This window comes from Macaca fascicularis, chromosome 6 (assembly GCF_037993035.2).
Source record: "Macaca fascicularis isolate 582-1 chromosome 6, T2T-MFA8v1.1".
Classification (NCBI taxonomy): domain Eukaryota; kingdom Metazoa; phylum Chordata; class Mammalia; order Primates; family Cercopithecidae; genus Macaca; species Macaca fascicularis.
The window spans coordinates 112,966,046-113,038,134 of record NC_088380.1 but is presented as its reverse complement, the minus strand read 5'-3'; the positions used below and the strand labels follow the sequence as shown (position 1 = coordinate 113,038,134).

Genomic DNA, 72,089 nt, shown 5'->3' with positions numbered 1-72,089 from the left:
GTAAAATGATAGTGCTTACAGAAATCTATAGATTTGTTCAATATAATGGGAGGGGCCTGGCATGGTGGCTCACGCCTGTAATCCCAGCACTTTGGGAGGTCGAGGAAGGGCGGATCACAAGGTCAGGAGATCAAGATCATCCTGGTTAACATGGTGAAACCTCATCTCTACTAAAAATACAAAAAATTAGCCAGGCGTGGTGGCGGGTGCCTGTAGTCCCAGCTACTCAGGAGGCTGAGGCAGGAGAATGGCGTGAACCCAGGAGGCAGAGCTTGCAGTGAGCCCAGATTGCACCTCTGCACTCCAGCCTGGGTGACAAGAGCAAGACTCCATCTCAAAAAAACAAATAAATAAATAAAATAAAAATAAAATTTAATGGGAAGAACAGGATCAAAGTAGATAAGTTTATAGAAAGAAAAGAAAAATAAAACAATTATATATAAATTATAAACTTCACAGAGGAATCAAAAATTCGGATATACTTTAACATGTTTGACTTTTTAAAAATAAACTTTACTTTTCAATTTTAACATTTAATGTTTTGGTTTATAGAAAAGTTGAGGGGATAGTATACAGTTTTGATACGGACTTTTAATGAACCAATATTGACATTAACTAAAGTTTACACTTTATTCAGATTTATCTAGCTTTTATTTAATATCATTTTTGTGTTCTAGAATACCATTCAAGATATCACATTAAATTTACTTGTCATGTCTCCTTAGTTCCCTCCTGGTCATGACATTTTCTTACATTTTCCATATTTTTTTATGATGTTGACAGTTTTGAGGAGTATTAATCAGGCATTTTATAGAATGCTCCTCTGTTGAGATTTGGTTTGTTTCCATGATTTGACTGAGGTTATACATTTGGGAGAAAGATCACAGATGTCAATTGCAATTGTCATCACGTCATATGAGGGACGCACACTGTCAATCAACATGACTTAACACTGTTGAAGTTGACTCCATCACTTGGCTGAAGTAGTGTTTGTGAGGTCTCTCGACTATAAAGTTATTGTTGTCACCTTTTATTCGCAGTACTGTAGTATTTGAAGGAGTCATTATGAGGAGGCTGTACTCATGGAGTGAGGAGTTATTCCTAAGAGCAGAGTATCTACATACATTACTTGAAATTCTTCATGCAGGAAATGTGTCTCTTTCACCCTCCCCCATTCTTTACTTGTTCATTTATTTATATCTGCATGGGATCATGAATATTTATTGTATATCTTGTGTTATAATCCAAGTACTTTATTTCCTTACTTTTGTTGTTGTTGTTGTTGTTGAAATCATTCCAGATTTGGCTATTGTGAGTTGTTTGTTTGTTTTGTTGTTGTTGTTGTTTTTGTTGTTGTTTTGAATACTTCTTAACTTTCTGGCACTACAATATACATCAGGCACATCTTTTATATTTCTTGTCCCAGTTTTGAATCACCTAGTTCTTTTAATTAGAGAACAGTATTAGAAATTAAAATATGAGTGCTAGGTGTGCTCATTGCTACCGGGGTGTTGTTTATTTTAGATCTGTTGCTTTTATGTCTTAGGTTGTGACAGAGCAAGGACATATATGTGTTTATTATAATATGTGCATAAATAACATGTATAAATATTTCTATATGTAATCATCTGCATATATATCAAGTTAAACATGAACTCATACTGATATCTTCAATTCTAATCCATTACTACATAGATAATTCTAGCTTTCTCCTTTTGCTTACCTGTGAACTCACACTTCAAAAGTGAAAAACAAACTTGGCTCCTGTCATTCACCATAAACTTAATTTTGTAATTCCAGTACACATGTAATGTAAGTAACAGAATGGTTATCCTATACCTCCTTGGGAACAATTTTATCAACTAGAGTTCAGTATGTATGTACATGTCCTTTACCTGTAGTCTTACAGACTTCAGTCATTTCCAAGATTAATTAGTCCAGGACCTTTCCTCTCCACCCTCTTCAGTAAGGTTGTTTTAAACATTTTAATGTAATTAAAATATTTTAACACAGTATAAATCCCATTCTGGGATCTCTTGGCCTCCTAGATATTATTTTAAAGTTGTCATACATTAAGGCTCACTCTTTCTGCTTTAAAGTTCTATGAGTTTGACAAGTGCATGGTGTTGTCCTGTGGTACCATACAGAATAAATTCATCCCCTAAAAAAGTCCTCTGTGCTTCATCTATTTAACTCTATCCCTCTCCCTTTGGGTACCTCATAACCACTGAATATTTTACTGACTCTATAGGTTTTCCTTTACCAAGATGTTATATAATGCAATTATATAATCTATAGCCTTTTGATGAGTTATTTTCAATTAACAACACATGTTTAAGTTTCTTTTATGTCTTTTCATGGCCTAGTAATTTATTTTTATTACTAAATAATATTGTCCAGTTGTACCACAGTTTTTAAAAAAATTTCACTTACTGAAAGCCATTTAGGTTTTCATATTATGGTGATTACGAATAAACACCTATGAACACTTATATGCAAGTTTTTATATGGATATAAATTTTCAAATCAGTTGAGTAAATGCCTAGGTTTATGATGCCTGTGTTACAAGGTAAACTTATGTTTAGCTTTGTAAGAAATTGTGAAAGTGTCTTTTAAAGTAGCTGTACTACATACCTGTTAGTATACTTTCTAGGTCTATCTTATTTTCATTAGCAATAACCTAATGACAACTTAGGGTTAGCCATCTTTTCACATATATTTTTTGAGATGGAGTCTCACTGTCACCCAGGCTGGAGTGCAGTGATGCAATCTCTGCTCACTCCAACCTCTGCCTCCTGGGTTCAAGTGATTCTCCTGCCTCAGTCTCCCGAGTAACTGGGATTACAGGTGCGCACCACCATATCCAGCTATTTTTTTTTTTGTATTTTTTTAGTAGAGACAGGGTTTCACCATGTTGGCCAGGCTGGTCTCAAACTCTCAGTCTCAGGTGATCCACCCACCTCAACCTCCCAGAGTGCTAGGGTTACAGGTGTGAGCCACCATGCCCAGCCTTTTTCATGTTTATTTTCCAAATACACTGACTTGTTAAAAATTTAATGCAAGTTCTTAAACAAATTTCCGTAATAATATCTGTATCCTGGCATTTTCCTTTTTAGTAAGTGCTGAATTATAAGAAAGATGAAAGTATCATATGGAGATAGGGTGGTATAACATTAGACTAAGTTTAGTATTCTTTTTAGTCTTTGTCTTCACCATTGTAAATCAACAACAACAACAACAAATCCTTTATGCAACCGGTGCAGGTACAGACAAAGGAAAGAAGAAAAAGGAGGGTAGGAAAAAAGGGACAACAGAAGGAGAAGCTAAAAGGAAACAAAAGGGAGCTAACTTTTTTTAATTGTAAGAAAATATATGTAAATAAAATACTATAAATATATAGCATTCCCCAAGTGAAATTCCATATATAATGCCACTCAGAAGTAGTAAAGAGAGATGAGATTTGTATCAGGTACTTGAGTGTCATTAATTAGTCGAGAAAAATGTAGCAATATTTTTCATCTAAGTAGCTACTCAAGTTTTCTTCCTTTCTCAGAAAAAGGTATAAATGGTTCAAGACTCAAGATTGCAGTGGTGGAGAAGGAGGAAAGAAGTATGGAAATTGAATGAGTACAATGTACACATTAATGAGCACCTTGGAATAGTACACACTCAATTCATACTTGTTGAACTCTATTGAAATAAACAGATCATAACAGGGAAGAGTTTTGGGACTAGAGAGATAATTTTCTAGCTTCATAGAAGATGAGGAGAAGGAGTAAGAAAATAGGTGGTGCTATAGAGACCTCAGGATAAAGAGGAGGGACAGGCCCCTGTGAATACAATAGCATATTTCTTGTTTGCCAATCTCTTTTTTACTGTATGTGTGTGCGTGTGTGTGTGTGAGAGAGAGAGAGAGAGAGAGATCGGAGAGAGTCTGGCTCCATCGTCCAGGTTGATGTACAGTAGCTCACTGCAACCTCTGCCTCCTGGGCTCAAGCAAACCTCCCAACTCAGCTTCCCAAATAGCTGGGACTACAGGTGCATGCCACCTGTAATTTTTATAGAGACAGAGTCTCACTATGTTGCCCAGGATGGTCTTGAACTCCTGAGAACAAACACTGCACTGCCTTGGTTTCCCAGTGTTAGGATTACAAGTGTGAGTCACTGGGGTAGTCTGCCAATTTTTTAAAAATTATTTTTAAGTTCCAGGTTACATGTGCGGGATGTGCAGGTTTGTTACATAGGTAAACGTGTGTCATAGTGTAGTTTGCTGCATCTATCAATCCATCACCTAGGTATTAAGCCCATCATGAATTAGCTTTCTTTCCTAATTCTCTCCCTCCCCCAACCCCACCCCAACAGGTCCCAGCGTGTGGTATTCCCTTCCCTGTGTCCATGGGTTCTCATTGTTCGACTCCCACTTGTAAGTGAGAACATGGGGTGCTTGGTTTTCTGTTCCTGCATTAGTTTGCTGAAGATAATGGCTTCCAGCTCCATCTATGTCTCTGCAAAGGAAATGATCTCATTCCTTTTTATGGCTGCATAGTATATGTGTGTATATGTACTAAACTATCTTTATCCTGTGTATCATTCATGGGCATTTGGGTTGATTCCATGTCTTTGTTATTGTGAATAGTGCTGCAGTGAACATATGCATGCATGTATTTTTATAATAGAATGTCTTATATTCCTTTGGGTATATACCCAGTAATGGGATTGGTGGGTCATATGGTATTTCTGGTTCTAGATCTTTGAGGAATCCCCACACCGTGTTCCACACTGGTTGAACTAATTTACATTCCCATAAGCATTCCTATTTCTCCACAACCTTACGAGCATCTGCTATTTCTTGACTTTTAAATAGTCACTATTCTGACTGGCATGAGATGGTCTCTCATTGTGGTTTTGATTTGCATTTATCTAATGATCAGTGATGCTGAGCTTTTTTTCCATATGTTTTTTGACCACATGAATGTCTTTTTTTGAAAAGTGTCTGTGTGTCTGTTCATATCCTTTGACCACTTTTTAGTTTTTTTTTCCTTGTAAATTTGTTTAAGTTCCTTGTAGATTCTGGATATTAGACCTTTTCCAGATGGATTGCAAAAATTTTCTCCTAATTTGTAGGTTGCCTGTTCATTCTGATGATAGTTTCTTTTGCTGTGCAAAAGCTCTTTCATTTAATTAAATCTCATTTGTCAATTTTTGCTTTAGTTGCAATTGGTTTTGGTGATTTTGTCATGAAATCTTTGCCTGTGCTTATGTCTTGAATGTATTGCTTAAATTTTCTTCTAGAGTTTTTATAGTTTGGGGTTTTAAAGTCTTAATTCTTGTATAAGGTGTAAGAAAGTGGTCCAGTTTCAATTTTCTGCATATGGCTAGCCAGTTCTCCCAGCATCTTTTATTTAAAAAGCATTATTTTCCTCATTGATGTTATCATCCATTTTGTCAAAGGTCAGATGTTTGTAGATGTGCTATCTTATTTCTGAATTCTTTATTCTGTTCCATTGGTCTATACCTCTGTTTTTGTACCAGTACCATGCTGTTTTGGTTACTGTAGCCTTGTAGTATAGTTTGAAGTTGGGTAGCGTGATGCTTCCAGCTTTGTTCTTTTTTTCTTGGGATTGTCTTGGCTATATGAGCTTTTTTGTTGTTGCTGTTCCATACGAATTTTAAAATAGTTTCTTCTAATTCTGTGAAGAATGTTGATGGTAGTTTAATGGGAATAGCATTGAATCTATAAATTACCGTGGGCAGTATTTGCCATTATCTTATGAGTAATTTAGATTAAAAAGTAGCAGGCCAAGGAAAAGGTGTTTTTTGTTTTGTTTTGTTTTGTTGCCTTTTTGTTTATTTTAGGTAGAAAGATAACAAATGAACATGTTGAAAATTAAGAAGTCAGTATATTCAGCAAATGCAGAGATTCTCAGCTTCTGCATGTTCAGATTACACATATAATGTAATTCTATAGATTGACACTTGCAGAAATATCCCCTAAGAGTCACTTCTGAATGCATGTTAAGTACTTGGGTTTAGGTGTAGTGACAATATTTAAAAATGGAAAATAACTAGACTCTGAGTTCAAATTATTGAATTTATTCAATGCTTAATAGCTTAAAAACCTTGAACAAATCTCAGAATATTTGATTTCAGATTTAGAACTGAAATAACAACATTTCATAGGGTTAACATAAGGGCCAAAGGAAATAATTTATAAGTGAAAAATTATGCTATTGTATGTATTTATATAAAAAGGGGCAATACTAAAACTTGAAAAATTTTTCTTGGCTCTCAATATATCTGATATTTCAGGACATAATGACTCAGGTCATACAAACTCAAACACATATGAATTATTCTTTTTAGCTATCATACATAATTCACCATTTCCTTTCACTTTTGTTCAGTGTGTTATTTGTTGGTGAGGTACCAGCTGTCTTCAATGTTGACAGTAACAACAGTTCTTCCTCCAGCATTTGCTAGACTTCACTAGTGAAAAATCATCTGGTCTTGGCGCTTTCTTTCGTGGAAGAATATTACTTTTGTTTTAATTTCTTTAATAAATAAGAGCTTATTCAGGCTATTTTTTCATGTGTGAGTTTTCATAGTTTGAACATTTCCAGGAATTTGCTCATTTTATCTGTTACCAAATTTGTGGGCAAAGAAATGTTTGTATTGTTACTTACCCACCTAATGACAATTAAATCAGTAACAATGACCAGTCTTTCATTTCTAATATGAGTAATTAGTGTACTCTCTCTTTTATTCTTGGCTATCTTGGCTAGAATTTATCAGTTTTATTAATCTTTTCGAATAACCAGCTTTTAATTTTGTAGTATTTTAATTTTGCATTTCATACTTCAATAGTAATATGCTTTTTAATCAACTTTATTGTCAAATATATACACTAAAAGGCAAATGTGTACACCTAGGTGACTAGCCCCACAATGAAGTCATAAAATATTTCCAGTGCCCAGAAAGTTCCCTTGGGCCATTTCTTAGAAAAACATCACCCCTTCTCCTAGAGAATACCTGCTTCAAGTTAGCCATTGATCTGTTTTACCATCATCACTTAGATTTGTTTTTTCTAGAGTTTCACAAACATTGAAACTTGTGGGATATAGTCTTTATATCTTGCATCTTTCACTTAGCATATGTGATATACATTCATGTTGCATAAACAATAGTTTGTTGCTTTTTATTGCTGAGTAATATTCAATTGCACAGATATACCACAATTTGTGTACTCATTCACCAGCTGATGGTCATTTAGGTTGTTTCTACTTTGGAACGATGAATAAATATATGAATATTAGCATACAAGTCCTTACACAGCTATTTATTTTAATTTCTCATGGGTAAATTATTAAGAGTTGAATTGCTGGGTATTATAGCAAATGTATGCTTAACTCTATAAGAAATTCTAAAGCTGTTTGTTTTCCAAAGTTGTTGTTAACATTTTATATTCCCATCAGTAATATATGAATGTTTCAGTTACTCTAAATCCTTCACTGTGTATTATAAACCTTTAACATTTAGATATTCTGTTGAATGTGTAGGGACATCTTATTGTGAGTGTGTTTTATTGATGACTAATGGATGTTGAACATCTTTTCATATGCTGAACAGCTAGCTATTCTTATATCATTTTATGTAAAGTGTCTCTTCATGTCTCTTTTCATTTGGGAGTGTTTGTCTTCTTTGCTTTGATATGCTAGTTTTTGTTAAATATATAGATATAAAGATTTAAAGAGATATAGATGATAGATAACAGAAAGATGCAATTTTTCTGTCAAATACACATAGGGAAATATTTTCTCCCAGTTTATGGTTTGACATTTTTCTAATGCTGTCTTTCAGAGATAGGAAGTTTTTTTATTATTATGTTATTGGTAATGATTTTATATGTTCAAATTAAAAGATTTCTTATATCCAATTTGGAAATACCCTCTATTTGTCATTTTAGAAGTTGAAGAGTTTTAGTTTTAACTTAGGTTATGATTCATTCCAAATTAATGTTTGAATATGTTGTGACAAAGATTGAAGTTTGTTTTTTGTATACATGAATAGGGACTTGTTCCAGCATCACTTGTTGAAAAGAAAGTCTTTTGGAGAGAGGAGATAGGAAAAAATCCAGGCAGCCAGGCAGCCAGGCAGGCAGGCAGACACACACACACACACACACACACACACACACACACACACACACACACACACACACTCTCTCTCTCTCTCTCTCTTTCATTTTGTAAAGGATTTATTATCATGTTCATGAGAGATATGTTTTCTTACAGTATGTTTAGTTCATTTAATTATTAGAGTTACACTAGCTTCATTTTACAAAAATGAGTTGGGAATTATTCTTGCTTCTTCTATTTTTGGAAAATGTTTGTGCATGATTGAAATTACTATTTTTGGTTTGTTTTAAATGTCTGAGAAAATTCTCCAGTGAGGCTGTCTGAATCTTGGGTTTTCTCTGGGAAAACGCTTTTAATTATGAATTTTATGTAAAAAATAGATGTTGATCTAAGTATTCTATTTATTGAAAAGTTTTTGAAGAGATTTTGTTTTCTCATTTTTGACTTTCAAAATATTTGTTCCTTCAACCTATTTTTTCAGATATCTGAAATATAATTTATCATGATATTCTTTTTAAAGTTTTCATAATCTATAGTGACATATACTCTTTTATTCATGAAATTGTTATAATCTGTCTTCTTATTCTTGGTCCCTACCTAATTTTTTTTTATAAAAATGAGCTTTTGGTTTGATTATTCTCTTGTTTTTCCACTGTTATTCTTTTATTTTGTACTCCCACCTTTATTATTTCCTTTTGCTACTTATTTGGGTTTAATTTTCTTTTTGTAGATACTGAAGGTAGAAACTTAGACCACTAATTTAAATCTTTCTTCTATATATTGGAAAACATCTAAAGCTGCAAGTTCTCACTGTGTCTTGCTTTAACTGTACTCACACAGTTTGATCCATTGTGCTGTCACTACTTTTTAGTTCAAAATATTTTCTGAGTCGGTGATTTACTGTTTTAGATGTGTGTGTGTGTGTGAGAGAGAGAGAGAGAGAGAGAGAGAAAGTGTGTGTGTGTGTGTGTGTGTGTGTGTGTGTGTGTCCTTAAGTTTTAAATATTTGGAGCATTTCCAGATATTTTTATTGTTTATTTCTAAATCAGATCTCTTGTGACCTGTAAATTTTCTACCTAATTCCAATCATTTTAATTTTTTTCAGACCTGCTCAATTTATTATTTGGATTTTCTATGAGTTTTTCTGATGGGTGCTTAAGAGCTCTTTATTTTGGAAGTAGTTTCTCTTCTTTTACTGAATAGATGGAGTGTTGCTAAATAATGCTATTAGATTTCTGCACCTGGACATCTTTCTTTTCAATCAAACTGCTCATCTTTAGGGACATGGAACTGTTCAGTGTGCCAATAGCAAAATTCATTTTTAAAAATTTGATCCTGTGTTACTGTGAAAAAAAATATTGCTTTCTGATTTTATCACAGAGAACATTTTTATTTTTATAAACTAATAAAATGAACTGAAATTGAACCACCTAAGTCACTTTGCATTAATACAAGTTATCCATTTTTGATCATGTGTAATTCACAGTGGGAGCAAGGTCAAATCTCTCATTTAGCTGTAGTCTTGAACCCCTGTAAGCACCTCATAAATTGTTAGCTAACACTAGCTTTGGATCGTGCTCAGAACATTGAAAGTATTTACACCTGGGCTAGTAAATTTCCTCTGATGCTATTTCCATTCGCTCAATAAGTAATTTTAAATTCTTTTTTTGAAACTTTGAGAAACAATTGTTTATACTGAACAACAGTTGAAAGTCTTTTTTCTTATTTTTTCTTCAATGACTTTAACATTTCTCTTAATCCCTAAACTATTAAAGTTATGGGATTTTCATAACATATTCCTAATGTGGAGATTATCTTAGATAAATATTATCAAGGTCTATCTCTCGCTCTTGATACTTTCCATTCAGATTTCCATATTGTTCTCTGCCTCTTAAATTGTATATCTATATACATTGATTTTCAATGAATTTGCTCATTATTTTATTCAAAGACATCTTCACAAATAACTATATATACATTCAAGCATGAGAATTTTGTGACAGTACTTTTTTGTGTATCTCTCCAGCAGCTCTTTATTTAAAAGACTTTTTTCCCTCACTGCTAAGAATTTTTTGGTAAAATTTCCACACTTGATTCTAATGTAATCTTTATCCCCTCAAGTTATTCCATGAATCAAAATTTAGATGATACTATAAACTTAATTTCAACATTAGACATTAAGAATACCCATGGTACATAGTAGGTAAATTAACCTGAATGTGACAATAGTAAATTTAGAACAGAGATGTGGCACATATCAAACACAATTCCCTCTAAAATAGAAATGAAGTTGAACTTTTAATCACTTGGATAAAGGGAAAGACATTTTGATCATGATACTCATAGGATCAAATAGGATCTGTTTGCCACTATTCTGATCCATACTTAAGAGAATATTTTAGGGTAACAACTTCTATGAGTAATACATATTGAACAAATGCAAGCATGGGACAATGAAGACCTTCATTCTAAAAGAATATTTTTGGTTATTCTTAGGAAGTAAATTCTCAATTATTTTTCAGACAGCTGCTTGCTGACTGGAATTACGTTAACTCTATAAGAAATTTTAAGTTAATATATTTCTCTGGTTAGAAAAGTTTTCAGTTTTCAAACAAGAACACAAAAGTTTTCTGCAAAATAACCTTGAAGTCCAAAGAGAACTTAGTACATAAGTGATGATGGTACAAGTGTGGGGATGGACAACCCTATTCATCACTATGACATATAGGTAAGAGCAGAGGTAATGCTATCCTTTTGAAAGGTTTTATTTACATATATTTAATGAGGTTCTCTCTTTTCAACTCAGGATTGAATGGGTTTTAAGTAGAATAAAGGGAAAAACATGTTTTTTACAGCTAAGTTTTTCTTATGCACAGTGCAACATATATACAAATTTTAGGATTCTGTAGGTAGCTCCATATTTATTTGCAAATTAAATTATTTATAATTTTTTTAAAATTAATAAATTTTTATTTGTACTAGAACAATTTTAGATGTTATATAAATAACTTACTTTCTTTTAAAGTAATATTTTCCTAATGATGTCTTCTTGTTTCTTGTTTTTTTTCTCCCCCCTGAGACAAAGTCTCTCTCTTTTGCTCAGGCTGGAGTGCAATGGCATCATCTCAGCTTGCTAAATCCTCTGCCTCACCGGTTCAGGGATTCTCCTGTGTCAGCCTCCTGAGCAGCTAGGATTACAGGTGCACGCTACCACACTTGGCTAATTTTTGTATTTTTACTAGAGATGGGGTTTCACCATGTTGGCCAGGCTGGTCTTGAACTCCTGGCCTCAAGCGATTTGCCTGCCTTGGCCTCCTAAAGTGCTGGGATTAGAGGAGTGAGCCACCATGCCTGGTCTTGTTTCTTGAGATAGATACTTTTCTGTAAGATGATTATTTTTCGTCTTAGATACTCCCATCAATTATGAGTTCTAGTCACTGCAGAGGCCAATGAAACATCAACAGTATAACACCCATTTAAATGATTAAACTGAAAACTTGTTTTATTCTCACCACAATACCAATCTAGCAAAATGTGTATATTGTTTTGCTCCAAATATGTAATAGATACTCAATCTAGACTTACATTATTTCTCCAGTGTTTGGAACTTGAAACAATAATAGCACTGTATTTGAAATAGTAATCTCCATTCTCCTCTAAGTAGTGATATATTTAAATCTGATGTTTCATAGTGGTGGCAATGTTATAGGAAAGGGGTCCCAATCCAGACTCCCAAGAGAGGGTTCTTGTCTCCATGAGTGGGTTTTTGAATTTTGTGTGAGAAAGTATTTAGGATGAGTTCACAGTGCAAAGTGAAAGCAACTTTATTAAGAAAGTAAAGGAATAAAAGAAATGGCTACTCCATAGACAGAGAGGACCCGGGGGCTGGTGGTTGCACATTTTTATGGTTATTTCTTGATGATATGCTAAACAAGGGGTAGATTATTCATGCCTCCCCTTTTTAGACCACGTAGAGTGGCTTCTTGACATTGCCATGGCATTTGTAAACTGTGATAGCACTGGTGTGATTGTAGCAGTGAGGGCAACCAGAGGTCACTCTCATCGCCATCTTGGTTTTCGTGGGTTTTGGCTGGCTTCTTTACAGCAACCTGTTTTATCAGCAAGGTCTTTATGACCTGTGTTTTGTGTTGACATCCTGTCTCATACTATGACTTAGAATGCTCTAACTGTCTGGGAATGCAGTTCAGTAGGTTTCAGCCTCATTTTACCCAGCTCCTATTTAAGATAGAGTTGCTCTGGTTCACACGCCTCTGACAGCAACAGCACACTTAACTATAGATGACTATTTTGTTCTGTCCAGTGTGTGTTTGTTGTTGTTGTTAAATTATCATTACCTGCCAATAGTTTAAAATCCAGATATTTAACGGATAATCCAGATTTTCTACTTCTCATAACATTGTGATATCTACTACCTTTGTGTCCACTTTCTTTCTGAATCCACTCAAGCTGAGTATTTGTTTCCTGGTTAGGACATGTGCAGTGTCCTTCACATACTCAGGATATTGCCTCCACTTGTTGATTGACTCCCATGAACATATAAGTTTATGATGTCTGACCTGAAACCTGTCTTTTCTTCATTAAATTCTAGTCCAGCTTCTAGTTGCTCTTGTAAGACTTCCTGACCACATCTATAGCTTGGCAATCATTTCTATTTCTGTCTGCCCACTTCTCTTTTTATTTAAAAGGCTAATTTGGAACCTAGCATTAAACATGATATAGTTTAGCAAAATCTCCAATATCCCCAGTGGATGCATTGGGGAAAGGGACCATATTTTGCAACAATCCATATGATTGGCCCTTTAGTATAATGCCCTAAATACGTAATGATTTTTATAAGTGAGTCTTTTATTCTACCCATGCCTTAGTATCTAAGGAGGCACTTAGGAGTTTTCAAACAGAAATTCATTTAAAATTTAATTTGTATTACACAGGTCTGGGCGCTTCAGGTATACATTTTTCTCTCCAACATATTATGGCACTGTTTCAGAAAGCTGACAAGAAAACACTTGGTTTAATTTCAGGCAATCATGTTCGCGTAATTAGTTTTGGTTCCAATCACTTGAGCTAAATATTTTCAAGTAATTTGCAGGCTGGAGATCCAGGGAAAAAAATGTAGAAAATTGCCACAAGTATCGTTTTTGGTAACAAGAATTTGCCTCTGAGTCAGTCAAGATTCATATATACTATGGAAATGCAGCTCACAATTCAGAGGACACGTTATACTCTATGAAAATTTTAGTTTCATTATGTAGTAAATGGAATATGTAAGAAATATAAAATCAGGAATGGAAATATTAAACCACACAGAATGTAGGAGGTTCAAAGCCCTTAATTAGAGTTTAAATTGTGACTCCAGATTCTTCAAATGGAGTTTAGGTGCTTTCGAAACCATAAGGAATAGATTATATGTATGCAAATCAGAGTATATGTCATTGACAGAGTAAAGCATACTTTAGGACAACATTTTAGTTATTCCAAACTACTCAAGAATTACCATAGAGTTGTTAGTTAACAATTTGCCTTTCACATTTTCACACAAATACATAGATTTATATTTGTCTACTGTTCTTTCATTATACAGGAGTTAAAATCCTTATGACACTAACAGAAATAACTAAAGATTCTGCTGTATTAGAGCAACAGAGATTAACTCATTTGGCTATCTCCAGTCAATCATGCCAGTATCGTATTTTGACTCCCATTTGTGTTGTTCATCTACTACACTATTAGTGGAAATAAGATAGAATTTTAATAAATATGTCTTGACTAGAAATCACATTGTCCAGGCATTAATTATGCAACTTATTGTTAAATATTAGAGTTGGAAAAGGCTTCATTGCTTACGTGAGAAAACTCTTAATAACCTTTTGTTTTCATCATTCCTCTGGCAATATAATACTATTTTACACATTTTTTTTTTTTTTTTTTTTTTTTTTTGAGACTGAGTCTCGCTCTGCCGCCCAGGCTGGAGTGCAGTGCTGAATTTTACAGAATTAGAGTATCCTTTTCAATCTTTTAGATAAATTCAACTTTAAGACGGCATATATTTTTAAGCATTCATTGGACAATTTTAAAAGAAAGGAAAACTGCAAACAAAGAACCAGAAAGGAAGAGAAGAGTCCAAGCTAGAAGAATAAATTTGACCTAACTGTACAGTCACTGGAGATGGTGCTTCCAAATTTGACTTAGTAGATAACTGCTGGGAGTTTAATTCCCACATTGGGAAGAGGAATGTGGCTTTGCTGTGCAAAGGAGAATTGCCAAATCTCTCGGATAGTTGACAAAAATTCTGTCCCTGACCAAACTGCAATCAAGCTCCCATAAGCCCTCTTCTTGATTAAGCCTCAGCCCTGGTCTGTAAAAACTGCAGAATGTCATTGCAAATAATTTCATCGACAACCCAATCCCCGCCATGCAGACATGCGCTCCCATATACACATACACACACACACACACACACACGCATACACAGACACACCGGAGACAAATACACACATAGTTTCTAACAGCTCTAGGCCACACCGCAGGATGACCTCAGCCCTTCTTAAAATACCTTCTGAAGAAAGCTCAAATCTGCCAAAAGAATTAGCGGTTCTAGTCAGCACTTGTAGATAGGGAGTCCATCTCGGTGGGAGGGTAGGAGCTGAATTTGGTAAGTACCAATTAGCAAACCCCGGTGGCCTAGTCACACACACAAGCCTCCTTTCTACTTTTTGAAAATGTCCACTTCTCCTTCTCTGCTCTAAGCCTCTGCTATGCCTCCTTCCTATTCCCTCATTGTCTCCTTAAAATCCCCAGTCATCTCTGTACAAATTGAAGTTTTCAGTTCATGATGAACCCAATTCCCTATTGCAATAGGTTATCACTGAATAAAATCTGCTCTCACCACTTTAAGTGTCCAGTTTTGTTGTTTGGCTTTGACAAACATGGTTCATACAAGAAACCAAGACGGAGGCACACTGCTCAACCCTCAGAAAAGATGAGATGCCTACTCTTGACTGTTTGAGAGGAAAAGAAAGGATAATAAACTAGTAATGCAAACCTTTAATGTGACTTATCTAAAATGAATTACTAATCCAAATTTTATAACACACCTGTTGCATCATTTTTATTACCTAGAATTTACTGAACTAGAGAGAAATTAACCGTGCACTAGATGAACTAAATTTTTAAAACTGGGGAAAAAAATCATGAAAAATAAGACATGAAGCAAATATGAAGCAAAAGCAAAAAAAAAAAAAAAGCAAAAAGAAGTATATTTAAAAATTAAAGTGAATAAATGAAATATAAAGAAATGTAGGACTCTGTGTAAAAGAAAACTGGAAAAATAATGTTTCCAAAATTGAAAACAGAACGGAAAAATTAAACCATTCAGAATGTAGGATTTCAAAGACCTTAGTTAGCCCTTAATAACACAACAATTTTGTATTGTTTTTGTAAGCACTATTTTTCCCTTTTTCTTTCAAAAGGGAATTCTACTTTAAATTTTCAAGTATTCATTATGCCACTACTTAAATACTTCAGATAAATACCCCAACTTCCAAGCATGGGCCTCATTAGTAAAAGAAAAATCCCAGTACATGGCTAATGATGTCGTTCACGGATGGGAATACAGGACAATTTTGTGCAAGGAGATATGATTAAAAAAAAAATTCCATTATTCTAACAGGAAAACAAGTTTATTTGCTTCTACTGAATTCTGTTGTACATGGTTATTCTGCCTACATATTAGATATATCACATTGTGTACTAGCATACATTATATATTAAATATTGGGCTATCATTGAAATTATAAAGTAGGAGATGACAAAGCAAAGAAATGGAAAGAAAGTGGATATTGAAGACATGAACTGAAATTCATAAAACACCAGTCCCAGAGGCTATACTACCTCTAGCCTTTTTTTACTACAAGCTATGTGATTCAAGTTTTCTATTACCCACAGCCTACGTAACCCTAACCTGATGCACACTAAAGTATAAAATTCAGCGGATAGCTGAACTACGTCGGGCAAACCTAAAGAGAGCATAGAGATTCTAAGGAATAAAAAAACTACAAGGATTATTGGCACAAATTAAAATATATGAACTGAGGAGTAAAAATTTTATCTGCAAGTTTGTAATGAGACAAAACATTGTTACGTATATTTTATACATACATATATGTTATATTACATATACTATATCTTTCTCATACTTATATAATCTCTTATATACACACATGTACACACAAATATGCTATACATTAGCAATGCCAAGCAGATTCCTGACAAAATTAGGGGACTAAATGCTTAAGACACAAAATGAAGTAGCACATTTTCACTGGTGGATATTACAATTTGCATATCCTTTGTAAATTCTCAAAATTCAAATTAAGAATTATATCTTACTTTTCTCAATTAATTTATGCTTCTCTAACCAATGTCCCACAATCCCTCAATAGTATACGCAAAATATTTTATCATTTTCAATAAAATAAATTTTGTTTTGAAAATAGGATTAAATTCCAAATGATTAGAAATTGACTTCATTTATTTAAAATGCTATATAGTATTCAATTCTATAAATTTATCTCCATAATTACTGAATTAAAACTGCATTCTCTAACATGGATCCATATGGAAAAAATTAATGTTAAGTGAGGAGAGTTGCATAGGGACAGTACAAAACATTTATACAAATATATATATTTATGTAATGTCCTTAACTATAGGTATATATCTGCTATTAAAACATGTATAATGATTTATACACCAAGTTCAAAAACACCATTGCTCTAGGAGGTGATAAAGTGAAGGAAAGTTGGGGAGGAAAGCACAAAGATATCTGTAATGTTTAATTTATTTTACATGTAAATGCATGACTGAGTTCAATCTTAACATGGAAAAATTTGGGTAATGGGTACATGGGTATTCATAACATCATTTTCTGTTATTTTCTACATCATATAAGTTATCAAAACAAAAATAAATACATAAACACAAGTTACACTTCTATAATTTTGGTAAAGTAAATCCTGAGGACTCATGGCATCCTTGAGTAGTACTAGATAGCAGGATTGCCTGATTGATGTATGCAAAGAATTAGATGTGGGGAGAAGTTAGATTGGGAACCTCTGACAAGGTACTTAATAATTCAGGATCTCCAGTTTCTTAATAAAAGCAAGCACTAGTGGTGCTTGTTGTTTTGAAAATTCAATGAGACAACACATATAAAGTTCCTGAAATATAGAAGGCAATATGCAAAGGCTAATTCTTCTCCAATCAACAAATACTCAGTTTCTTTTACAAATTATTCCAGAGGTCAGGAAGCGTTTCAGTTGCCTTCATGATTAATCATCTACTTAATCAATTATTTTAAAGATATTCTATGATATCTTGATATTCTGGGCAACCATTTTTACATATTAAAATGTTCAAAAAGAAAGATTAGCCAGAGTTTGAGAGTAACAGTTTTCAAAATGCTTGTTATGCTGTATAGGGCTAGCATATGGGTTTGAGCAATATTAAATTTTTTAAAATTTTCTTATTTGATTCCTATATCTCTTTATCTGCTCATGTTCATTCTAAAAATTTTACCTTCATTCAAATTAGATATGAATTTTTCATATTTCTGTTAGTACTATAAGTTGCACATAACACCCTTAAAAATAGTAAGTAGAAAAAATGAACCAGGCTTCTGAGAACAGGCAGGTTTGTTACAACAGCTTTACCTTTCACAAAATGTTGGAGTTACGAAATTACTCCATGCCAATTATTCTCAATAGTGTAAACTGGCTTTGAAAATATTTCACCTTTGAGAGATTTTCCTTTTTCAGCCTGATATTCTTTGAATGATATTTAATAATATGTTGCCATGGTGGGAGATAAGAGGTAAAGAGTATGGAGAAGTGGGATCCAATATTGCATATTAAGGTACTTTCATTCTTATAGGCCAATTTTTATTTATGGTTTGATATGTAACTGTCACACCATACATACTTCAAAAGAGGTAATATTTTGACAAGGCAGGAAATTGCACACCAAAATTTATTTTACCAATACACACACACATAAATACACTCTATCTCCTCCTTTTCTGAATGTAAAAACTGATTACCTAGAGAAGAATGCTTATATTTTAAATATCTCTATTAGATGCCACCTAATGAATGCAAACTTAAATACAAATTTTACACTGTATTGGGAAAATTTAGAACTGTAAATCCACCTCCTAATGTAACACTCATGGTATCTATATCCCATGGCTTTCTAGTAATTGTAATCTGCTTTGCCCCCTGTGTTAGAGATATAATTATGTTAACAGCTTTCCTACACAGGCACCATACATTGCCATTATGAAGCCAGCTTCATTTAATTAGCATCATGTAGTAAATTAGCAGTTATAAGGACTGCTGGGTACAAGGGGATCTCCATTTTCTCACCATTTACTTAATCCTCAGTCAATGTTAAGATTACTGCTCACTGAATTTCCATGGCAAAATCACCATCACCCTTCTCAGATGTTATGATTCAGCATTTGTATGGATTTGGAACAAACACTTTTTTCCAGATGCCCAGAAGTTAGGATTACTGAAGCCCTATCCTGCTCCTGATTGGAAAGAAACAGGAATGCAGAGAGATAATGCCCATGTGAATGAATTCTTTATTTCCAGCTGGCAATTAAAAAAAAAGTGATAAAAAGAGTAGTATTAACTAGGGAGTAAATGAAAAGGCAGAGTGATTCTTTTAAAAGGAAGTTCACAGATTTTATTAGCATTTTAGAGAGAAGAGTTTTTTATGTCTAGTGCTGGGTGGCAACACGTAAAATTACATTATTATTTATCCCATTATTAGGCTTATAGTATGCTGTAAAGATGACAAATAACTTCTGTGTTTGTTTCAAGTATATGCTTAGTAATTCATTATGGCTCAACTTTGTCAGGAATTATTTTCAGAGTAGCAAAAACCACTAGTTTGAAGCAGAAATTATCGTAATTCTAGAGCATCAGACAAAAACTTAAATTTATTTATTTGCCTAGTAATTATTTGCCTAGTAATATATTTAAAATCTCATCTCATTGTGGTATTACAATGTAAGTTAATTATGTAATGATATATGAAAAAACTCTATAAATAACTTCCCATTCTTATCTTTGTATTGGAGGATTGAACTAATAATTCTGTCTCCAGAAATAAACAATGAGCAAAATATTGCTAGATTGTCAAAAACAGCCTAAGAAATTCTGTCGATTTTCCCTTTGGTTCTACAAGTGCCCTAGCAAATAATCTAAGAACACTAAATATTGCACATGCTTAGAAAGCATTTCATTTATATTGAAGGTAAAAACTACACTCAAGATTTTTACCGCTCATCAAATAAGTGGAAGCAATGAGAACATAGTTTAGACTATTTGTTTGAGTGTTCACTCACTTAATAAACTTAACATATTTGGATCCAGATTATGAGCCACAGGGATTCCCCAGCTCTGAACATCAATTGGCTGCTGTGTGGATCCTAGAGAAAAGATCACCTAGTAGCAGGAGCTGGGCCCAAGAGTGGCTTTCTGCCATCATTGGAAGCAGGCCACTGGTGTGCAGTGTCTATCTCTCAGAGCTGCCAGTTCTCTGTGACCCCTGGCCTACTTGGCTGGCCTGGCCTTCTGCAGTAGTTGGTCCCAGACCCTCATATCTCTCAGTGACACAACCCAATGGTAAGCTGCCACATGCCTTGTTCAAGGTACTTTGGCCTCCTGCTCTGGAGAGTCTCTATTCCCATGGAGTCAAGAAAGGAGCAGAGGGCCGCTGTGAGCTCACACAAGTATATTAGCTTGCCAGACCTGGTCCTGGAGGCTGCAAGCTGCTAGCAGAGAAGAATGCCAGTTTGCACCCACTTGGTGACATTCCCTGCACCTTGTGGCTTATACTTTGGGTGCTACCATGGCTGTCTTGGAACCAGATGCCCCTGATAACTTACCTGAGAGGATGGCACGACGGATAAGTATGAAGGAATTGACACTGTGTGAAGCAAATGTTCATCAGTGGAAGACAGAAGCCAATGAGAAAATTATTTGACCATCCTTTCTCTGAAAAGGTCCTTTGGAGACAGAGTTATTCATAGAAAACCATCCTTTCCTAGCCACTCTTCCTCTTCTCAATCTTCCTTCCCTTGGAATTTACTCCTCATCACATGTTAGCATGTAAGATGGTAGGCTCAGTTTTCCAGGGAACTAAATCAGCTAACTACCCAACTGAAGAGAATGCGTAGGTCTCTTGCCAGCCATCTAGATATCAGAGTTAATACATTAAGCTAATGCCCTTATCTCATTAGAAATTCCCGCAGCACTTTAATCAGATCTATATACTATTCTATTACATACAATTTAAAAATGCATCATTCCTTGGTTTTAATGCACACGATATTGGAAAGTAGCAAACTTGAAAGAGGATGAGGGATTTTTACACTGTTATTTGTATCAGAGGACTGTTGAGAGACAACAAGGAAAATAATCATTAAAAAAAGAATAAATGGCCAGGCGCGGTGGCTCATGCCTGTAATCCCAGCACTTTGGGAGGCCGGGGTGAGCGAATTGCTTGAGGTCAGGAGTTTGAGACTAGTCTGGCAAACATGGTGAAACCCCATCTCTACTAAAAATACGAAAATTAGCCAGGCATGGTGGTGCATGCCTGTAATCCCAGCTACATGGGAGGTTGAGGCAGTAGAACCACTTGAACCTGGGAGGTGGAGGTTGCAGTGAGCCGAGATTGAGATGGCGCCATTGCACTCCAGCCTGGGCAACAAGAGCGAAACTCCATCTTAAGAAACGAAACAAACAAAAAGAATAAACAATTAATGCAGTATCAAGAGCTCTAAACAATTTAATATGTTTTGCAGCCCTTACTGCTGTAAAATTCAATACAAAACCTGATGTTATAATAATAATCTGGATTATAAGGAAAAAACACAAAATTTTTGTTATTGTATTCCATTTATAGAAGACAGGAAAGTTCCTTGGAAAATTCTCAATTAAATAATTAAAATAAAAATGTATTTGTGTTTAGATTGAATATTGATGCTTGATTTGTCAGAGCTAGACATTCCAACAAATATGTCCATGTACAACTTTTATGCTCTAAGTCTCCAGGTAACATTTAATTTTATGTTTTTCAAGGAGCCAAATAGTTCCATTTGGCAATCTAAAAATATATAGAAGAATACTCATTGTAACCAGGAAATATTACGAAGTGATGTGTCACAACTGATTTTTTTTCCTCTTCTGGCTGTGTGAGAGAGATTAACATTACTTTTCCACAAGCCTAGGCTATTTATTAAAAATACATGAGTCGTATATGAGGCAAGAATCATGATAAGCACCTCACAATGAATTTCACTGAGAAGCACACAAAATAGGTCCTAGGATTATCAACTTTAGAGAAAGTGGCACAACCTGCCTAAAGGCTGTGAGTTGGTAATTGGGGAGCTGGACTGGAGCCCAGGCAATGTGGCCACACAGTCTGTGCCCCTGATCATCACATTTACATCTATTCTTGCTACTGTAAGTTAAAACAAAATGCTTTTATGTGAAACTGTTATTTTTGGTTTTATTTGTGTTTATGGGGGAAGAACAGTGGTGCATAAATGTAATATCAAGACGTCTCTTTGTGTCACAGAAGAGATTTGAACCTTAGTTCTCAAAGTTCCAAAAAAGTCTAAAAAATAAAAAAACAGGCCGGGCGCGGTGGCTCACGCCTGTAACCCCAGCACTTTGGGAGGCCGAGGCGGGCGGATCACAAGGTCAGGAGATCGAGACCACGGTGAAACCCCGTCTCTACTAAAAATACAAAAAATTAGCCGGGCGCGGTTGTGGGCGCCTGTAGTCCCAGCTACTCGGGAGGCTGAGGCAGGAGAATGGCGTGAACCCGGGAGGCGGAGCTTGCAGTGAGCCGAGATCGCGCCACTGCACTCCAGCCTGGGCGACAGAGCGAGACTCTGTCTCAAAAAATAAATAAATAAATAAATAAATAATAAAAAATAAAAAAACTGAGGAAAGTGAATATTTTAGAGAAAGAAGAGAATGCTAAGACATGGGTGAGCAGCACTAAGTGGCCAGAATTTTGGTTTTGGAGTGAGCTGGTCCCGTGCTTCTAGATGGAGTTCGGGGAGCATTGTGTGCTGAATCCCTTTCTGAGGACTTGGTGTTTACTTTTCATACATGTGCCTTACCTTCATTTTTCACAGTGTGCATCTGCATTATGAAAACCGTTATATACTTATCCCTATAATTTTTCCATTATCAAGAATGTTCCAATTTTAACATTTTCTTTAAAACATTTTTACTTTGTTATATTGCTAGATAATGATAAAGCACTGTCAATTTTGAGTTTTTTTTTTTTTGCTTTTATTTGATTTTTATTATTTTTCTTGAAAATTTTTTTGGTTTAACTCAATTCATAAGAGAGAGTATAATTTTTAAAATTAGTTAATTTCCTTAATTTCCATCACAGGAAATTTTATTTTCTTTTAGATGGAGTATTGCCCTGTCATCCAGGCTGGAGTGCGGTGGCACAATCTCGGCTCATCGCAACCTCCACCTCCCTGGTTCAAGTGATTCTCCTACCTCAGCCTCCCGAGTAGCTAGGATTACAGAAATGCGCCACCACACCAGGCTAATTTTTGTATTTTTAGAAGAGACAGGGTTTCACCATGTTGGCCTGGCTGGTCTCAAACTCCTGACCTCAGGTGATCCACCTGCCTTGGCCTCCCAAAGTGCTGGGATTACAGGTGTGAGTTACTATTCCCGGCCCAGAAAATTTCCTTAATGAGTTTACTTTATATTTTGTAATTTGAACATGTTCTTATAGTGTGCACTGTTGTTTTCTGTGCATTTTCTCCTCCTGAAACTATCCGCTCTCTCTTCTATTATGGGAAACAAAAATATTATATTTACATTAGTAAGAGACTGGGAAGGCTTGAGGGCAGTGCTCATAGTTATGTCTTGGAGTCCCCAGTCCACTGCCTTGTTTTCACAGAAAAGAAAGGTCTTTTCCATTGATGGGCTCCCTGATTCTCCTTACCTTGGTCAATCTGACACATTAATCTTAACGTTTCTGCTTGATGCCTGGTTTCTATGAAGCTTATTTTTCCTCTGTAAAAACTATTAACGTGCTTGTTCTTATTCAACAAGTGAAAATAACTAAAACAATAAGTATTGATACATTTAAATTTGAATTCTCAATCAATCTGTGTAAATGTTTGCCTGCCATTTGTCATGATCAGTATGCACAGGAACACCAGGGAAAATGAGTTCAATCATTACAATTAATATGATACTATTAATCCACTGTCATGTTTGAGCCTGTAGTCTGCTGACTTTAAGAAAGATAATTATCTATAAAACTTATGGCAGAAAAAGAATAGCATATTACTATTGGATGCATGCTGACCTTCTATCTCAGAGTAAAATAGACTTGTGACTTATTTCTATATCAATTAGCTAGAACTTAGGGGAAACCGCTAGCCAATTAAGATAAAGCAGAAAAATGACCTTAAAGGCTAATCTTTGCTTCAGAGTATAACTCGAAATATTTTTGGTAATGTATAAATCCCTATTTTATGATGTAGTTAATTTAGCTTTCAAGGTGAAGTACGAATGGAAATAACCAACTGGACCATTTAGACAAAATGACTTGCTTCTAAACTGTCTTTGTAAATTGAATCTTTCTGATTAAATAGGACTTTAATGTAAACATGCATTATTATGCTTAATTTTTATTAATTTTAAAGATTCAGTAATATCTCTTAAGGTAAATTACTTGCAAATGGCACAATTGTGTTAACTGCATAGATAAAAGCATATTAACACTTTCTTAACAATCAAGTGTTGAGTTGAATGTTAGACTTAAACTTTTAAGTTCAAAACACTATACAACATTACCTAATTAAATACTTATATAAAACTGAATAAATCTCATATCTTTCCCTTACAAATAATTTTAGAAGTATAAAGTTACTATAGTACAATTTTTCTTTCCATACTTCTAGTTCAATCTAGCAAATGTGGTTGATAATATAGTTTATGAGATTATCTGTATCAGTGTAGGTTTACCTAAATCACAGAAATAAAATTTCAAAAGGTAGATTATTACCAGCTAGAAAAATGGTAAAAATTCTTAGAAAAGTTTCAGATGTTTCACTTACATAAGTAACCCATGATTTTGTTTATAACATATCGTTTCCATTTTTTATTGGAATAATAATAGTATTTGGGATAGAATTTCTAAAATTTCACATATTAATCTTGGAAAATAACTACTATTTTTATTTTCTTGTAGGTAAGAACTGAGTGTTTCAAAATATATCTGAATGACTGAAATATTGATTTCTGTATTTAAGGTCTAGTTATTTCTACCAATAATCTGTTACCTCTAGAATCTCATCAATATCAGTACTGGTAGGATGTTTAATGTCCAGGGACTGCTACTTGGGCAATTTCTATATTTGTTCCTTCTCTTCTCCTCTCCTTCCCTCCTCTTCTCTCTCTCCTGTAATTCTCTCCTCTCTTTCTCTTTAGTTGAGATTCTCTACCTGCTCTTTATCCTAATTCAACTCTTCTGATGACTCAAATATTACCAGTTTGAGGAAGCCTTAAATAGATATAAGAGTTGTGTTCCCTTGCTTTCAATAGGGTTTCTCTAACCCTGGCATAATAAGCATTACATTCTGCTTAATTATTTACATATGTGCCTGTCCCCATTTCCTCACCAAGAGATCCCTTGGAAAGCAGGGCCAATGTCTCCTTAGCTCTAGTACAATGTGTGAAGCACAGATTTGTAATGAACGCTTATTTTGTACGTAGATAATTGTATTTTTAGGCCCACTTTCCCAACTGTTCAAATAAGTTAATCTTGTTCTCTATGAATACCTTCAAGATGGATTAAATGGGATTTTATAGACTAGAAAATGTATTTTCCCCTTTAGAGGTACCCAGTACAGGTAGGAGGATAATATATTTAGGATATATTTTGGGATTTCTAAAATGCTATAGGAGGAAAGGAAGTTAAATAGAACCAGCACATTATCTTACTAATCTGAATCAAGGACCCAGAATCCCTACACATGTCTTCCCAACCAGAGAACTGGAAAGTGTCTTCACATATTGCAATCGAGACCAGGAAGTATCTCCAAATTATGTCTACCATCTTGTACATTCCTATGGAGTTGCATGAAATGCCACTGAAGTATGCAGGGATGACACCAGAAATTAGATTTAATCTAGGAGTCAGGATATGAAATGATAGACCATTCAGTGATAACCACATCAACAAGAGCAGCAACACGATTGCAAGATTTATTGATGGCCTTCATCATGACTAAAATTGCTGATGGATATTAGTTATCTCTCAGAATTATAGTTCATCTTTCTTAGTAGTTATATAAATCCTGTGTTCAGGTGAAACCCCTGGCAGCTTTACAAAAATATCAAGCTTTACATGGCTAATTTATAAGAAACACTACAGGGCATCTAAATGGTCTTATTTGAAAATGTTGATCAATAAATACTAAAATTCACACTCTAAAGGTAAAATAGTTATGACCTCCACCATCAATTAAGACCACTGGAACATGAAAGTAAGTTTTAAATTGAGTACTAGAAGAAATAACAATGAGCTTCCATTTATCAGTAATTTACTGCCTGCCAATGTACTAAGCACTGAAATTTTAAACATTTCTCATTTATGCCACTGTATACTCAAAGAAATACTATTATGCATATTTGATAGAAGACATAATAAGCAAGGTTCAGTAACTTTCACATTGTGACTAAGCAAGGGTTAATTCCAAACCCAGCTGTGTCTCCCTGCTTGAAAACGCTCTACTATTAATTACAAAACTTCTCAACTATTCCTAGTAAAATGTCTTCTCTGCTACTATGGCAGAAGTATTAGCTCTGCACTATAAAAGAAGAAAAACCTTTAGGTAAATTAAATTTAATAGAGTTTAACTGAGCAAAGAACAATTCACAAATCATGCAGCCCCCAGAACTATAGTAGGATCAGAGTGACTCCGGGACTGCCACATGGTTGGATAACACTTATGAACAGAGAAAGGAAGGTGACATACAGACAGCAAAACCAAGGTGCAGAAACAGCTGGACTCGTTACATCTGAGCCTTTGCTTTATTTGAACCTGGTTTCAACAGTTGGCTGCCTGTGGTTGCCTGAAGTTTAGCTGCTGTGGTTCTGTCTACAGATCAAGTTAGGTTACAGATTACTACGTAAACCTTTAGACCAAACCTAAAATCTGTACAGAGGCAGCTTTAGTTGACCAAGGCCATTTAATTTAATGGCACTTTCCTCCTCACTGGGAATTTGGCTGTTCATCTAGATGTATTAGTTAGTTGCTTAGAGAGGAAAGGTAATTATAATTTTGTGAGAGGACAGAAGAATATTCCTGGTGGAAAGAAGATAAGAATGTCTAAAGATGCATTTTCCCCTTTCTTGTGTATTAGGGATCACATTCTTTAATTGAATAGGAAAAAACATCTAGAAATAATAACAGTCACCATTTACTCAGTGTTCAATATGTGCCAATTATTGTGGTATTTTACATATATTATCCATAATTGTTTATAAAACTGCCTCAAAGTAAAAGTTTGTTGTTTTACAAATGAGAAAAATTGGGCTTGGAGAGCTGAATGATTTGCCAAAACTCAAAGAGAGCTAATGCTAGTGGTTGTCAGGCATTGCATATAAATGCCTATAATAATAAAATGCCCATATGCTCTCTGCTCTGGCAAGGTTGAGAAGATTGACAAAATTGAGGGATGAAAGTGTCTTATATAGAGGTGAAAGGAGATGGTATCACTAGCAAGCATTCTTTAAGAATAAAGATTCCCACCCTCCCCTGATTATAATCATAATTCAACATTTCTATTAAAAAGTAACCCATTTTAAAAATAATGCTCATATACCAATCAATAATTATGCTTATTATTCAGTGATTACATAGAACGTGCTCTTTACCACATAATCTATTCTTTCAAGAACCTTGTTTTTAAGTGAGGTTTGCACTCCTATCTCTGGCAAAAAAGGGCACAGAGACTTAGAAAGGTTAATGATATTGCCAAAAGTACTGCAGTACATTTGTGATTAAAATAGGGATTCATACTCAGAACTGGTTAATCCCTTGCCCTATATTCTTATCTAAGGAAACCATCCTGTTACTACCATCCTTTTAATGCATCCTATTAATAACATTTCATCAGGTGAATGCAAATTACATCCAAAGAAACATGCTTTCGACAGAAAAATTGAGATCTTTGAACTAGATGAAGAGTATCTAGCCTTAGCTAACTAGAATTTAGTCCCATTCAGGAGCTGTCACAGACATTAAGACATTGTGACTAAGACAGAATCCTTATCGGTTGGAAATCACTAATAGTTGAGGAGAAATAGTTGAGTGATATTATGATCACCAAGAATATTGCTTATCCCTGCAGCATACACATCAAACCATCCCTTAGTTCTGAGAATAACTTAATGTGCTGTGATATCAGAGTCTCATTTGCTCTGATGCTGAACTTGTAAACTTAAGGCTATTATTGTGAAAGGATGGGGCTGGGATAATCAGAAACTTAGCTGTATTCATAAATAAGGTATTGATATCTCAGGGAAAGAAAAATCAAGAATATAGTAACATTGTTGAGAATCTGTTAGGATTCTTTTGTATGAGAAAATTAAGACAGGATCATAGGATAATTAAGGGAACTCATTTTTGATATGCAAATATAACTCTAAAATGTAGATTGATAAACCAATGTTCACAAGATAGGTCTCTAAAGAAAAATATTGCAAATTTCTGTATTTCTTATCAGTCACTTGGATCATAACATAGAAGCCACCTTTTTCATATTTGTGGATGACACAGATTTAGGAGGATTATCTAATATATTTCATGACAGTGGCATGGTTCACAAATCTTGATATGCTAGAATGATGGACTGAAACCAATAAAGAAGAATTTGACAGAAATAAATAAAAGATTCTCCATTTAGATTAAAAACAAGTTACATAAACACAGATTCAGAAAGTCCTATCTCAAAAGCAGTTCAGTGAAAATGTTGGTGATAGAAGAAGTTAGTGAGAGAAACCAACAATTAAACAAGAATTTTAAAAAACATTAAACTCTAGGTTGTTTTAATGAGAATGTTAACAGTATGCAATAGCTCTATGTCAGGGTTTTTCAAAGCTGGAGTCAAGATCCATTAGTGAGGTCTGAATCACTTTGTGGATCCTAAAGAGAAAAGTGTTTTATTTTTATTTGTTATAACTAAAAAAAATAGAAAAGGATAGAATGGAATAAAAAGAACAAGGGAACATTGTTCATGCAATGGGTATAAAGAAATAGTTGTGTATACTTGTGTGTATCTGTGTGTGATTATCAGTTCCAAGAAAATAAGTATTTTTTATTATACCAATTACTTCTGAATACCCAGTACATAGATGTAGAAAGTTGCATAGCACATGAAGTGTGCTCAATAAATGTTATGTACTGAATTAGGATGAAAAATGTATTTTTGTTTTTTACTGCAGGTTATGTTGAAAAAGTTTAAAAGTCATAGATCTCTGTTACTTTACAAAGTCAAGTACACTGGGACACGAGAATAACTGAAAAATTTGGAAGACATGGCAACAATTTGCAGAGCCTCTAAATGAATTCTGCCATGCTGGAGCTATCTGTTTTAGAAACCATATAATTTTGGAAACTGGAAGCTATGATGCTTAACCCCCAAAATTCCTGGGACCAGGATAGATGTCTTCATACCAAAAAAGGGCTTTCAAGTGAAAGGATAAGTATTTCCGCAGGTCTAGCACCATGAGACACACTTTTTTAAAAAGTACTTGCATTCTTAATATTGTAGAAATACACAAACAATACATTTTTCAAAAAATATCAACAGTAGGGAAATGAACTGCTTTTTAATACTTTCAGTAGTAGATGGTGCCCTGATATTGATTTTGTTTTTAAAACAGAAACATTCCCACATTTGCAATGAGAATAAATACTGCAAGTTCTTTGTAAATCCACTTAATTTTTAATTCAGTTTTCCTTGATGCAAAGATTATTACCATATTAAAAAAAATAAAGTAATTAGTTGGCTAGTTGGTTTGTTGTTCTAGGAACAGAACTGGTACTGTGAAATAATGCAGAAAGCAACTGAATTAGAATATATAAGCTGTTAAGGGCATAATATAACCAAAGGACAGAATAATATCTTTCTGAAGGGAGACAGAAAAATAGATACCTATAAATCAGTGTATATTTCGTCAGGTTTTTAAATACATAGATTTCTAAATGATTTTGGATTATATTAAGATTAATGTCTAGGATATTTATTATCTTCCATTGACCTGATAATTCTTATACTGTATTTTTAAAATACTATTTTTATAAACACATACATATAATATTATTTACAAAATATTATATAAGATAAAATAGATTTATTGTGTATTTCATGCAATATACATTATTGTAGAGTATTATTAATTTTTGGTAGAAAAGTTTCATATTATTAATTTTTTTAAATAGTCTTATCTGTTTTTTCAAATGAAATCTAGAATAATTTTGACAAGTTACAAAAGCAACCTCATTTGTATTTTATTTGAATCTTACACCTGTAATTCATGAGAATGAAAAGGTATTCTTAATTATTCTTCTTTCCATCCATGAATATAGTATATCTCTCTCAGTTAAAAAAAATAATGTGCTCCAGAAAATGTTTAATAAATTATTCATATATATTTTTATATGTACTAAAATACAATCTTGTGCATTTAATAGAGCTACATATTAGGAGTCAACATCTCAAAATAGTTTTAGATAGACTTGATAAGCAAAATAAAGGATTGAACAAATAAAAGACATCAATTTATAATTTTACAGAGTTTATACCTGCAATTTAAAGACAATGAATGGTTAGGCATGCTTGAAATTATTTAACAGGACAACATGTTACATTGAGAGTTAGAAGTAGCTCAGAAAATGCTCATGACTAATATGCTAAGAAACCTCTGCCTGAAAAGAACAAACAGAAAAATATAAAGAGCAATAATGCCAATTGCACTATAACTTGACTATATTTGAAATGTAGTCAAAATACACTTCATTTAACTTACGACACACAACAGCAATCCCATTACTCATTTTATACACTTGAAATAATATTGTTCTACCAAAAAGACACATGCACTCCTATGCTTATTGTGGCATTATTCTCAATAGCAAGAACAAGGAATTAACCTAGGTGTTCATCAACAGTGGATTGTTTTTAAAAAACGTGGTACATATACACCAAGGAATACTCCATAGCCATTAAGAAGTCATGTCCTTTGCAGGAACGTGGATGCAGCTAGAGGCCATTCCTGTAAGCAAACCAAGGCACAAAGAGAAAAGCAAATATTGCATGTTCTTATTTATAAGTGGGAGCTAAATCTTGGATTTACACAGACATAGATGGGAATAATAGGCATGGGAGACTCTGAAAGGGAAGGGACAAAGGCTGAAAAACTTCCTATCGGGTACTATGTTCTCTATCTGGGGTGTGGTATCAACACAAGCCCAAAGCTCAGCACCATGCAATGTACCCTTGTAACAAATCTGCACATGTGCCTTCCGAATGTAAAATAAAAATGGAAATTAAAAAAAAAACTACCAAACACAATACCAATGAAAATACAAAAAGCTAAATATGCACAAATCTCAGGGACCAAGCTATGAGAAAATGTTTACTGAGCAGGTTCTTTGTGTTAAGCATTGCTTCAAAGACTGGTGATGCAGGAGAAAATGAGATGGACAGTCTCTGTTCTCATGAAAATTTGAGGGAGCAGGTAGGGAGCTGTGGGAATGTGGAGGACGCTGAGTGTGAGTAAGTAAACTACTAAACTGCTATAAAACAAGCAAAAAGTGGCAAGATAATTTTACATGGTGATAAGCGAAGGGAGAATATAAAATGGGATGGGAACAAGAATAATTTGTTCTGGAGTTGAAACTGTATTTCAGGAAACAGTATTACAGTTAGTTTTGTAAGCACAGTCCAGCTTGACTTAAGATGACTGCAAATAATTAGAGACTATGTTCAGAGAGTAATTGAAGGTGGTGAAAGTGTATACAGAACTGAGTCACAGAATATAAACAGAGCCTTCTCAGCTTGCTATTAAGTAGATTATGTTCCTCAGTCCCTTTCTTTCTTTAGAGTGTTTTCTCTGGGCGGTGGGGAGGTGGGGAGGTGGGGAGATGGGGAGGAGGAGGAAAAGAAAGAGAGAGAGAGAGAGAGAAAGACAGAGATAGAGAGAGGAGACAGAAAGAGAGAGAGAGATGGGGGAGACAGAAAGAGGAGAGAGAAAGAGGGAGACAGAAAGGGGAGAGGAGAGAGACAGATACAGAGAAAGAAAATAAAGAAATTGAGAATTTTGTGGAATTTAATAATAAATCTATTAAAATGTTGATTTTAAAATGCCTTTCGTCAATTGCCTTATTTGGACTATTTCTTGTTTTAAAAAATCAACGTCATAAGCTTCCTTTCATATTATGTTCTGGACACACACTATACTTAGATTCTTTCAAAACAGAATAATACGGAAGCTCTTAGGAAATTTATAAATCAGTAGAAAGGAATGATTGCTAATGTTAGAACAAAGCAAATGTCATAGAAAAAGTATCAAGTACAGTATTACATGTACTTAAATGAGCTGTGATAAAGAGAACCTTTGAAGTATTTCATATTCACAAAGAATGAAATATGACTTCTACAATATTTCTGAAATGAATAATACAAGGTTGTTAATAGTTTGAATGTTTGTCCCCTCCAAAACTTATGTTGAAGTTTTGTTGCCAGTGTGGAGGTACTAGGCTGTGGGGCCTTTGGGAGGTAGTAAGGCATGTGTTCTACCCTCATGGGGGAAATGAATGCCTCATAAAAGGGTGAATTTGGCCCTCTTTTGTCTCTTTGCTCTTCTGCCTTCTGCCACGTGATGACACAATTATACTGCCCTCACCAGATGCTGTTGCCTTGTTCCTGGAATTCCAAGCCTATAGAACTGGGAGAAAATAAGTTTCTGTTTATTAAAAATTACCCAGTCTCAGGTATTCTGTTGTGGCAGCACAAAACAGACTAAGACAATGTTCAAATAGAAAACATACTAAGTATGGACATTTGAAAGATTCATAAAACATCAGTCAAAAATGCTTTACTCATTAATTGTGAACTTGCACATGGGTAAATTTTGTTTCCAATGTTTGGAATATGTAGTTAAAATATGGCTTATTCTTTCTTCATATAAATAATTATTAAAAGTAATTTATTCACCAAATAGATTTCAAAATTTTTATTGAAAATGTTTGATTAGTGACCTTATAGATTATAGCATCTGTAATTAAGACTGAAGAATGGGAGCGCAAAATATAACAATTCTCCAAGGACTATTATCACATGTTCATAAAAATATTGTAAGATTAAATATTGCATTAATACATTCCTGCTTAGGAGTACTCTTATAAAATGAAATGACAAATCTGTTTCTCCCTGAGGCAGTTTGAAACATAGATTTGATGACTAAACTCATGAAGTGATTAGTGTCCAAAGCATAAGACTTTTAAAACTCCAATATTTTTATAAAAATGATTTATCATTACATTTGTTAGCAAAAGTAATGCATAAACATAGATATTCTGGATGCTAATTATGCATCTCAACTTTTATTTAATTACATGTCCTAATTATACAACTTAATGTATAGTACTTATGCCAATGAAATAATTAGAATATATGACTGGAACTGTTGGTATATAGTAAAAGATCTTAATCTATTTTAGGTAGAAATGAGAAAAAACACATAGTCATTCCCCACTTTTCTTAAATAAGGGAAATGAAAATGACATCTTAAAAGGAAATTAAATAATATATTATAAATAAGGGTAATATTTGTCTAGGGAACTGTTTGTATCCAGTGTCTATGGAAATTCTGTTAAAAACCACAAAAATTCACTATATATTTAATCACACACGACATGGAAATTCTGACACTATAACATTAGTAAAGATAATCAGCCACATTGTTGTACTTGATTTTTTGAGCATATATCATTCAACATAATTGTAGAGATGAAAATACTAATGTCAACATGGCAGATAGTGGAGACATAAGCTAAGAAAGCCTTATATTTCTGTAGACAGGTAAGTTGGTCAGGTTATCAATGTACATGCATGTTCTCAATAGTTAAATCCCTGTGATATATGGGTACCTTAATTTTCATAGAGCACTGAAGAAGTATGATATTAAAGGAAGCTCCTGAAAGATAATCTCAAAATAGGTAGGAAACGATTACTGACCACTGTTTAAGTAATTAGGTGAATGGCTGTGCAGAACTTTATAATGGATAGATTAGGATGATGTGTTGGTTAATACTGAATTCAACTTGATTGCTTTGAAGGATGCAAAATATTGATCTTGGGTGTGTCTGTGAAGGTGTTGCCTAAGGAGATTAACATTTGAATCAGTGGGCTGAGAAAGATTCATCCTTAATTTAGGTGGGCACTATCTAATCTGCTGCCACCATGGCCAGAACATAAAAGCAGGCAGAAAACCATGAAAAGACTAAACTGCCTTAGGCTCCCAGCCTACATCTTTCTCCTGTGCTGGATGCTTCTTTCCCTCGAACATTGGATTCCAAGTTCTTCAGCTTTGGGACTTAGACTAGCTTCCTTGCTCCTCAGCTTGCAGGTGGCCTATTGTGAGACCTTGCGATTGTATGAGTTATACTCCTTAACAAACTCCCATATAGGAGATATCTATCTATCTATATCTTTCTATCTCTCTATCTCTCTATCTCTCTATCTATCTATCTATCTATCTATCTTGCAGTGGTATCTTTTGCAAGTGAAAAGCAATCGAGGTATCTCTGAATATGACACAAAGCCAGAGAGTTGATATACTCCTGAGGTAGGATGATAAAAGGTATATTCCTGACCTTACCAGCTGAAGGCAAATTGCTTCTGATGGGCCTTATGGACAGGAATGGAAAAAAAGGCATTTGCCAAGTCAATGACTGCATACCAGATATCAGGAGATGTGTTAATTTGCCTAAGCAGTGAAACCACATCTGGTAGAGCAGTTGCAACTGGAGTCACCACTTGGTTAAACTTACGATAATCCACAGTTATTCTCAAAGATCCATCTATCTTCTGAACAGTACAAATAAGAGAGTTGAATGGGGACGTGGTGGGAATCTTTCGAAACCTTGGTGATGGCACGAATCTCAGTCCCTCCAGAGATGCAATATTATTTATTATTTACTATTTTTCTAGGTAAAGGCAGCTCTATGGCTTCCATTTGGCCTTTCCCACCATGATAGTCCTCACCCCACCAGTCAGGGAGCCAATGTGGGTGTTCTACCAGCTGCTAAGTATGCCTATGCCAATTATGCATTCTAGTGTTGCGGAAACTGAGGACTGGAGAGACAAATGTGAAGAACAGGAGGATTGTTTATTTTAGGTATGCACCAGCTTAGTGGATTCACATCCAAAAAGGTTTGGATGCCAGTGCCACTGAGGAAATTAGCATAGGATGAGCCTGGGGACCCACTGTAAGTCAGACCTGAGCTAAAATTTCATTAATTGTCTGACCTCCATAAGGCCCTACTTTAACTGGAGGACCACAATGACGTTTTGGCTTCCCTGGAATCAATGTCAGCTCAGAGCCAGTGTTTAGTAGTACCAGAAATGTCTGATCATTTCCCTTTCCCCAGTGCACAGTTACCCTGGTAAAAAGCCAGAGGTCTCCTTGGGGAAGGATGGGAGAAAGAGTAACAGCATAAATTGTTCGTATTGTAGTGGGGTCCTTCCTTGAGGGGACCCAGCCTCCCCTTCATTCAACAGGTTCTGGGTCTGTAAACTGGCTCAAGTCTGGAACTTGATTGATGAGCTGTGATTCTGTTTTTATAATTAAAATTATGATTTTTGTCTATTCAACCTGGAAGTTTTCTGCTTATATAAATTAAGTAGTAATGCAGTAGGTTTCCAATCAATTTCACTTCTAGCAACATCATGATTAATTAGTCAATGTCAGGGCTCTACACAAGTCAGAGTATTCTGATTGCTGCTCTGCCTCTGCTGTCCATTCCCATAGCTATGCTCACCTTGCGTTTGATGGTTGAGTGCTGACACTTGGCCCCTGCTACCTCAGGATCCAATTATTCCCATTGTATTTACATTTTGTAGTTGAGTGACTGTGGTTTCCACTGTTAGATCTGACATACAGAGGAATTATGGGGCTCTTCAAAGATGTAGTGCTGCCCTCACAAATCTATTTCACAAGGCATTTTTCAAGGGTATATCTTCCAAACTCTCCCAGCTAAGATGAGTAGGTGTAAAGTGATTAATCCCCACCACCCCAATGTCCCTAAGCCTTGGGATCCCTTCCTCTACATTAAACCAAGGGAGAGCAGGCATTTCCAGCTCACTCACAGTGGGCCACATTTTAATCCATATTTCAGCTAACCAAGCAAATAAACTATTATAACCAATTTTAACTCCCAAGCTGCAATATTAAATGCAGAACCCCTACACAGTGGGTTTAAATCAATAAATTCAGCCTGATCGAACTCTGTTTTTCCACCATTAAACCACACCCTTAATATCCATTCCCATGCCTGTTCTCCAGATTTCTGCATATGTAAATTAGAAAACTCAAGCAGTTTGAGTGTAGTGCACCTCCTCATGGGCCACACTCTCAACCTCACCTCTAGGGCCATGCCCAGACTTTAGTCTAGTTATAGGTCTAGAAGTAAACAGGGTGTTGGGGGTGACTCCAGAAGTGAATCAACATTATCTTGCCTGGCAACTGCCTCAGGGGAGGCCATCACTGTTGCCTCAGGCAGCGCAGGGTTTATATCCTCAAACAAAGATAGAAAGGCTGATGGCAGCATGGGTTCAGGAGGGAATGTTGCCCCTACTGGGGATGGGGAAACTGTTCCTTCTGGCAAAAAAATTTCATCAGAGTTTACAAACTCAGTGTCCCCAGCTTCATCGGGGTCCTCCCACACATCCCCATTCCACATTTCAGGGTCCCATTCTTTTCCAATCACTGGCCTCAGTTTAACAGTAGACACCTGGTGAGGCTGTGCATGCGCCTTCCATTGCAGGGCAGTCATTTGCGTGATAAGAGCTTGTGTCTGATTTTTGACAATTTCAATTCATTCTCTGCAAGAGATAAGACTCTCACTCAGGACAATCTTAGCAGATTTGAGGCTCAGTATCTGCTTCTGAAGCTGGGAGATAGAATGATAGAATCCCTGAGTACATCATTTCCTTTTATCACTTTGTCCAGTGAACTTAGGAGCAATCAACCAACTTCATTATGTTCCTCGATTCTCCACATATAGTCAAAGGTATTATGCATAGAGTCACTAAACTCCTTGCTTCTCACAAGCAGTGAATCAGGAGTGTCAAATGTACTTATTTTTCATAACTCTCTAAACAGTTCATGCCAAGAACTATCAGTGCTCTTCATACTTAGAAGTAGATTGCTTAGCATTTTTGGGTCACTCCACTGGGAAAAAAGTCAGGATCTGCTGCGGTGCTTGCTGAAGGCAAAGGGAATACAGAATGGGTAGTAGAAAAAGGTAGACATCAATACCAGCTATGACCATGTGAACAGCTGCAGAAAGAAGGACTGTAACTGTAACAAGTATTTCCTTCTTTTGTGAAAAACATGTTTGTGCATGTGTATACTTGTGCTAAGAAAATATCTTCATTTTATTTTCTTTTTCCTTTATCATGTGACATAAGATTTATTGACTTAATATCAGTATTTAATTATTGTTAACTGTATGTAATAGCATTCAGTTTGGGGATTGGTGTGTTTTCCATTTGTACGAATGATATATTATGTTAGGCATAACTATAACATTATTGCCTTTTTTGAAGATTATGTATGATCTGAGGAGATGTGTATGGGTTCCAGTTGACAAGGGATGGACTTGTGATGGTTAATATTGAGTATCAACTTGATTGGATTGAAGGATGCAAAGTATTGATCCTGGGAGTGTCTATGAGGGTGTTGCCTAAGGAGATTAACATTTGAGTCAGTGGGTTGGAAAAGGCAGACCCATCCTTAATGTGGTGGGCACCATCTAATCAGTTGTCAGTGAAACCCGAATATAAAAGCAGGCAGAAGAACATTAAAAGACTAGACTGGCTTAACCTCCCAGCCTACATCTTTCTCCTGTGCTGGATACTTCCTGCCCTCAAACCTCAAACTCCAAGTTCTTCAGTTTTGGGACTCAGACTGGCTTCTTTGCTCCTAAGTTTGATATATATATACAAACACACACACACACACACAGATAATATATGTGTATATATATTATATATATCATATATAATAAACTGGATATATATATCCTATTAATTGTTTCTCTAGAGAACCCTAATACAGATGACAATTCCTGAATAATCACTCTCAAATTCACTAAAATGGGGAAATCACCCAGTATGTATTAGCCAATGTGATATGCTATAAATTGCACACACTATAATAATGTATTCTTAGGGGAAACATTCCTAAATCTAACTACCAGTTTATAGAGAATATGAAGTATAGAGATTCATGTTAAACTATGCTATGAAGTTATGAGTCAAATTTAAAGTTTAGAAAGTTCTAGAATATACAATTATGTAGCATCAACTATTAAAGGAGGTTTAAGAGACACAGCAACCAATTAAAATATGTGAATCTTGTTTTGGTCCCTATTCCATCAAAAATTGTAAAAAAGACATTTGTAAAAGAATTAGAAAGCCTTAGAAGTAATGTATTAAATGATATTATTGGATTATTGTTTATTTTTTAAGGTGTTATTTTGCTTTGGTTATGTTTAAACAAATGTCCTTATCCATCGAGATACACACAGACATATTTATTGGTGATGTGATGTGAAGTATGAGATGTATTTTAAAAAAACTAGTAAACAGGGGGGCGGAGCAAGATGGCCGAATAGGAACAGCTCCAGTCTCCAACTCCCAGCGCGAGCGACACAGAAGACCGGTGATTTCTGCATTTTCAACTGAGGTACTGGGTTCATCTCACTGGGGAGTGCCGGACGATCGGTGCTGGTCAGCTGCTGCAGCCCGACCAGCAAGACCTGAAGCAGGGCGAGGTATTGCCTCACCTGGGAAGCGCAAGGGGGAAGGGAATCCCTTTTCCTAGCCAGGGGAACTGAGACACACAACACCTGGAAAATCGGGTAACTCCCACCCCAATACTGCGCTTTAAGCAAACAGGCACACCAGGAGATCATATCCCACACCTGGCCGGGAGGGTCCCACACCCACGGAGCCTCCCTCATTGCTAGCACAGCAGTCTGTCATCTACTGGCAAGGCAGCAGCTAGGCTGGGGGAGGGGCGCCCGCCATTGCTGAGGCTTAAGTAGGTAAACAAAGCCGCTGGGAAGCTGGAACTGGGTGGCGCTCACAGCAGCTCAAGGAAACCTGCCTGTCTCTGTAGACTCCACCTCTGGGGACAGGGCAATAACAAACAGAGCCGAAACCTCTGCAGACGCAAACGACTCTGTCTGACAGCTTTGAAGAGAGCAGTGGATCTCCCAACACGGAGGTTGCGATCTGAGAAGGGACAGACTCCCTGCTCAAGTGGGTCCCTGACCCCTGAGTAGCCTAACTGGGAGACATCCCCCACTAGGGGCAGTCTGACACCCCACACCTCACAGGGTGGAGTACACCCCTGAGAGGAAGCTTCCAAAGCAAGAATCAGACAGGTACACTCGCTGTTCAGAAATATTCTATCTTCTGCAGCCTCTGCTGCTGATACCCAGGCAAACAGGGTCTGGAGTGGACCTCAAGCAATCTCCAACAGACCTACAGCTGAGGGTCCTGACTGTTAGAAGGAAAACTATCAAACAGGAAGGACACCTACACCAAAACCCCATCAGTACATCATCATCATCAAAGACCAGAGGCAGATAAAACCACAAAGATGGGGAAAAAGCAGGGCAGAAAAGCTGGAAATTCAAAAAATAAGAGCGCATCTCCCCCGGCAAAGGAGCGCAGCTCATCGTCAGCAACGGATCAAAGCTGGACAGAGAATGACTTTGACGAGATGAGACAAAAAGGCTTCAGTCCATCAAATTTCTCAGAGCTAAAGGAGGAATTACGTACCCAGTGCAAAGAAACTAAAAATCTTGAAAAAAAAGTGGAAGAATTGATGGCTAGAGTAATTAATGCAGAGAAGGTCATAAACGAAATGAAAGAGATGAAAACCATGACACGAGAAATACGTGACAAATGCACAAGCTTCAGTAACCGACTCGATCAACTGGAAGAAAGAGTATCTGCGATTGAGGATCAAATGAATGAAATGAAGCGAGAAGAGAAACCAAAAGAAAAAAGAAGAAAAAGAAATGAACAAAGCCTGCAAGAAGTATGGGATTATGTAAAAAGACCAAATCTACGTCTGATTGGGGTGCCTGAAAGTGAGGGGGAAAATGGAACCAAGTTGGAAAACACTCTTCAGGATATCATCCAGGAGAACTTCCCCAACCTAGTAGGGCAGGCCAACATTCAAATCCAGGAAATACAGAGAATGCCACAAAGATACTCCTCGAGAAGAGCAACTCCAAGACACATAATTGCCAGATTCACCAAAGTTGAAATGAAGGAAAAAATCTTAAGGGCAGCCAGAGAGAAAGGTCGGGTTACCCACAAAGGGAAGCCCATCAGACTAACAGCAGATCTCTCGGCAGAAACTCTCCAAGCCAGAAGAGAGTGGGGGCCAATATTCAACACTCTTAAAGAAAAGAATTTTAAACCCAGAATTTCATATCCAGCCAACTAAGTTTCATAAGTGAAGGAGAAATAAAATCCTTTACAGATAAGCAAATGCTTAGAGATTTTGTCACCACTAGGCCTGCCTTACAAGAGACCCTGAAGGAAGCACTAAACATGGAAAGAAACAACCGGTACCAGCCATTGCAAAAACATGCCAAAATGTAAAGACCATCGAGGCTAGGAAGAAACTGCATCAACTAATGAGCAAAATAACCAGTTAATATCATAATGGCAGGATCAAGCTCACACATAACAATCTTAACCTTAAATGTAAATGGACTAAATGCTCCAATTAAAAGACACAGACTGGCAAACTGGATAAAGAGTCAAGACCCATCAGTCTGCTGTATTCAGGAGACCCATCTCACACGCAGAGACACACATAGGCTCAAAATAAAGGGATGGAGGAAGATTTACCAAGCAAATGGAGAACAAAAAAAAAGCGGGGGTTGCAATACTAGTCTCTGATAAAACAGACTTTAAACCATCAAAGATCAAAAGAGACAAAGAAGGCCATTACATAATGGTAAAGGGATCAATTCAACAGGAAGAGCTAACTATCCTAAATATATATGCACCCAATACAGGAGCACCCAGATTCATCAAGCAAGTCCTTAGAGACTTACAAAGAGACTTAGACTCCCATACAATAATAATGGGAGACTTCAACACTCCACTGTCAACATTAGACAGATCAACGAGACAGAAAGTTAACAAGGATATCCAGGAATTGAACTCATCTCTACAGCAAGCAGACCTAATAGACATCTATAGAACTCTCCACCCCAAATCAACAGAATATACATTCTTCTCAGCACCACATCGTACTTACTCCAAAATCGACCACATAATTGGAAGTAAAGCACTCCTCAGCAAATGTACAAGAACAGAAATTATAACAAACTGTCTCTCAGACCACAGTGCAATCAAACTAGAACTCAGGACTAAGAAACTCAATCAAAACCGCTCAACTACATGGAAACTGAACAACCTGCTCCTGAATGACTACTGGGTACATAACGAAATGAAGGCAGAAATAAAGATGTTCTTTGAAACCAATGAGAACAAAGATACAACATACCAGAATCTCTGGGACACATTTAAAGCAGTGTGTAGAGGGAAATTTATAGCACTAAATGCCCACAAGAGAAAGCAGGAAAGATCTAAAATTGACACTCTAACATCGCAATTAAAAGAACTAGAGAAGCAAGAGCAAACACATTCGAAAGCTAGCAGAAGGCAAGAAATAACTAAGATCAGAGCAGAACTGAAGGAGATAGAGACACAAAAAACTCTCCAAAAAATCAATGAATCCAGGAGTTGGTTTTTTGAAAAGATCAACAAAATTGACAGACCACTAGCAAGACTAATAAAGAAGAAAAGAGAGAAGAATCAAATCGACGCAATTAAAAATGATAAAGGGGATATCACCACCGACCCCACAGAAATACAAACTACCATCAGAGAATACTATAAACACCTCTACGCAAATCAACTGGAAAATCTAGAAGAAATGGATAATTTCCTGGACACTTACACTCTTCCAAGACTAAACCAGGAAGAAGTTGAATCCCTGAATAGACCAATAGCAGGCTCTGAAATTGAGGCAATAATTAATAGCCTACCAACCAAAAAAACTCCAGGACCAGATGGATTCACAGCTGAATTCTACCAGAGGTACAAGGAGGAGTTGGTACCATTCCTTCTGAAACTATTCCAATCAATAGAAAAAGAGGGAATCCTCCCTAACTCATTTTATGAGGCCAACATCATCCTGATCCCAAAGCCTGGCAGAGACACAACAAAAAAAGAGAATTTTAGACCAATATCCCTGATGAACATCGATGCAAAAATCCTCAATAAAATACTGGCAAACCGGATTCAGCGACACATCAAAAAGCTTATCCACCATGATCAAGTGGGCTTCATCCCTGGGATGCAAGGCTGGTTCAACATTCGCAAATCAATAAACGTAATCCAGCATATAAACAGAACCAAAGACAAGAACCACATGATTATCTCAATAGATGCAGAAAAGGCTTTTGACAAAATTCAACAGCCCTTCATGCTAAAAACGCTCAATAAATTCGGTATTGATGGAACGTACCTCAAAATCATAAGAGCTATTTATGACAAATCCACAGCCAATATCATACTGAATGGGCAAAAACTGGAAAAATTCCCTTTGAAAACCGGCACAAGACAGGGATGCCCTCTCTCACCACTCCTATTCAACATAGTGCTGGAAGTTCTGGCTAGGGCAATTAGGCAAGAGAAAGAAATCAAGGGTATTCAGTTAGGAAAAGAAGAAGTCAAACTGTCCCTGTTTGCAGACGACATGATTGTATATTTAGAAAACCCCATTGTCTCAGCCCAAAATCTCCTTAAGCTGATAAGCAACTTCAGCAAAGTCTCAGGATACAAAATTAATGTGCAAAAATCACAAGCATTCTTATACACCAGTAACAGACAAACAGAGAGCCAAATCAGGAATGAACTTCCATTCAGAATTGCTTCAAAGAGAATCAAATACCTAGGAATCCAACTTACAAGGGATGTAAAGGACCTCTTCAAGGAGAACTACAAACCACTGCTCAGTGAAATAAAAGAGGACACAAACAAATGGAAGAACATACCATGCTCATGGATAGGAAGAATCAATATCGTGAAAATGGCCATACTGCCCAAGGTAATTTATAGATTCAATGCCATCCCCATCAAGCTACCAATGAGTTTCTTCACAGAATTGGAAAAAACTGCTTTAAAGTTCATATGGAACCAAAAAAGAGCCCGCATCTCCAAGACAATCCTAAGTCAAAGGAACAAAGTTGGAGGCATCATGCTACCTGACTTCAAACTATACTACAAGGCTACAGTAACCAAAACAGCATGGTACTGGTACCAAAACAGAGATATAGACCAATGGAACAGAACAGAGTCCTCAGAAGTAATACCACACATCTACAGCCATCTGATATTTGACAAACCTGAGAGAAACAAGAAATGGGGAAAGGATTCCCTATTTAATAAATGGTGCTGGGAAAATTGGCTAGCCATAAGTAGAAAGCTGAAACTGGATCCTTTCCTTACTCCCTATACGAAAATTAATTCAAGGTGGATTAGAGACTTAAATGTTAGACCTAATACCATAAAAATCCTAGAGGAAAACCTAGGTAGTACCATTCAGGACATAGGCATGGGCAAAGACTTCATGTCTAAAACACCAAAAGCAACGGCAGCAAAAGCCAAAATTGACAAATGGGATCTCATTAAACTAAAGAGCTTCTGCACAGCAAAAGAAACTACCATCAGAGTGAACAGGCAACCTACAGAATGGGAGAAAATTTTTGCAATCTACTCATCTGACAAAGGGCTAATATCCAGAACCTACAAAGAACTCAAACAAATTTACAAGAAAAAAACAAACAACCTCATCAAAAAGTGGGCAAAGGATATGAACAGACATTTCTCAAAAGAAGACATTCATACAGCCAACAGACACATGAAAAAATGCTCATCATCACTGGCCATCAGAGAAATGCAAATCAAAACCACAATGAGATACCATCTCACACCAGTTAGAATGGCCATCATTAAAAAGTCAGGAAACAACAGGTGCTGGAGAGGATGTGGAGAAATAGGAACACTTTTACACTGTTGGTAGGATTGTAAACTAGTTCAACCATTATGGAAAACAGTATGGCGATTCCTCAAGGATCTAGAACTAGATGTACCACATGACCCAGCCATCCCATTACTGGGTATATACCCAAAGGATTATAAATTATGCTGCTATAAAGACACATGCACACGTATGTTTATTGCAGCACTATTCACAATAGCAAAGACTTGGAATCAACCCAAATGTCCATCAGTGACAGATTGGATTAAGAAAATGCGGCACATATACACCATGGAATACTATGCAGCCATCAAAAAGGATGAGTTTGTGTCCTTTGTACGGACATGGATGCAGCTGGAAACCATCATTCTTAGCAAACTATCACAAGAACAGAAAACCAAACACCGCATGTTCTCACTCATAGGTGGGAACTGAACAATGAGATCACTCGGACTCAGGAAGGGGAACATCACACACTGGGGCCTATCATGGGGAGGGGGGAGGGGGGAGGGATTGCATTGGGAGTTATACCTGATGTAAATGACGAGTTGATGGGTGCAGCACACCAACATGGCACAAGTGTACATATGTAACAAACCTGCACGTTATGCACATGTACCCTACAACTTAAAGTATAATAATAATAAATAAATTTTAAAAAAAACTAGTAAACAAACAAAAAAGTCTGTGATTTGGATAAGAGGGAGAGATGAAACAGTATTTCAAAATGCTGGTAATTATAACAGGTATAGAAGGCAGAAAACTGACCCTCTTTCCCCTGCCAAAGATGTCCAGGCCCTAATGTCAGAAAAAGGTAAACATATTTTGTTATATGGCAAGGGTGAATTAAGGTTCCAGATAAAAATTAACTGATCAACTGACCTTGAAATGGGGGAGGTTATCCTGGATGACTTCTGTAGGACTAGTGTAATCATAAGGGTCTTTTTTATGTGGATGACCAAGGCAGAAGGGAGAACACCAGGGAGATGGCAGCAGGAAGAGGACTTGGTCTGACATTTGCTGGCTTTGCAGTTTGAGAAACAGCACAGTAAGCCAAAGAATATACAGAGAGCCTCTAGCAGCTGGGAAGACAAGAAAACAGACTCTCCTCTAGAGCATCCACAATGGGAATGTAGCTGTCATTATAATTTTAGCCCAGTGAGACCAATAAATTTGTGTTGTTCGAACTCACAAAGTTTATAGTAATTTTTTTACAGCAGCAATTAGAAAATAATTTACTAGATTATGGGTACATGGGCTTCATTATTCTCCCCACTTTCGTGTATTTTTATTCTCTGTAGTAAAACTTTAAAAATATTAGGGTTCTAAAAAAAGTTTCCCCTTACCAATTTTGGATAAAAGCCCAATTGACTAATAGCCTACAGCTTAATTAAAAGACATAAGACATCTAACTTAAATGATATGAGAGGGTTAGGAAGATGCTCTTCATTTGTAAGCAGATATGATCTTATGTGATTTAATTATTTGAATAATATGACAGTATTAAAGAATAGAAGAAAAAATTAGGTAGTGTCCTCATGGCAGATTTGTGATGCCACATCTGTGATGGCACTTGTATCAAACGTGTATATTATGATATCATTGTTTTGAAAACCAAATGATGAGATCACTGAAGGATGACCAGGGGAGGTGGTACATCTGTTTTATGCCATATTTGTATTGAACATTCACTGTTAATTTTAGAATATTGGAAGTGAGGCACAGTTAATACCTCAACAAACATCACATTTTAGACTCATTAAAGTCAAAGGTGATAATGTATTATTTTCTTAAAGTGTAGTTTACTATTATAATATTGTATTAAATAGAACTATATTCTCATGGATATCTTAATCTGACATAAAGGGAGTTTGTGCCTTGTTTGGAGGTTTTGACTTTTTTTTCTGTCATCTGAAAAATAATGCTTCATGTCTGAAAGGAAAATTTCAACACATACATACACACGCACACACACACACACAAATAGGACTATTTCACAGTAAAAAGAAAATATAGCTTACTTAATGAAATTTTCACATTTATTTTAAGTAGTAATAGTAAAAGGTGACATAGAAGTAAACTATTTCTAGTGTTTGGCCTGTATATGTGATGTATCTACAATATGGTGGCACTATGTGAGAGACCACAGATCAAAGGGCAAATGGCCCTCTCTTTATTTCATAAAATTTACAAGGAGTATAATATTTCTTTTACCTTAATAACCCCACTTTAGTTATTATGAAAGAGAGGAAAATATGGAAGAGATGGAGATAATATTAAATTTAATCATAAAAACTTGATACGGTGTTAATGGTGAAAATAGGTGCATTTTTCATCAATATTGTGGACTATTGTGAGACTTTGTATTTTCTTTTAAAGTGTAAATTATATAATGGTCAATAATTAGTTTGAGTAGGTAGACAATTATCTCACCTCTGAGGTAAAGAACCAACTTGGGTTACCTCGCAACAGAGCTTTTACAGCGTATATACTGTGACTCTAGCAACAAGTATAAATGATGATATTGCCATTATTTCTAACATTCTTTGTAATTAAGGTTTAAGGGTAGAGATAAATATGTGAGTAGCTACCTCAGAAGGAATATTCAAAGCTTGCTTTTATGTCTGCACTAATCCTGTCCTGTACTTATCTTTTCCAGGGAATTGCTGGGGAATTGAATTACTTTGCTTCTGAAATTAACCCTGAAGGGCTACACAATTCTTGGGCAACACTGGCTTGTAGCTTATTAGCATAGAAAAAGACACTCACAGAAAGAAACTTCAGTTTCCAAATAAAACGCTGATGAATGAAGCAATAAAATGGTAAGAAAGGCTACTTCCTTTCCATGGGGAAACACTCAGGGCTGAGTATGCTGAAGTTTTATGCTAATATAAAATTGGTTCCAGCAAAGTACCTAGTTTTATAACCTAACAAATTGGTGCCAACTTATTTAAGCAGTCTAATACTAGAAAAAAGTAAGTGAAACTATTCAAGGAACATCTGCTTAGAAGAAAAGTCTGGAATCATTAAAAATGCATTCAACATAAGATAATTAGTAGGAATGATAACAGCGCTGATGCGCTCAGAGATCGGATTTTAACACAAGTAGCAATAAACAGTGACTGTTGTGGGTAAAGCTTGTCCTTCTTGTGCTAGGTAGGTGAATATTTTTATCATTTATTATTGAATGACACAAGCAAGAGGAGATCCCCATAAGCTAATTTAAAATCAAGAAAAACATTCAATCATGTCATATATGCAGTAAGAGGAGAAATCAAAGAGATAGAGAAAAGAGAAATTTAGACCAAATTTGACATTAGTTCCCTATCACTGACTTTCAATGCAGAATACAGATTTTTGCTTCAAGTAATGCTAGTCTGAATGAGCCTATAGAAAGGAGCATGGGTATGGCCTGGCGCGGTGGCTCAAGCCTGTAATCCCAGCACTTTGGGAGGCCAAGGCGGGTGGATCACGAGGTCAGGAGATCGAGACCATCCTGGCTAACACGGTGAAACCCCATCTCTACTAAAAATACAAAAAAACTAGCCGGGCGCGGTGGCGGGCGCCTGTAGTCCCAGCTACTTGGGAGGCTGAGGCAGAAGAATGGTGTAAACCCGGGAGGCGGAGCTTGCAGTGAGCTGAGATCCGGCCACTGCACTCCAGCCTGGGTGACAGAGCAAGACTCCGCCTCAAAAAAAAAAAAAAAAAAAAAAAAAAAAAAAGAAAGGAGCATGGGTAAACATACTGTGAATGTCTGGATACATGCGATTATGGTAGCTGTACCTGATTCTTTTTTTCTGAAGTTGGTCATCTTTCAAGAAAGACAAAAAAAAAAAAAAAAAAAGAAAATTCCCCCACAAACATAGCACCTTTATTATGATCATCTCTGTTAATGTCACAATTATGACTTTTGTGAGTAAATTTGAAATGAATTATTTAAAATTATACTCAACTAGTTAATTTCAGAAGACTAGAAAATCTCATTAAATTAATAGAGGGCAAAGGATGAGAAAATATTTTTAAAACATATCAATGTGTCAGTATGAGTAATCCAATTTAGAAAATTTCATATATAGACTGTATATGGTAGCGGTCAAAATGATTCTAACAAAGTAAGCAATGATTTTTCTCAAAAAATATTACAGACACATACACATAAATGAGTTGTCATCTTCAATTTCATAATTGCCTGCATATAATAAAGTACTATTTTATTTTGATATTCACAATGCAGTGTTCCTTTGACTGTTGAGGGTACATTTGATTCATATTAATAATCAAAAGTTTTTGGCATCAGATCTACATTCATGTGTAAAAGAAACAAACTGCTTCTTCAGTGTTGGTTCAAGAGGGAAAGGAAAAGGATCCTCTCTTATTTGTCTTTTAAACCACAGAGAAATTAGAAAAATATTTCACAAAGTAAAAACTCATTAACTTCTTGATGCATTTTATAAATTGAGTATTCAGTTGAGGGGTAACATTCTTTTGCTCAAACAAAATAGCTTTATATTAAAAGTAAATGACTGATTTTCCTGTGTTCATTGAAAAAAAAAAAAAACTATAGCTGTGTAAGGAGTACCTAATGTATAATGACTACAGTGGTGTACGGAGTACAATGCATAAATGTAGAAACAGTTGTTAAAACAAATCAGATTTGTATCTATCATCTACTTTTGTCTATCACCATATTTCTCTCTTCACTGCTATATTTATATATCACTTTGTATGTACAGAAAATTTCACTGTTCTTATAATTAACGTAAACTCATTTGAACACTGCTTTTTCAGTTAACAATGCACGTTGTACACTTTAGCATATTTTTTCTATATGTCTAATTTTTTTATTATTTTCCAGTCTGTGTGTGCCAAATACATAATAATGAGGACTAGGATGTTCCAAGTTTTCATAAACTATACTAGGTAACTTTTTACAATGTATCTATATATGATTATTGCTTTAAGAATTCTTTGAAATTTTCTTACATTTTAAAATTATTGGAAATGTGTCATTCAAAAATTATAAATACGTTAAGCCTTTTAAAGGCATGTAGCTAACATTCTTTTGAAGTTCTACCCAATTATACTTTGACCAGATTTGTAGAGAAGGAAGGGGTTTGGAGGTAGATACAAGCCTTTTAAAAATAAGTAAATATTCGTCTAAGCCATCAAAATGGAGATGCCTCAGAAGGAAAGTTCAGATTAGACATTAAAATGTTGATGTTCATAGCATTTTGTTCATAACTGAAGTTATTAGGGCAAATAATATAATCTAAGTAGAAAGAGCAGCCTAAGGGAAAAAGATAATTTGGGGTAAAGCTCTAAGGAATTCTATCTTTTATGGCCATTAATGATCCAGTACAGGAGGAAGAGTCTATAGGGAGACAGAGGAGGACGACCCATTGGAATAGGAGGAAAATCAGGAAATTGCAGTATCACAGAAATCAAAAAAACTCAACGAATGGTAAACATAGCAGCCAATATTTACTTAAATTGTAGAAGTCATTATATGTTAGGTTGGTGCCAAAATAATTGTGGTTTTTGCTATTATATTCAATGGCAAAAATGACAATTATTTTGACACCAACCCAATTCCTGGAAAAACAGTATAAAAGAGATGACCATGAAAGTTGTGATTTAGTGGACAAAATAAGGATATAGCATTCTGAGAAAAAGTGATATACAAAAATGTATTGTGCCATTAAAATTGTCACTGGGCTATACATTTATATAAGGTTGTTTATGTTTAATAATTTTGATAATTCTAGGAATACATAGAATGAAAAACATTCATTGGATTTGGTGACACGATGTTGATTGATTTATGAGAACGTTTCCAGTAAAGTGTTGGGATTTAGGTTTGATAGGAGGGTGGTTATAGAATTAAAGAGAATAAATGGGAGATATATATATATATATATATATATATATATATATATATATATATAACTTATTCTAAAAATTTGGGTGTGAAGAGAAAAGAATGAAAAACAAAATCATTTGTTGGTCTTAAGTTCCCAATAAGATTATAAAAGATCTAGTAAGGATAGCAAATAAAGTAATCATTGCAATTGAGATTTAGAATTAGTGGAGAAGGTGGTCCTTGTAGATAGTGAGATGATGGACTTGAGAATTGGTTATCCATTCTTGTAGAAAAGGAAATTATGGATGGGTAATGTAGAACATGGGATACAGACTGCAGGAAAGTGTCAAGTCTGGAGTGTGTGTGTGTGTGTGTGTACGGTTGGAGAGGATTGTTGGGGTGGTGGTGGTACTGCAAGAGATTAAAAATGACAACTTGGGCAAATAATAAAAAATACTTTAGGCAGGTATACTTATTTTTAGTGGTAGTAATATTTTCTGCTAAATCATTTGCTCTATGCTAGATTTAGCTTTTCTGAAAACAACAGTGTATAATATTCTATTTTCTCCATAAATCAAAAGAGTTGCACAGAGATAATACCCATGGGGGAACATATATTATAAAGCAGACAATGGTTAAAGATGATCTCAGATACATCATTCATAAGTAGTGGATATACTTTATTAAATTGAATATTGGACAAGTCTAGAGTTAAGAGTAAACACTTAGTTGGAAATATGTTGTTTCTAAATAAATATTCCTATTTAACTTTAATATTGATTTGAAAAGCATTATAATCACCAATAATTTTATATTTAAAAACCCAGAGTGTTACCTTTTTAAACTCAAAATCATGCTCATTATGGTTCAGATATCAGGCAATATTCAGTTTCTGTCATCACTACAATTTGACAGCAAAGAGACTACAGAGGCAGATGTAAATCTCTTCATTCTATTATTAGATACATCATAGAATTTTATTATAATGTAAATAAATACTGTCATTTCTGATTTTTTAAAAAATCATTTTCTCCCTAAGTTGACATTAATGATTTTTAAGTTAAAAAACATTCTATTTTATATGACTAATTTTTCAAGAAATGCCAGAGTATACAAAAATTATACACATTCACCTTCCACCAACTAGCTTAAGATATACAGCACCTAAAATATTGAAAGTCTTTTAGTACACCCTATCTCATTTCCTTTCCTCTTCATTCTTCCCTGCACAAAGGAAATTATCATTAGATCTATCATTTCCATACATATTTTTAAATTTTTAAAACACATGTATGTATCTATAAACATTTATAATTTTGTATTATAGGTTTTAAAATAAGATTGTAAAAGAGGTACAAAATAATTATAATAATTGTTTTGAACAATTTGTTATTTCTGTTAATAACTTGATTGCATTCATCTTTGTTGATAGCTAACTTCATAATTTTTATTAATTATTACTATTTCATTATACTATTACATCACATTTCCATCAAAACTTTTTCTGGCATTGGACATTTTGGTTTTCTCCCATTTCTTTCAGTCTTGTAAACAATGTTGCTATAATATTGCTATGCATGTCTACTTCCGCACATAAGCAGATCTTTCTTTTGGGCATATACCTAGGGAAAGAATTGCTATGTTGTGGAGGAAGTACATCTGTCTTTATTGAATACATCACTTGTTATATTTGGGATACTTACCTATTAATACACGAACACCAAAAGTTTTTATGTTTTTATGTTTGTGCAAATACCTTCTCATAGTTTCTTGGTAATTTTTTCTTCTTTATTTGCTATTTATAGAAACATAGAAACATGGTCATATTTATCAGGTTTTATTCTCCTTCTTTTTACTTAGGAGTGTGGTTTTAAAAATCTTTCCTAAAACAAGATTTAGGGTGTTTACATTCATGACATAGAAAACCTCTCTTTCTCCTGCTTCTTTCTTCCTCTTGGTTTTCTGTGATGCCCATCCATAAAATGTTATATTGTTCTTCAAAAGTATCTTGCATATGTAATTCAGATATTCATAAAAATTTAATATTGCCACTTCTTTTCTAAATGCTATTTTTCTTCTATTATATTGCCTCTGTTTTTGCTTCTGGTTGATTGACCAATAATTTATTTGCATAACAATGATACAGTTTGTTACACATTGACCTAATGGATTCCAACAATTTGTCTATAGTCTAATTATTTTCTAAAAATATCTGTAAATAATTAGAGGTTTCTTTTCTATTTATTATTTTTATTCCTTTTTCTTGTCCTTTTGCACTAGATATGTCCTCAAATAAAATATTGAAAAACAGTAATGAAAACATACAACCATGTCTTTTCACTCCTGTTTTTAAAAGAACACTTTAATCAGTTCGTGACTGTTTGTTGATGGATTTTTGGAAGATACATGCAATTAAATTTGGAAAACTCACATCTATTCCTAATTTGCTAACAGTTTCTTTTGTTTTATAAAAATTAAAATCATGTGGTGAATTCTCCAATTACACTATTTTACTTTGAACCACAAGTTATTCTACTACTTTTCATGTTTGCTTTTGAAAATATTTTTCCCAGTCATCTTGTTATACATTTTTAACTTAATGGAATTTTGATAGCAAAATGTGGTCTGTTAAACAAGTCCTTCATAATCCCTGAGTCTTGTTTTAATTTTTAGTATGTGGCCAATTTTATTTATTTATTTGATACTAGTGAGCTTGATGCCTAATTTATCAATATCTTATTGAATTATGTCTATTTTTTCTTTATGTGTTTTGGAACTACATTAGTTACATATATAAAAAAAATCAAGAGATTCAAAGATCATATGCTAATAACATTTATAACGAGTGCCCCAAATTGTGTATGTTATTATAATGTGATGATTCTACCTAAAATTACACTGTGTCTAGTTTTAATCTGGCTATATCACTTGTCTTCATCAAGATTTAATTAGCACAATTTTGTCTATTTAGTTTCAGTCAGTCTTTGCCATTATGGTTTATGTTTACAAATAGCAAAATGCTGGTTTCTTTTTAATTCTATGATTTTTGCCTTTTAACTAGTAACTGTAAACTATTTGCATTTATCACAATTATGAATCCTTTTAATGTATTATCAAAACTTTATTTTGGGCTAAGCACAGTGGCTCATACCTGTAATCCCAGCATTTTGGGAGGCTGAGGCAGGTGAATCTCTTGAGCTCAAGAGTTCAAGACCATCCAGGGCAAAATGGAGAATCCCTCTCTCTACAAATATACTAAAAATTAGCTGGTTGTGGTGGCACACTTCTGTGGTCCCATCTACTTGGGAAGCTGAGGTGGAAGGATCCCTTGAGCCAGAGGGAGAGATAGTAGTGAGCTGAGATGGCACCATGCACTCTAGCCTGGGCAACAAAGTGAGCCCCTGTCTCCAACCAAAAGAAAAAAAAAGGGGGGGGAAAGGAAAAAAGAACTATATTTTGTAGCATCCTGTGACCCTGTTTTGTTCTTAATATGTTCTTAATATTCTTTACTGCCTTCTTTGGGTTTGATGTTTTTGTATTCTTTTTTCTCTCTTCTAATGGTATTTAAACTATGTAATCAAATTTTTTTTAAATTGTAGGTATTTATGCTTAACACACTTACATTTTATATATGTGTGCGTGTTTATGTGTGTATCTATCTATACATCTAAATTCACCAGTAGTTCTATTAATCTCAAAAAGTATGGGAGGCCCTCGGACATGGGAATTTTTTTTTTTTTTTTTTTTTTGAGATGGAGACTCACTCTGTCACCCAGGCTGGAGTGCAGTGGCAGGATCTCGGCTCACTGCAACCTCTGCCTCCAGGGTTCAAGCGATTCTCCTGCCTCAGCCTCCCGCGTAGCTGGGATTACCGGTGTGCACCATCACACCCAGCTAATTTTTGTACTTTTAGCAGAGATGAGGTTTCACTATATTGGCCAGGCTGGGCTCGAACTCCTGACCTCAAATGATCCGTCCACCTCGGCCTCCCAAAGTGCTGGGATTACAGGCATAAGCCACCATGCCCAGCCTGAACAGTGGAATTTCTAAGAACTGTTTCTTTCTTGCATGTTTTGTCTAATATTTTACTTACATATTACATACCATTCCCAACATTTTTGGATATTGTTTACATTCTATATTATTTTTAGATTGAATTCATATTTACCAATACCTTTCCTCACCATTCCATTTCATATTTTGATTCTTCTTTTATTTTAGTTTACATTTCTTATGAAGCAAATACTTTGAACCTTTATTTAGTAAGGGTTAATTAACTTTCAATCAGTGTCTAAATTACTACCATTTAACATTTTATTCTTAAAAGAATATTAAATGTGTATAAAATTCTGAATGGGCAGTTGTAGTTTCTCTGCATTTTTAAGAGTTTTTTCCGCTGTTCTTGTTATTGTCTATTTTTGTTATTGATAGTCTTCTGCCAATCTAATCATCACACATTTCTGCGTAACTACCTTTCTGTTATGGCTAATTTAAAATCTTGTTTTTGTCTTTGGTACTTCTTTGAAGTTTTATTTCCATTCATATAAATGTTTGTCAGGTATTCATTGTACTTTTTTATATATTATATATCATTATCTTCTACCAGTTCTAGAAAATTATTACTCTCTTTAAATACTCTGTTCATTTTTTTGTCTATTTTTCTGAAACTACTGTTAGTATTCTTTTCTTAAAAAAAACTTTTAGGTTTGAGGTACATGTGAAGGTTTGTTATATAAGTAAACTTGTGTCACAGGTGTTTCTTGTATAGATTACTTCATCACTCAGGTATTAATTCCAGTACCCAATAGTTATCTTTTCTGCTCCTTTCCCTCCTCCCACCTTCCACCCTGAAATAGATACCAGTGTCTGTTGTTTCTTTCTTTGTGTTCTTAAGTTCTCATCATTTAGCTCCCACTTACAAGTGAGAATATGCAGTATTTGGTTTTCTGTTCCTGCATTAGTTTGCTAAGGATAAAAGCTCCAACTCCATCCATATTTCTGCAAAAAAACATGATCTCATTCTTCTTTACGGATGCATTGTATTTCATAGTGTATAGGTACCACATTTTTTTATCCAGTCTCCCATTGATGGACATGTCGGTCAATTCCATGTTTTTGCTATTGTGAATAGTGTTGCAGTAAACATACCTGTGCATGTGTCTTTATGGTAGAATGGTTTGTATTTCTCTGGGTAAATACCCAGTAATGGGATTGCTGGGTTGAATGGAGTTCTGCTTTTAGCTCTTTGAGGAATCGCCATACTGCTTTCCACAATGGTTAGGCTAATTTACACTCCTACCAACAGTGAATTAAGTGTTCCCTTTTCTCTACAACCTCACCAGCATCTGTTATTTTTTAACTTTTAAATAATAGCCTTTCAAACTGGTGTGAGATGATATCTCATTGTGGTTTTGATTCGTATTTCTCTAATGATCAGTGACATTCAGCTTTTTTTTCATTTGCTTATTGGCTGCATGCGTGTCTTCTTTTGAAAAGTGTCTGTTCATGTCCTTTGCTCACACTTTAATGTTTTTTTCCTTGTAAATTTCTTACAGATGCTGGATATTAGACCTTTGTCAGATGCAAAGTTTGCAAAAATTTTCTCTCATTCTGCAGGTTTTCTGTTTACTATGTTGATAGTTTCTTTTGAAACGCAGAGGCTTTTAAGTTTAATTAGATCCCATTTGTCAACTTTTGCTTTTGTTATACTTGCTTTTGGGGTCTTGTCATAAAATCTTTGCCCATTTCTATGTCCAGGACGGTATTGCCTAGGTTGTCTTCCAGGATTTTTATAGTTTTGGGATTTATATTTAAGTTTTAAATCCACCTTCAATTTATTTTTGTGTATGATGTAAGGAAGAGGTCCATCTTCAATTTTCTGTATATGACTAGTGAGTTATACCAGCACCATTTATTCAATAGGGAGTCTTTTCCCCATTGCTTTTGTCAGTTTTGTGAAAGACCAGATGGTGGCAGGTGTGTGGCCTTATTTCTGGGCTCTCTGTTCTGTTTCATTGGTCTGGGTGCCTGTTTTTGTGCTAGTATCATGCTGTTTTCATTACTGTAGCCCTGTAGGATAAGTTGAAGTCAGGTAACGTAATGCCTCCCTGTTTTTTTTGTTTTTTTGTTTTTTTTTCCCTTAGGATTGCCTTGGCTATTCGGACTCTTTTTTCTTTTTTTGATTCCGTATGAGTTTTTAAATAATGTTTTTTCATAGTTCTGTGAAAAATGGCATTGTTAATTTTATAGAAATAGCACTGAATCTGTACATTGCTTTGGGCAGTATGACCATTTTAATGATATGGATTCTTCCTATCAATGAGCATGGGATGTTTTCCATCTGTTTCTGTCTTCTCTGATTTCTTTGAGGAGTGTTTTGTAATTCTCATTGCAGAGATCATTCACCTCCATAGTTAGCTGTATTCCCAGGTAGTTTATAATTTTTGTGGTAATTGTGAATGGGATTGCCTTTTTGGTTTGGATCTTGGCTTGGCTGTTGTTGGTGTAGAGGAATGTCAGTGAGATTTGTGCACTGATTTTATATCCTGAAATTTTGCTGAAGTTTTTTATCAGCTGATAGAGCTTTTGGCCCAAGACTATGAGGTTTTCTAGATATAAAATTATGTCATCTACAAACAGAGTTACTTTGACTTTCTCTCTTCCTATTTGGATACCATTTCTTTCTTTTATCTGCCTATATTCAATGATTTTTAATATCATTTTTCAAAATTTTCAAATTTCTTCTATCTGTGCCAATCTAGGTAATCTCTTCTGATGCATGTTTGAGCTTACTAATGTTTCCATTATCTCTACCTAAGCTATTTAATCTATCCATTGCATGTATGATATGAATAATCCTGTTTGTAATTTCCAGAGGTTCTTTTTGATAATTTAAATAATATGCCTATTTGTTTTGGGGGTCTTGTTTCTCATCTTTTCTTCCTTTTTACATTTTTATTTTTATCTTTATTCCACTAAATTTTTTGACATATATTTTATATTCTATATCCAAAGATTCCATTTTCCAAAGATGCTGGGTGTCTAAGCTTCTCATTTTCCTTTGTTGTAGCATATTTACTTTTGTCTGAACTTATTTTATACTGTGTATCAATATTTGATATGCTTTATATGTAGGAATTTTGTATAATCATTTTACTGCTAAGTTGCCTTTGTTCCTGCTTGACATCCCAAGTGTCTTCAAAGTATAAATTTAGACAATAAACTCATGAAAAAGCAGATCTTTGGTTGTAATTGCATGGGTAGATATTCTCCATCTGGAGCTCACAATAGGCATACTTTTTTTCTTATGATATCCCTCTTCTGGCATTATTCTGGCATTTCAATTTCAGTTCTGATTTTTGACTTCTTTATGGAATCCTCACGCCCTACCCCCACTAAGCCCTCAATTTCTATATCCATGCAATCATCAAGATCAAAATTCTAGAATACATAGGTTAGTTCAAATTCCCAGTTTAGACACAAGTTCACTTTCAACTAACCATTTTAATTTTTAGCTTCTTCATTTTTGATCCCTGGAGATTTCTATTACTCTCTTGTGAGCTCATTCAGGCAATTAAGAGGATATTTATAATGCTTTTATTTGGCATTTATAAGTGTCTTTTACATAAGACTATTTGCATTATTCATTCCACCATACAGTTGAATAATATCTTTCTCTGTGTGTGTGTGCATGTTGTAATAGAACATTTTTCTGATTAAGAGAGCTAGCATGAATTTAACTTATAGAAAAAAAATTACCACAGCTTATGTATACTAACATGTGTTATTTGCTCTAAGTGTATGTAGGAAATGGATTACATGTGCTACATGAAGGACACACCTTTTCTCAATTGATGCTTTGCAAAAGGTTTACAGTATAATGACTTCTTCCTTTAGATATAGTTATTCCACAAGAAATTTACAAATTGCAGTGGCTTAAACAAGTTTAAAAGACAAATTGACTTAAATGTCACTTTGAATTTTATTTATAGTATTTTAAAGATAAATTGTTTCTTCATTTAGGAATGAATCATTCATGGATTTCTAAGGAAGCCTTTGTTTGGTTGGTAGACACTGATTATCTGTGGAACAATACCTATAAAACTAATACAAAGAAAAGAGTACCAGTAATTTGGGCTCCAGGAATAATAATATTTTTAAAAGTCTTTTATGGATAGTATAAAAAAGAGTATTTGAACACCTGTGCAATGTCTAAACTCATTTAAAAGAATTAGAACATAACCTAAGTGATAGAAAAAAATGGTAAAGATTAATATCTTACAATGACTGCACAGAAATTTTCCAAGTACTCCTTTACTTGTCTTCCAGTTTCTTTTACTTTATTTCCATTTTCTTTTAAATCACTAATCACCTAATTTCCAAAAGTCACGGTCAATACTGAAGTCATTTACTAGCCTGATAGTCTGAGTATCATATGCCACATTATATAACTATATATGCCAATATAATCAATCTTAATGAAATCCAATTAAATTGTCTGTGCTGTGGCTATTCAGGTGTCTTGTCTCTTTATTATAGAAGTCATTTGTTAAGCCTTTTATAAATTTGAACTAAGCCAAGGAAGATATAGCTAATAGATGCTTTATTGAGATCCCGGGAAAACAAACCAACCAATTTTTTCTCTATATTCTTAATTTGTTTTGATTTCATTTCAATCTCCCCTGACTTCTTTTTTTGTTCTATATTGTGTTACGTAAAATGCAAGTTAGATTGATTTTTACTATTCTGAGAAGTATTATAGGCACACAAGAATAAATAAAATGTATGTGTAGCTTAGTTAAGTATTGATAAAAATCCATTTAACTGTCACCTTTTTAAAAAGGGGAACATTTCTAGTGCCCTTAAATCTTCTGTGTGTCCCTCTACCAAATACTACTTTCTGCAGAAATAATCACTTTCATCTCTGTGATAATATTTTGCTTATATTATTTATTTTAATATGCATTCACCATTTCAAAACACTGCCTTGGTTTGCTTGGTTTTAACCCATACTATGCATAATTATGTACCTTGCTTCTTGTGTTATACATTGTAAAGTAATTTCATATTCTTGAATACCACTATTTGTTTTTATAATCTACATTTTTGTGTTGCTTGACTATAACGAAATTTACTCATCCTAAGCTTGGTGAACATAACCAGTTTTAGACTAATTTGAAAGAAAAAAAAAACTGCCAAGAATACATCTGTACATGTATTCTGGTACACATGAACAAATACTATTCTGGATTACATGTACATAAAATTGAATTGATGCATTACAGAATATAAATAACTTAAAATGTTCTACTTAATGTCCTCAAATGTACTAGTTTGTGCATATTTTATCTACATTTTCACCTGCAATTGGCAGTTTCTGATTTGTTTCAAGGTTAATCTGGTAGTTTTTAAATGAAATCTAATTGAGTTTTAATTTGCATTTCTTGGATTACTAAATGAGTGGATATATTTTTCACATGTGTTTGAGAGATTTTGGTTTCCTCTTTTCTATAATGGTTTTATTTTTTAAAAAAATCTTTATAAAGGATATTTGATTAATGCAAAGCTAAAATTTTCTTTCAAATGTAATTATAATTTGCTGGGTTTTAGCTATATAATTTGTAGTTAAGGCTTCTTTAAGAAGCTCAGAGCATTTTATAAGGTTTAGTAAATTTAATATAGTACTAAAGAAGTAAATTATAATACCTAGGTGAGTATAACTAGTTGATCTCAGAGAGCATGTTAATAAACTAGAACTGATATTCCATCAACTTAATAAAATATTAATGATTTTGAATAACAGGCTTATGTAAGTTTATTAAAACTAGTTTGTGAAGTTTTCATAGAAAACCTGCCTTTTAAAATGATTTGAATTGGCTAGTAAAAGCATATCATTGAACACTAGCCATGAAGTATCTCCTTTGAAGTAGTTAGAAATGGTACGCTTAGGGAAAAAAAAATTCCAAGATTCCTATCATGCTACCCAATATGTTTAATAAGATGAGGTGACCACAGATAATCATGGATAAAGTGATAATAAAATACTAGTGGAGAATATACATTAACATTTTAATACATCTGGTGAGTAGGTCAGGAGTTCAAGAGGTAGTCTATCTGTAAGTAACAAAGATAAGGAGATAGATGCGGTCTTCTTTAAAGATGACTAAGATCTCTACTGTCAAAAAAAAAAAAAAAGAAAAGAAAAGAAAAGAAAACACCCTCAAATGGATAATATGATGGATGGATAAAGATAAAGGGAGATTTAGGTGCAGGAAAAGCATTTATTGAATACTTTCTTCAAGCAAACACTAAGTTTGATACTCATGGCATATGCATGACTCCTAGTTTTTAAATTATTTAAAATTGGAGAAATATTGATGTTAGGTCAATTTTTGTCTATTGTATATGGTCTGATAATACCGTAATTGACATATTATCTCTAATGTAATACCTTAAAACTGGAAGTCTTTTTCTTTTCTTCCTTTCTGCCTCCTAACCCTAACCCTAACCCTCCCACCTGATTCCTCCTTCCTTCCCTTCTTCCTTTTTTTCCTTCCTTCCTGGCTTGCTTTTAATTAGTTTTGTTATAATCTACCAGATGTGGGTGGTAGGGGACATCTTCTAACACTTCTCACATAAACTCAAATTTTGGGTTCTCCTTTGGAGTAAAACAGTCTCTTCACTGTTTCCAAGGTTATTCCTGAGTTGCAGAAATTCTCTTTCCATGTTTATTCCCCATATTCCTCATTCAATCTTGCCACAACTAGACAAACAGAAAGCACAAGGGTACCCTTTCTTGCATCTAGAGGTAGAAACCTTAGCAGCACACAGTAACTACTCCAGGTCTGTCATATAGATGCATTAATTGTCTAAATATCAATTTTTCATGCTTAAAACAATTGCTTTAAACATTTCCTTATGTGCATTCAATCCATATGAAATAAATTTTCTGGCAAATATTTAATTAGTTTTATTCAAAATATCTGATTAAAGTAGCAAATGCTGTAGGGCTAGAATTATATGGCTTTTATCTTTTTTTTAATGGCATTGTTGAAATGATGTTAGCAAGGTGGCAGAACAGGAGATCAACTGCTTATATTACTCCACGACAACAATAATTCTGCATTCTTCCACAGACCAAAGTCTTTGTGGAAGTTTTAGTATTTAGGCTGCAGGTTGTGAATCCCTCATGGAGTCCAAGACCTAGGGGGGTAATTTTGAGAGTGAGGACCCATACCCAGGTGATAGATTCATTAACTGTGTTTCTGGATTCAAACCTGGAAACACCCCCATTTCCTGAAGGGCTTGGTTAGAGTCTAGTTTGGCCTTGAGCCTGCTACCAAATGTTACCAAGGAGTCCAAAAGTAGTCACAATAGTTTCTCGACAGAAAGGCTCATGTGTTCATCAATATTGGTCTTGGCAGTTGACTTGAAAATTATTTTTGTAACTAGGCTCTAGCCCCACTCTGCAGCAGTCTCAGCTTAATATTGCTTATATAAGGATCCATCTGTGCAAGGGGGCAGAAAAGCAGTTATAATGGCCTTTACTGATGTTTGTCAACTATGCATAGAAAAACCTGTCAATGTAATAAATGTGGCAAAGTTTTTAAGTTGTGCTCAGTCTTCACTGAACATAAATTTTTTAGCAGAGAAATGCTACAAATGTGAAGAATATGGCAAAGACTATAGGTTGTTCTCAGATTTTATTAGACAAAAGAGAATTCATACTGCAGAGAGATGCTACAAATGTGAAGAACGTGGCAAAGCCTTTAAAAAGTTCTCAAACCTTACTAAACATAAGAGTTCATACTGGAGAGAAACCCTACAAATGTGAAAAATGTGACAAAACTTTTACCTGTTCCTCAACCCTTCTTAAACACTAGAGAAATCATACTGGAGACAGACGCTACAAATGTGAAGAATGTGGCAAAGCCTTTAAGTGCTTCTCAGACCTTACTATTCATAAGAGAATTCATACTGGAGAGAAACCCTAAAAATGTGAAGAATGTAACAAAGCCTGTAGGTGGTTCTCAGACCTTGCTAAACATAAGATAATTCATACTGGAGATAAACTCTATGAATGTAATGAACATGGAAAAGCTTTTAAGTGGTTCTCAGTCCTTAGTAAACATAAGAAAATTCATACTGTAGAGAAACCCTACATCAGTGAAGAATGTGGCAAAGCCTTCACCCACCCCTCAACCCTGATTAACCACAAGAAAATTCATATGGAAAAGAGACCTTACAAATGTGAAGAATGTGGCAAAACCTTTAAGTGCTTCTCAGACCTGACTAATCATGAGAGAATTCGCACTGGAGAGAAACCCTGCAAATGTGGAGAATGTGGCAAAACATTGAGCTGGTTCTCACATCTCATTAGACATAAGCAAATTCATACTAGAGAGAGGCAACATTAAATAGGATAGTTGTGTAGAGCTTTTAATACAATGCCTGCCTCCGGTAAGTACCCAATAAATGGAAGCTGCATATGTTGTTCTCTGTCTATGAAAGCTGCTCTTCAGCTTGGCGGTGTGGACTGTGGTCAGTCTCCAGCTTCTGTATTATTTCTCTGGCATCTGCTGCTCCTTTATTTGAAGTCATTCTGTCCAACAGACTAGCAGTTTTCCAAGTGTGGACACCAAGCTAGCATCCCAGCATTACCTGGAAACTTGTTAGAAATGCAGATTACTGAGATTCATTCCAGATTTACTGACTCAGGAATCCTGGGAGTGGAGATCAGCCCTGTTTTAGCAAGGCCTCCAGAGTATTCTGATATGCATTCAAGTTTGGGAACCACTGAAATAGACTACCACTCACCAAACCACTACCTGAGTCAGGCTTCCCTGATTGATTTTAAGACAGGCTGAAGGCAGCATGGAATATTATTGCATTAAGATAAATATAAACAACCCAGAATTGTTATACTGTTCTATGACTTATTTGTCATAAGATATTAAGGAGTTCAGTTCATTTTTCTGAGCTTCAGTTTCCTGCCCAGTCAAATGGGAGTCTATCCTGTTCTGCTGCTCTTCCGCTGCTATTCTGCTGTGGTGTAGTGAGCCTCCAAAACAAAAATAATAAAAAGTACCTTATGAAAACATATTTCAAAAGGGAAAAAAGAATAATTGCTATGGAACTTAAAATCCAGATTTGTAAAGTCATGTTTTCTTTTACATAAACAGTGAAAGAGATTAAAATTCAATACACTTTGGGTAGTTTACCTGCAGGCTTTCCCCTTTTACCCTTTAAAACACATGCAAAAGGCTCTGTCAATCTCCTGTACCTTTGCTCTTGACCTTATCATTTTACTCTCAACACAGCTCACACCTTTTGAAGTGAAAAGAAGAACAATAAACAAGACAAAAGAAAGAAAGGAAAATGAAGCCAGTTTAGCAGTCAGCCACTAAAATGTAGCAGCAGCTAGCTTCTTTAGGTCCCAGCCTAAAATATTGAAAACAACAACAACAACAACAAAAAAAAAAAAAAAAAAAAAAAAAAAAAAAACCCAAACAAACAAAAACACTGTTCTGCCAACTGAAGATGGTACTGTTGTAATAATTTTCCTGATTATAAGAAAATTTAAGTTTTGTAAATTTTTATTATAAATTCAATGCCTCTAATTTCTGTCCTGCCCTGCCTATACTGTCTTATAGAGTTGTTGAGATCTTTAAATGAGATGAATTATATCTGATAGGATTCTTTGGAACTCAAATAACAGAAAATGTAAGCAATACTGGCTTAAGAAAGAAAGAGAGAAGGGAGCAGTTGAAAAGAGGAATAAGAAGAAGAGGAAGAAGAGGAAGAGGAGGAAGAGGGAGGAAGAAAGAAAAAGGGGAAAGGAAAGGAGAAGGAAGGAAGATAATATACTGTCTTGCTTAGTATCAGCAAGTCAGGTCTCTCCAGATACAGACACAAGGCACCATTAGGTCATAGAATCTTTATTTTAGTGTTGGCTTCTTTCCAAATTAGGATCGCCTCTTACAGTTGAACCATCTCAGCAGATTCTGTCAATCTGGGGCCACATACTTCTAGGTGCAGATCCAGGGGGAAAATTTGAGAGTCTTCACTCTGGTATTTCCACCTGAAGGCTCAAGCATGCCACTGGCTCAGAAAAGGTCATGTGCCCACTGCTGAGCCAATCATGGTGTTAGAACGGCTCTGATTGACATACACCCACAGGAGAGACACAAAACTGAGAATGGGAAAGCAGGGGGTTCCCAGAAGGAGAGGGGAGTGAGTGGTGCTTGATGAGCAGGCAAAGCACAGATGTCTATTCTCTTTACTTGCAAGTGCTGGAGTTAACAGGACTCTGAAATTTAGTGACATATTTAACTCTAGACACTCTTATCCACCCCTCATTAAATAAAATTTTGCAAGTCTACCATGCCTCTCCAGTTGACCGCCCCTACCATGCACTGAGAGTGCCTTCTCTTATGAGCCATGGAATGCTGCAGGGATTATCTGGGTGGCTGCTATGCCTCAGCATGAAAAAGTATGAAAATAGCTGATCCTCATTCTTGCTCTGCCACCTATTCAGTGCACAAACTTGTATTAAGTTTCTTAACCTCTCTGTGTCTTATTTTCCAAACATGAGATGAGTGCCTGCCCCACAGGGATACTGGGATAATTGAAAAAGGTTAATATGTAAAATGGTTAGTTCTGGTTTCTAATTGTACTCACCAAGTTCCCTTCTCTAGGGTAAGAAAGGGGCATCTGACATAGAAGTAGCACTGTGGGAAATACAGTTTACAGATCTCAGGTAACTCAGCATACTGCTCTAGCAAGAGACCTGTATAAATAATGGCAGAAGCCTTAGATCAGGGAAGAAACTCGAGAGGTGGTCCCAGAAGTTCCAGTCTTTAGACCGGTGTTGCAAAGTTAAACCCATCTTATAGGTTACTAAAGTTTGCAAAATTAATTCCATTAATTGATATTTACTTATAGAGCATCTTCTATGTGTCAGGTGCCACGCCAGATACTAGGGGATGTAATAATGAGTGAGACAGATTTTGTGTCTCTCTTAAGTATAGTATGGTGAGGAAGACAGAAATAAAGTAAATGATATAGGCATGGGCAAAGACTTCATGACTAAAACACCAAAAACAGTGGCAATAAAATCCAAAATTGACAAACGGGATCTAATTAAACTAAAGAGCTTCTGCACAGCAAAAGAAACTATCATCAGAGTGAACAGGCAATTGACAGAATGGGAGAAAATTTTTGCAATCTATTCTTCTGACAAAGGGCTAATATCCAGAATCTACAACGAACTTAATTAAATTTACAAACAAACAAACAAACAAAAAACCCCACAAACAACCCCATCAAAAAGTAAGCAAAGGATATGAACAAACACTTCTCAAAAGAAGACATTTATGTGGCCAAAAAACATGAAAAAAGAATCTCATCATCACTGATCGTTAGAGAAATGCAAATCAAAACCCAGAATGAGATACCATATCACAATAGTTAGAATGGCAATCATTAAAATGTCAGGAAACAACAGATGCTGGAGAGGATGTGGAGAAATAGCAACACTTTTACATTGTTGGTGGGAGTATAAATTAGTTCAACCACTGTGGAAGACAAGGTGGTGATTCCTCAAGGATCTAGAACTAGAAATACCATTTGACCCAGGCATCCCATTAATGGGTATATACTCAAATGATTATAAATCTTTCTACTATAAAGATGCATGCATACGTATGTTTATTGCGGCACTCTTCACAAAAGCAAAGACTTGGACCCAACCCAAATGCCCATCAACAACAGCGTGGATAAAGAAAATGTGGCACATATACATCATTGAATACCATGCAGCCATAAAAAAAGGATGAGTTCATGTTCTTTGCAGGGACTTGGATGAAGCTGGAAACCATCATTCTCAGCAAACTAACATGGGAACAGAAAACCAAACACCACATATTCTCACTCATAAGTGGGAGTTGAACAATGAGAACACATGGACACAGGGAGGGGAATATCATACACTGGGGCCTGCTGGGGGGTGGAGGGCTAGGGGACCGATAGCATTAGGAGAAATATCTAATGTAGATGACAGGTTGATGGGTACAGCAAACCACCATGGCATGTGTATACCTATGTAACAAAACTGCACGTTCTGCACATGTTTCCAAGAACTTAGTATGGTAAAAAAAAAAAAAGAAAAAACAAGGAAAAAGAAATAGAAGTAATAAAAAAGGAATCCTAGAGCTGAATAATATGACATAACTAAAAATTTTAATAGAAACTATAGAAACTTCCAATAACAGACTCAATTATGTAGAAGAAAAATCAGTAAACTCAAAGACAGGTCATTTGAAATTAGCAAATTACAGGGACAAAAAAAAAAAGTAAAAGAGCACAAGCAATCTATCAGACATCATTAAATATACATTTATGGCAGTACTTGAAGGAGAAGAAAGTGAAGAGACAAAAAGTCAAAAATCTTATTCAAAGAAATACTTTGTGAAAACTTCCCAAATCTTTTTCTGTTTTGTTTTGTTTTTGAGACAGAGTCTTGCTCTGTCGCCCAGGCTGGAGTGCGGTGGTGCGATCTTGACTGGCTGCAACCTCCTGATTCTGGGTTAGAGCAATACTCCCACCTCAGCCTCCCGAGTAGCTGAGATTACAGGTATGTGCCACCATGCCCAGCTAATTTTTGTATTTTTAGTAGAGATGGAGTTTTGCCACATTGGTCAGGTTGGTATTGAACTCCTGGCCTCAAGTGACTCATCCGCCTCGGCCTACTAAAGTGATGGGATTATAGACGTGAGCCACCATGCCTGGCTCCAAATGTTTAAAACAAAATTTTATTCAATTTTATTTTAAGTTCCAGGATATATGTGCAGGTTGTGCAGGTTTGTTACATAGTTAAATGTGTGCCATGGTGGTTTGCTGGAAGCCATTATCCTCAGCAAACTTCCCAGATCTTGGGAGGCATAGGGATATACATATTCAGGAACCTCACGGGATGCCAAGCAAAATCAGTTCAAAAAAGAATACTATGAGACACAGTGTAATCAAATTGTTGACAGCCAAAGGGAAAGAGAGAATCTGGAAAGTGGCAAGAGAGAAGTAACTCATTACATATAAAGTATCTACCATAAGGTTATCAGTAGACTTCTCAACAAAATGCTTGGAAGATAGGAGGGAGTGGAATGGCATATTCAAAGTGCTGAAAGAAAAAGAGAATCACCAATCAACCATACTATATGGTGAAAAACTGCCCATCAGCAATAAAGAAAAGATGAAAATATTACAAGACAAACAAGTTAAAGGCATTCATTGTGAGACCAACATTACAAGAAATGCTAAAGGAATTTCTTAAAGTTGAAACAAATGGATGATAAGTAACAATAGAAAAATATTTGAAAGTGTAAAACTCACTGATAGAGGTAAACATGTAGTCAAATTCAGGATATTCTACTACTTTAAAAGTAGAGTATAAATCACTGTTAACTCAATAGAAGAGTTTTAAAAAGGTGTATTAAAAATAACTATAGAGTTATATAGAAGAAATAAGACCTAGTGTTTGATAAATCAGTAAGGTGGCAATAGTTAATATTAATCTGCTGAACACTTCAAAATAGCTAGAAGGAAACAATTCAGATCTTCTTAGCATAAAGAAAATATAAATATTTAATGTTATGAATATCCCAAATACCCTGATTGGACTATATGAATATATCAAATTATCACATGCACTTTCAAATTATGTACATCTATTGTGTACCAATAAAATAATAAAAGGAAAATTATAGCTATAAATAATTGGCTAATCCGTACATGATATAAATAGGTGTAAAGTATGACATCAATAGCATAAAATGTGTTGAATGAAAAGTAGAATTGTAGGGTTTTTGTAGATGACTGAAGTTAAGGTACTGTAAGCTTAAATTAGGACATTAATGCTATAAGATGTTCACAACTAAAAGAAATAGAGAACCAGAAGCAAACCAATCCCAAAGCTAGCGGGAGACAAGACGTAACCAAAATCAGAGCTGAACTGAAGGAGATAGAAACACACACAAAAATTAGAAAAATTAACAAACCAAGGAGCTGTTTTTTTGATAAAATTAATATAATAGACCACCAGCTATACTAATAAAGAAGAAAAGAGAGAAGATTCAAATAAACATAATCAGAAATGATAAGGGGGTATTACCACAGTCCCCAAAGAAATACAAACATCATGAGAGATTATAAATGCCTCTATACATATAAACTAGACATTTTAGAAGAAATTGATAATGTCCTGGAGACATATGCCCTCCCAACACTGAACTAGGAAGAAACTGAATCCCTGAACAGATAAAAAATGAGTTCTGAAATTGAGGCAGTAATAAATAGCCTACCAACCAAAAAAAAAAAAAAAAAAAAGAAAAGGAAAGGAAAAAAAAGAACAAAACAAACAAACAAACAAAACCAGCCAGGACCAGATAGATTAACAGCTGAATTTTACCAGATGTACAAAGAAGAGCTGATACCATTCCTACTGAAATTATTCCAAAAAATTGACAAGGACTCCTCCCTAACTCATTCTATGAGGCCAGCATCATCCTGATACCAAAACCTGGCGGTGGTATGACAAAACAAGAAAACTTCAGGCCAATATCCTTCATGAACATCAATGCAAAAGTCCTCAACAAAATGTGGGCAAACCAAATCCAGCAGCACATCAAAAAGCTTACTCACGATCAAGGAGGCTTCATCCTGGGATGCAAGGTTGGTTCAACATATGCAAATCAGTAAATGTGATTTATTACATAAACAGAATTAGAGACAAAACCACACAATTATCTCAATAGATGCAGAAAAGGCTTTCAATAAAACTCAATATCCCTTCATCTTAAATACTCTCAATAAACTAGGTATTGAAGGAACATACCCCCAAATTAATAAGAGCCATATATGACAAACCCAGCATCTATAAGAAAGTTAAACAAACTTACAAAAAGAAACAACCTCATTAAAAAGTAGGCAAGAGACATGAACAGATGCTTTTCAAAAGAAAATATATATGCAGCCAACAAGCATATGAAAAACAGCTGGAAGCATTCCCCTGGAAAACTGCCTCAAGACAAGGATGGTCTCTCTCACCACCCCTATTCCATATCATACTGGAAATTCTGGTCAGGACAATCAGGCAAGAGAAAGATATAATGAGAATTCAAATAGGAAGAGAGGAAGTCAAACTATCCCTGTCTGCAGATGACATGATTCTATATCTAGAAAACCCATCATCTCGGCCTATCCTAAAAGTTTCTTAAGCTGATAAGCAACTTCAGTGAAATGTCAGGATACAAAATTAATGTGCAAAAATTGCTAGCATTCCTATACACCAACAACAGTCAAGCCAAGGGCCAAATCACAAACAAATACCCATTCACAGTCACAACAAATATATATAGGAATACAGCTAATGATGGAGGTAAAAGGTCTCTAAGAAATTACAAACCACTGCTCAGAGAAATCAGAGATGACACAAGCAAATGGAAAAACATTTCATGCTTATGGGTAGGAAGAATAAATATAGTTAAAATGGACATACTGCCCAGATCAAAACCACAATGAGAAACAATCTCATACCATTAAGAATGAGATACTATGTCATGCCAGTTAGGATGGGTATTATTAAAAAGTAAAAATAAATAAATAAATAAATAAATAAATAAATGATGCTGGTGAGGTTGTGGAGAAAAGGGAACACTTATGACTGTTGGTGGAAGCAAATTCATTCAACCATTGCGGAAGACAGTGTGGCGATTCCGTAAAGACCTAAAGACAGAAATAGCATTAGACCCAGCAATCCCATTACTGGGTATACACCCAAAAGGCGGGCAGATCATGAAATCAGGAGATAGAGACTATCTTGGCCAACATGGTGAAACCCCGTTCCTACTAAAATAGAAAAAATTAGCCTGGCATGGTGGTGAGCACCTATAGTCCCAGCTATGCGGGAGGCTGAGGGAGGGGAATCGCCTGAACCCAGGAGGCAGAGATTGGAGTGAGACTGTGCCACTGCACTCCAGCCTGGTGACAGAGAGAGACTCCATCTCAAAATAAACAGAAAAAAAGAATACAAATCTTTCTATTATAAAGACACATGTACACATATGTTCACTGCAGCACTATTTATGATAGTAAAGATATGGAATCAACCTAAATGCCCATTAATGATAGACTGAACAAAGAAAATGTTGAATATATACACCACAGAATGCTATGCATCCTTAAATAAATAAATAAATACATAAATAAAAATAAAATAAACACAATTTTATATGTATGCACCCAACAGTGGAACATTTAAATATACAATACAAATATGAATAAACCTGAAGGGAGAGATAGATTGTAACGCAATAACATAGGGAATATAATACTTCACTTTCAACAATAGACAGGTCATTCAGACAAAAAAATCAATAGGGGAATGATGACTTGAGTGTGAACAACACTTCAGACCAAATGGACCTAAGAGACATATATATAAAACATTTCATCCAACAGAGGCAAAGTACACATGTTTCTGGAGCATACACAGGACACTCTACAGAATAGACTGTATTAGGCCATTAAACAAGTCTTAAAATATTTAAGAATATTGAAATCATATCAAGTGTCTCTCCTGACCACAATGGAATAACACTAAATATCAGTAACAGATTTTTGGAAAATCACATATACATGAAAATTACATAGCATGCTCCTGAACAATCAACTAATAAAGAAATTAAGAAGAAAACATAGAAAGTATCTTGAGATAAATGAAAATGGAAACACTACATCTAAAACTTATGCAACAATTGTCATGCTAAGAGGAAAGTTTATAGCAATAAATACCTACATCAAAAAGGAAGAAAAACCTCAAAAAAAACCCTTAATGTTACACTTCAAGGAACTAGAAAAAGAAGGATAAAAACCCCAAAATTAGTAGAAAGAAGGAAATAATAAAGATCACAGAAGAAATAATCAAATTAGAGAACAGTAAGACAATAGAAAAGACTAATATGATGAATAGTTGTTTCTTTCAAAAGATAAACAAAATTGGCAAACCTCCAGTAAGACACACTGAGAAAAAAAAGAGGACTCAAATAAATAAAATCGGAAACTAAAGAGGAGATATTATAACAGACACCGCAGAAACACAATGGATGATAAGAGGTTACTATGAACCAATATATGCCAATAATTTGGAAAACCTCAAAGGGTGGATAAACTTATAGAAGCAAACAACCGACCAAGGCTGAATCAAGAAGAAATACAAAATCTGAACATGTCAGTAGAGAAAGATGATGATAATGAAATCAGTAATAAAAAATTCTGCTATGAAAGGAAAGCCCAGAACCAGAGAGCTTCATAGTAGAATTCTACCAAACATTAAAAAAAGAACTAATACTAATTTTGTCTCAAAAGCTTCCAAAAAAATAAAAGTGAAGGGAATATTCCAAAAATTTTCTTACAAGACCAGTATTACATGATATTGAAGCAAGACAAGGACACCACAATAAATGAAAATTACAGGACGACATCCCTAATGAATATACATGCAATAATCCCTAACCAAACACTAGCAAACTGAATTCAACAGCACATGAAAAGAGTCATTCATCATGATCAAGTGGGTTTTATCTACGGGATACAAAGTGGATTGCACATATGAAAGTCAATAAATATAATACACCATATTAACCAACTGAAGAATAAAACCCATATGATCATCTCAATAGATGCAGAAAACAAATCTGACAGATTTCAACATTCTTTTATAATAAAAACTGTCAATAAATTAGGTATAAAAGGAAGGCACCTCGACACAATAAAAGGCCGTATCTGAAAAGCCCACAGGTAGCATAACTGTGAAAAGTTGGAAGTTTCTCCTCTATGATCAGGCACAAAATGAGGATGCCTGTTCTAACCAGATCTATTCAGTATAGTACTGGAAGACTATTTTATTTATTTGGTCAGAAATAAAAGACGTCCATATCAAAAAGGAAAAAGTAAAATGGTCTTTGTTTTCCAATGACCAGACCTTATATATAGTAAAACCTAAAGAATTCACTAGAAGAAGTTAGATCTGATAAATGAATTCAATAAAGTTTCAGGGTACAAAATCAGCGTACAATATCCAACAGCACATTTTTACACAAGCAGTGAACTTTCTGTAAAAGAAAATAAATTTATTCTGTTCACAGTAGCATAAAAATATACTTAGGAGTAAATTGAACTAAGGAAGCGAAAGATATACATAGAGAAAACTAAAACATTGATAAAAAAATTATAGATGACACAAATAAATGGAGAGGCTTAACTGATTCATGGTTCTGCAGGCCATACAGAAAGCCGAGTGGCACCTGCTTCTGGGGAGGAATCAGGAAGCTTCCAGTCATGGAAGAAGGCAAAGAAGGAGCAGGCACATCACATGGTGAAAGCAGGAGCAAGAGAGAGAGAGCAAGGTGCCACACTTTCAGACAGCCAGATCTCACAAGAAGTTACTCACTATTGTGAGGACAGCACTAAGGAGATGATGCTAAACGATTCATGAGAAATCCACCCCCATGATCCAGTCAGTT

The 72,089-nt window shown here is 35.1% G+C and overlaps 1 pseudogene; it reads left to right on the top strand.

The window, feature by feature from the left end:
* Nucleotides 1-20,072: 20,072 nt before the first annotated feature.
* On the top strand, nt 20,073-62,573 carry LOC141406972 (uncharacterized; annotated as a pseudogene).
* Nucleotides 62,574-72,089: the final 9,516 nt, after the last annotated feature.